The sequence below is a fragment of the Ailuropoda melanoleuca genome, chromosome 16 (assembly GCF_002007445.2).
Source record: "Ailuropoda melanoleuca isolate Jingjing chromosome 16, ASM200744v2, whole genome shotgun sequence".
Classification (NCBI taxonomy): Eukaryota; Metazoa; Chordata; class Mammalia; order Carnivora; family Ursidae; genus Ailuropoda; species Ailuropoda melanoleuca.
Genome location: NC_048233.1, coordinates 89421057 through 89485945, shown reverse-complemented (window position 1 = coordinate 89485945; position 64889 = coordinate 89421057). Strand labels below are relative to the sequence as shown.

At 65.1% G+C, this 64889-nt stretch overlaps 5 protein-coding genes and 1 long non-coding RNA gene across 9 annotated transcripts in view; 4 read left to right on the top strand and 2 right to left on the bottom strand.

Moving 5' to 3' along the window:
* The first annotated feature begins 6916 nt into the window (after positions 1-6916).
* Positions 6917-15780, top strand: CD81 (CD81 molecule). Its single transcript, XM_019800606.1, has 8 exons — positions 6917-6949; positions 9570-9684; positions 12589-12686; positions 13377-13451; positions 13805-13909; positions 14320-14421; positions 15042-15128; positions 15204-15780. Exons 1-8 carry the CDS (start codon positions 6932-6934, stop codon positions 15264-15266), a joined length of 663 nt encoding a protein of 220 aa, XP_019656165.1. The 5' UTR covers positions 6917-6931; the 3' UTR covers positions 15267-15780.
* A 1287-nt stretch (positions 15781-17067) lies between these two features.
* TSSC4 (tumor suppressing subtransferable candidate 4) lies at positions 17068-20187 on the top strand. The gene is made up of 2 exons (XM_019800607.2): positions 17068-17292; positions 18669-20187. The coding sequence occupies exon 2, from the start codon at positions 18977-18979 to the stop codon at positions 19919-19921; it is 945 nt and encodes a 314-aa protein (XP_019656166.1). The 5' UTR covers positions 17068-17292; positions 18669-18976; the 3' UTR covers positions 19922-20187.
* Positions 20188-21131: 944 nt separating this feature from the next.
* TRPM5 (transient receptor potential cation channel subfamily M member 5) lies at positions 21132-35469 on the bottom strand. 3 transcript variants are annotated; one of them, XM_034644708.1, is made up of 20 exons: positions 34941-35469; positions 33795-33859; positions 33443-33634; positions 32981-33083; positions 30393-30511; positions 29510-30040; positions 29316-29439; positions 28868-29013; positions 28424-28536; positions 28122-28211; positions 27766-28024; positions 27536-27654; positions 27215-27347; positions 26940-27114; positions 23975-24128; positions 23426-23607; positions 22938-23070; positions 22311-22383; positions 21918-21972; positions 21132-21566 (listed from the first exon to the last, which is right to left on the bottom strand). In XM_034644708.1, the coding sequence occupies exons 1-20, from the start codon at positions 35149-35151 to the stop codon at positions 21457-21459; spliced, it is 3087 nt and encodes a 1028-aa protein (XP_034500599.1). In that variant the 5' UTR covers positions 35152-35469; the 3' UTR covers positions 21132-21456. The 3 variants fall into 3 exon arrangements, with proteins under 3 accessions (XP_034500599.1, XP_034500597.1, XP_034500598.1); XM_034644706.1 differs by having other exon boundaries at positions 27536-28024; positions 29510-29650; positions 29717-30040; XM_034644707.1 differs by having other exon boundaries at positions 21132-21563; positions 27536-28024; positions 29510-29650; positions 29717-30040.
* LOC117796589 (uncharacterized protein SPEM3-like) lies at positions 29965-33022 on the top strand. Of its 2 annotated transcripts, XM_034644710.1 has the most exons (3): positions 29965-31744; positions 31910-32309; positions 32410-33022. In XM_034644710.1, exons 1-3 carry the CDS (start codon positions 31423-31425, stop codon positions 32996-32998), a joined length of 1311 nt encoding a protein of 436 aa, XP_034500601.1. In that variant the 5' UTR covers positions 29965-31422; the 3' UTR covers positions 32999-33022. The 2 variants fall into 2 exon arrangements, with proteins under 2 accessions (XP_034500601.1, XP_034500600.1); XM_034644709.1 differs by having other exon boundaries at positions 29965-32309.
* A 13276-nt stretch (positions 35470-48745) lies between the features above and the next one.
* On the bottom strand, positions 48746-50063 carry LOC117796798. Its single transcript, XR_004621464.1, has 2 exons — positions 49343-50063; positions 48746-49080 (listed from the first exon to the last, which is right to left on the bottom strand). It is a non-coding gene; the product is annotated as an uncharacterized LOC117796798 (long non-coding RNA).
* A 721-nt stretch (positions 50064-50784) lies between these two features.
* The window catches only part of KCNQ1 (potassium voltage-gated channel subfamily Q member 1), a 342106-nt gene continuing 328001 nt past the window's right edge, over positions 50785-64889 (top strand). The window contains exons 1-2 of the mRNA XM_002920138.4: positions 50785-50923; positions 51535-51907. Of these exons, the coding sequence (XP_002920184.3) occupies positions 50785-50923; positions 51535-51907 (512 nt within the window). The remainder of the gene's footprint in view (positions 50924-51534; positions 51908-64889) is intronic.

The following is a 64889-nucleotide window of genomic DNA, read 5'->3' as shown; positions in this document are numbered from 1 at the left end:
GTCAGGGACCACCCCGCTTCGCGGGGACCGAGGGGGCTAGGGGGCGGGGCTCCCGGCGCCCCGCCCCCATGAGCTCATCGGGGCCACCGCCCCTGGATGGGCTGCCGGGGCGGGGGCGGGGGGGCACTGGGTCGGAGTCTTGGGAACCGTCCGCTCCGCGCTTGGCCCAGCCCTGCTCACCCCAGTGCGCCGCCGCCGCCGCCCGGGGACGGCGGTGAGGGTCTGGGCCGGGGCAGCACCCGCGCAGGAAGCGTCTCAGCCCCTCGTGGCTCGCATGCTGGGCGCCCGCACCGCGGTCGCCGCGCTTTGTGGGGCCGGCCCCCCTCCACTCCTCAGCCAGTCCGAGATCGCGGTCCCCCCTCGCTCAGGAGGCTGTGGAGACTTTGAGGGGAGTGGGGCTGGGGCGGCCTTCCTGAGCTGGCCCAGGGCAGGGGGCTCTGAGGACCTGCGCGTTTCTGGGCTCCTAGGGGGCCTGGGTCCCAGTGGATGCCCAGGTCTGGGCTTAGGTGTGGGCTTGGACATCCACCTTAGAAAGAAGTACCCACAGGATGGTCATCTTGGAGTGCAGGAGGGTTTCTGGGGCTCCAGGCTGCTGACCTGCAAGTTGCGTTTTCCTGGCCTGGGTGGTAACTGCTGGCCAGTGACTACTGGTGCTTTCGTTTTGTTTCTGTTTCCTGCCTGTGTTGGAGTTGGGGAGGGGCCCTGAGTGGGTGTGGGAGCCCCTCTCTTGGCCCTGCCCTGCTTCCCCTTGGCCAGTCCCCTGGGCAGTGCCTGGGAACCCTCTGGACCCCTCTGCCGCCCCGGGCTGCGCAGAAAGAACCATGACAACATCTGGTGGACAGCGCAGTTCTCAAGTACACTCGGGAGGGTGAACTTTTGGAATGCTCCCTGGAGCAAGGAGCAAGTGTGGGGCAGGGGACGTCTGTCCCGTCTGGACAGCCGGTGGGTCCCAGTATGGAGGGTCCCAGTGCAGATCTCGGGGCGGTGAGGTGTTGGGGGTGGGGAGGACAGAGACTGAACCAAACTCTAGTTGGGGGTGGAGTGGAGGTGTCACACCCCACCTGGGTGGGGGGGGGCACCGGTGGGGGGGCCGCTGTGGCCGTTGGCCTCCGCCCGGGAGTGGGGAGCTGTGGGGCTGTCAGGAAGGGCCAGGTCCTGAACCGTCCCGGGGACCTTTGCCGAAGGGGTGGTGTTCAGTGTCGATTTAGCTTTTGCCTGCTGTGACCTGGGCACGTAGGGGGTCAGGGGGACACCCAGATGCCCCTCTGCTGGCCTTGAGCCCATCCCCTACGAGCCGAGCCTGGATGTGGGGTGAGGACCCTGACCAGGGGGCGGAGGGTAGACGGAGGTACAGGATGTGTCCCAGAGCGGGTTTTGTCCTTGGGCTGCGTGTCCGTGCTGGGTGAGTCCCTCCCCGCTGCCCAGCCTGGGAGGTCTCCAGGGCAGCCCCGCTCACCCCCCACTCTGCTCAGGCGAGCCTGGTAGTTCCCCAGGCAGCTGGGGTGGAGGCCTAACACATCCCCAGGGGCTGCTCTTTATTGAGGCTGAAGGAAATGTTTCCAGGCCTCTCCCCTCCCGGGCCACCCATGTGAGTGAGCATTGAGAACTGTATTCCTCGCTCTGGTCACCGTGGCCGCACCCACGTCTGCAGTGGGGGCAGGCAGAGCTGAGCAGGGTGTGGCTGGGGGCCACCACTCTGGCAGGGCCCCTCTGTGCCCTAGCGGCGTCCCGCCTCCCCCGGCTGACGGCGTGCTGCTACGGGGTTGGTTCTGGACGGTGAGCGCTCACCCCACTGCTCGGGTCCAGGTCCTGGGCCTTGGCTTCCTGCGCCCCCTAAGGTTGCCGTCCTCCACATCCCATCCCCGGGGCCGGTGGATAGCCAACACCCGTCGGGGCGAACTCAGGAAACCGTCATAGGGCCCGGATGGCTAGCACGAAGACTGCAGTCCTTGGCTGGTGTGGGCAGTGCCCTGGGGAAGGGGCTTGGGTGCCCCAGAGGGCGTTGGGTGAGGGAGGGCCCCTGGTGCCTGGTCTGACTCTCGCTTGCAGGGCACCCTGGCCACCGTGGAGTGGGTGCTGAGGGGAGCCGGGAGAAGACTTTGACAATGGGTGCCTGCATTGGGGCACTCTTAAAAAGTTCCGTTGTAGAGAGTGACAAGGCTCCCACCTGGGAGCAGGCCTCAGAGGTGGCCAGGCTGGCTTCTCCAGGAAGGAGCCCCCTCACCCTGCATGCCCACGGGCGCGTCTCTCTCCTCCAGTAGCCGGGACTTCAGGGCCCCGGGCAGTGTGCACTCAGTATGTCTGACCACAGCCTGCTTTGGGGTTCCCTGGGCCGGTGGGCATCATCAGGCCATGAGGCGGGGACAGGAGTGGGAGCACGAGCGGCAGCCCAGGCCAAGCCTGGGAGACGGTGCAGACACCCTGCCCGGCAGCGTGGAAATCCTCCCGGTTGGGGTGGGACCCAGAGCTTCCTGGCAGAGGCCGCTGGTGCTCAAAGCTCCTGCTGCTGGGCATGTCAGGAAGAGAGAGGCTCCCCTCCATGTGACCTGGGGCAGGCAGCTGGCACGCGTGAGCCCCGCTCGCTTTCCTCATCTGTGAAGTGGGTACGATCACAGGCCTGTCCTTGGAGGCCGGCCAGAGAGAGTGCAGTGCCCTGTGCCTGGGCCTGGCCACTCCTGCAGCCTGATGCCTTCAGTGGCTGTCTTCCAGAGGTAGGGCAGCCAGACGGGGCTGGGAACAGGGCTGATTAGAAGCCTCGCTAACTGGCATTTAATTCTCGCTTCCAGACAGCACATGACTGTCTGTCACTTAGCGGTTCTGTCGCCTTCCTTCCGGGAGAGGGGATGTGTGACCCTGGCAGGCTCTGGGTGGGGGTGGGGATTTCCTGTGCTGGTTTCAGGGGGTGGGCAAGTGGACGGACTGAGTGGCAGAGCTTTGGGGGAAACGGCTGTTGGGTTGGGACAAGAAGAGGAAGTCTGTGGTCTATCCCTGGAACGAACTCCCCCCCCCCATGAGGATGTCCAGGCACCAAGAGTCCTGGGACCCTGGTGGGTGCAGCTCCAGGGCTGATGCAGTGCCCCCCCCCCGCCCGCTGCCATGGTTCCCACCCCCCCACCAGCTCAGGTCTGCCTCCAGAAGTTGAGTTCATCCCCAATTCCTGGGTCATTCTGGTTTGAAGTCCAGACAGGGAGATGGACCCAAAAAGGCCCTCCTCCCAAATCATCTGCCCCATTGCTTCATTTCAGCGCCTGAAACCCCGAGAGGGCAAGAACCCGGGTCATCAAATCAATACAGCAAAGTCCAGGCACCTGTGGGAGGAGCCAATGGTCACCTTTGCACCGGCCCAGTGTTTCAGGGTGGGGATAGGGGAGAGGCACAGGGGTTCTCTCTATGGCCCTGGCACCCCAGGACCCAGGCCAGGGCACGAAGTGAGGCCTGGGTGGTGTTCAGCCCTGGAGCTGCCCTGTGACCAGCATGCCTTGTCCTTGTCCAAGAACCAGGCTTGTCTGCAATTGGCCCTCAGGACCCTTCTCCCGAGTTGTTTTCCATCTATCCTGCAAGAATGTGGTCTGACCCAGCATGCTTCCAGAAACCTCTAAACTTCTCAGTGCTCTCCTGCCCCCAGAGCACACAGAGTTCCTACTCTGGGGCCTGGCCCAAGCCCCTCCTGATGGCAGAGCTGGTGCTAATTCACACAGGACCACTTGGAGGCTTCCAGGTGGACCCCCAGATGCTAGGGGAGTGCCCCTGGGCAGGCAGGGGGCCATCCCCAGGGGGCTAGCGGAGGATTTCCCTTGCTAAGCTAGCTGCCAGGGACGGGGCGGCCACCCTCCCTGGGCGTGAGATGAGGGCTGGCCAGAGGGAGGGGCTTAGGAGGTGGGGTTGGACCCAGAAGTTCCTCTAGCTGGTGGTGATGGTGCCCCAGATGGGGGAGCTGGGAGCCGCAGAGGCCTGGGGACCCCGGGGGCTGGCAGCTCGCTCAGCCAGGGCCGGGGGTTCATGCCCCCTTGTCCCTGTCTTCTGACTTTGAAAGTTAGTGCTGTCCCGCCTGTCCACGGTGCCTGGGTACCAGGGTCATTGTCAAGAAGGTGAAAGATAGGAAGCCAGGGCCGCCCTCACTGCAGAGTCGGTGGCTGGGTGACCCACGCCGGGCTCGGCCTGGGTTTTAACTCGCCTGGGGGAACGTTGAGCAGCCCCCTGTAGCCTGTCTTACCTGTACCATCATCTAGGGGTGGGTGCTGAGTTGGGTTCCACGCTGCCGCTGACAGCCGGTACGTGGCGCTCAGGCTGACACCCAGGGCTGGGAGGCGCCCGGGTGCGACTGGGGCAACAGCAGTGAGGACTGCCTGCCTCCCTGGGTCTCCATTCCTGGGTCTGGGAGGCCTGAGCCCAGGAGCTCAATGCCCTTGGTCTTGGGAGGTGGGGAATGGGGGCTTTAAAGAGGCCGTAGGTTTGGGAACCACCAACCCTGGTCTCACCCCGAGCTCACGGGGAGCTCACCCTCTCACACAGCTGTGGCTCTGTTTGGCTGAAGGGCCCACACTGCTCCCTAACGCAGGGGCTCAGCCACCCACCCTTTGGATAGATGGCCTTTCATTTTGTCTCGAGGTGGTAAGACCCCCAGCTCCCACAGGGTAGCACTCCCCTGGGCCAGCAGGGCCCTGAGGGGGAGCTGTCCCCTTAGCCTCCAGCTGGGGCCTGGCCTTGATCATGCCTGCTGGGGCGGGGGGAGGCCGAGGTCCCCAGGTGACCATGGAGGAGGCCCTTCTGCTGCCTCCCAGCCTGGTGTGACTCCAGGCCTGGGGCTCCCCTGGGACAGGGACAAAGCCATCCTGACCTGCCCTGGGAGCCTTCCACCTGCCCTCTGGTCCCCTGCCTGAGCCTCCCTGCCCCCACCTGTCTCCCTAGTCGCTGCCCGGCCCACTGAGATCCTCCCTGTGTGACGAAGGCCGGCTCCTGCTGAATCCTGTCCTGTGTCTTACGCTGGCAGGTCCCTGGGACCTCTGTGTCCACGGGCCCCTCCCTGCAGGGACAGAGGGGCTTCCCCACAGTGGGGTTGGCTTGGGGCAGGGGAGCAGGCCTCCCCTCCCCAGGGTGGGATTGGATCTCTGATGTGCCCCTGGAGGTGGCAGGGTGTGGCGGGGGCCTGCACTCACCTCTTGGTGGGAAGTGGCTCCCGCAGCCCCTAGCTGGTGGGCCCCAGGAGGGCCTGGGTCATGACCCTTTGCTGCCTACTGCTAGATGTGGGGCCAGGCGGCTTCCTGAGGTCCAGAGGCCTCCAGCGAGGCTCTGCTTCCTGGCTGAGGTGAGGGTCCCTGCTGTTCCCTCCACACTTCCTGCCTTGAGCTGCTCCCAGAGGCCACCACAGGGCCATGGGGGCAGCTGCCCACCCCCAGGGAAGGCCTGAGTTGGGCCTGTGTCACCCAGGGAGGGAGGCGTCTGGCCCTGTCCCCTCATGGTGGGTGGAGAGCGAGGGTCAGTCTGCAGGAACCCAGGACCACTACCCAGCTTGAGGGGTGCTGCCAGGACTCCCTCCCCCCCCAGCCCATCCTAAAAGCATTTCTGCTGTACCTGTTCCTTCTGATTTAGCCCCCTGTCCCTGAGGGTATTTCCGGCCTTACTTCCTGCCTCTGGCCTTCACTGCCTACTTGGTTGGGGGGGGGGGGTTCTCCAGGACCCCCCAGCCACCCCGCCAAGTGGNCACCCCCCTTGTGGTGGAGCCCCCCACCCCTGCCCCCAGCACCCTGCACTGCTGCAGGGAAGGTGTGAGTGACGCCTGCGTGGGTGGGGCTGGGGGCGAGCGCTCGGGGTGTGGGGGCCCAGCGGCCGAGGGCACGCAGCCCCAGGCCTGCCCGGGCAGCACCCGCTCCCTCTTGCTCCCTTTCAGCGGCTTCTTGGAAACGGCCGGCGGCCAGGCAGGAACCCAGCGTGCTTGGCAGTCCCCCTCCTGTTTCAGCTGACGCCATTAGTTATCAATTCTCAGAAAGGAAGAAGAAAGAAACAGAAACAGAATCTTTCACAGGGTCCTGAACTGGCCGTGCCGTCCCCGCCGTGGGACCTTCCCTGTGGCCCAGCTAGCCGGCGCCCTCCCCAGCGCCGCTGCCCGCCCTCCTGCAGGGTTTCTCGGGGGCACTCCCAGTGCTGGGGCTCGCAGCGGCCTTGTGCAGCAGCTGGGGCATTAGCATAGATAATTTCCATCCTCATTTTCCAGTAAGGGTGTGGAGGGTGACCCCGACGTGCGGCAGGGCACCCTTGGCTGCCACGCTCCGGGCTCCACCCTCTGCCCTGACTCCTGCTCTCCCTGAACGCTGGACTCAGTTGTGTAATGCCCCTCCGGGCTCCACAGTTCTCCAGTCCCCGCTTTGACCCTAAAACCTCGGTTCTGTGGGCAAGACTTCAATGCGACGTTTCCAGATGCTTGCCGCGGGCCCCGGGAAGCCTGGAGAGCCCAGCGTGTCTGGCTCCTCGCCGTGGGACCCGGTTGGCACCAAGACAGCCCCTGGGATCCTTTGGGACTCAGAAGAAACATTTACCCCTAAAAGCCTTGCTTAGAAGTTCAGCCGTCGGGGACTGAGTGGAGAGTTGGGGGGTTAAATCAGCTTTATTGGACATAGAGTGCACGGATTTCAAACGTACACGTTCGACATGGGTAGACCCCTGTGGAACGGTCACTGCATCGCGATCATGGACACATCCAGCAGCCCCAAAAGCATCTGGGGACCTCATGATCCCGCCCCCGTCCCCCAGCAGCTGGTGGCCTGTGTTCTGTCACGGCACGTAATTTGCATCTCTGACACTTTTGTAAAAAGGGAAGTTCTTTCTTTTTGGTGTGGTGTCTGTCACTCAGCACGGTTCTCTGAGCAGTACATTTCTCGTTGCCGCTGGGACCCCACCGTGTTCTCGTTCATCTCGTCTGTGCACCACTGGAAGGATGAGTGGATTGGGCCCGGTCTGGGGCTGGGAATACCAGGGCCCATGTTGTGGTGTGGACACACGCGTTCGTGTCCCTGGGCAGGCACCTGGGGTGGCAGGGGTGGCCGCGTGGCAGGTGTGGGCTGGGCTGGGAAGCTCACTGCACCCCGCTTGCTTCCATGTTCCTGCCAGCGCGTGAATGGCGGGGCAGGAGCCTTCCCTTCTCCGTGGAGGGCTTTCCACCCCCTCTGAGTCGGGGTGCTGCCTTTGTCCCTCCCTGGTTGGCGATCTGCCCCCTGCCACGCGGGTTTCCTCATCTGGGAACAGGGTAGACCTCGCCACCACTGCGTTTACCTGGCCCCACCCCGGGGTCTGTGCAGGGCCTGGAGGGCCCGGGGTCCCGGCCAGCAGGGGCACGTCGGCACCGGGTCCTCCCAGTCTGAAGGCAGGACCAGCTCCCACTACCTCCAGGAGTGCAGACCCGGGGGCCACAGGGGGTCTGAGGCCGCCCCTGCCCCGGAGTGTGAAGGAAAGCCCTTCCTGAGCGGCAGAGGTGGCCACTGGGGCGTGGGACGAGCACTGCCCCCACTGCACTTCTGTTAGGACTGTGCACCCCAAGACACGCTTGTCTTCCCAGCTGCTGGGGCGAAAGTGGGAGAGGTCCCAGCCAGGCCAGGGGGCACGCGCCCCTCCACACTCCCCTGCAGTGGTGGGGACAGGGAGGCTGAGTCGGGGCTTGTGGCCAGGGCTCGGACTACAGAGGGACTACAGAGGGAGGCCGGGGACAGGGGCTTCCCCACCCCTCCCCCTCTGTCCTGGGACTTCTCACAAAGGCGGCTCTGGACCACAGTTTCAAAAGAGAACAAGTGATGGTTTCAAGCCAGAGTTACCACGGCAACCCTCAGCCTCACCACCGCCTCCCCCGAGGAGCCACAGATGGCAGCCACCTCGGGAGGCTCCGAGGACTCTGGGGCGCCCGCCCTGCCTCCGCGGTCCTGTGGGCCCTCTGGCCCTGTCCCGCTGCCGCCAGGTGCCACCCAGAGGCCCAGGACGCTGGGAGCCGGGGGCCCTGCCCTTTGAGGGCTCCAAGGTGGCCGGAGGGCAATGGGAGGGGACCCTGGCCGGAGCAGGTGCATGGCAGGCCCTTGACGGCCCGCCCCACACCTGCTCGAGGACAGGGCAGAGCCTCCGAGCCTCGGCCTGCCCTCCCCAACCAGACCTGGAGCTCTGGGAGAAGTGGGCTGAGAAACGGAAATCCCGGGCTAGTTGGGGGCAGACGGGTGCTCCGAGGGAGCTGCGGGCGTGAGCCCCGCCAGCCTTACTGTCCGCTGAGCCCAGTGTGGAGGGCCCTGGGGAGCTGCTGGGGCTTTCCATGGGGCAGCCCATGGGGCTGGGGCCTGGAGTCACACACACGCTGCCAGCCACCACGTCGGGGGTCTGCTCCCTGGCCGGGTCTCGGGGCAGGTGCCTATCTGGCCGGGTAGTTTTCTTGGGGGGGTTTCTCCCCGCTGTGGGACATGCAGCTCTGGGCCTGTGTGTGTGCGGGGGGCGGGGGGGGGAGTCAGTGTCTGCTGCTGCAGGCCCGAGGTGGTAGGAAGAGGAAGCCGGGAGCTGGCAGCTGTGTAGTGAGCCCTCTGACCCGCGCCAAGGCTCGTAGCCCTGGGAGCAGCTCACCCCGGTGGGGCGTCTGAGGCTGGGACGGCCTGGAGGACAGGAGGCAGGGACATGGAGGGCAGTGCGGCCGCTGGCCTGGGTTGGTGAGATGTGTAGGTCAGGCCCAGCATGGTCTGGGCTCCCTTCAGCAATGCCCCCCCCCCCACCACCACCAGCCATGGCCTTGAGCTCGCAGGATGGTGAGTCTGTGGAGGGACTCCCTGAACCAGAAGCCCCTGTCGCCCCACCAGGCCCTGAGCAGAGCCCCCTTTCCTGCCCCTTTGGCTCAGGAGGCCCCTCCCCTGGCCTCTGTGGGAGCACAGCATGCTTCCTTCCTCCTGCAGCGGCTTCCCTTCCAAGGGTTGGCAGCAGTAAGGATTTGTCCTGCAAATGGCCCAGCCCCTCGCGCCCGTGGCTTCCTGGATGCTGTCAGCCTCTGCTGCCTCCCCGTGTCTGTCGTGTCTGTCGTTCCCTCTGTTGGCCCCACTAGGGCCCTGGTGGCATCAGATCCCCACCCCTCTTTCTCTTGACACCAAAGACTTGGAATCCCCTGCACGGGGCTCCTAGATGAGCTGAGGACTGTTGGAATCACCCCCTTGGAGGAGGAGCCTGTGGTCCCTGGGGTCCTTGGGTCTGGTGGGGACTGTGGCCAGATTTAGAAAACAAAAACACAGGACATCCAGTTACATTTGAGCTGTAGTTAAAAAAATGAATGCTGTTTTGACATAAGTGTGCCCCATCCAGTATCGGACATGTGGTCCCCAAGGTCCAGGCCTTCCTTCCCGGGGCATCTCAAGCACCAGGTCTGCACAGCAGACGTGTGGAGGCGGCAGGCAGCCCAGAGCCCCGCGGTGCCTGGCGCCCCACCTGGAAAGGGTTCCCCCGGGGCCGGCAGGCAGATGGGGCGAGGGCCCAGCACCTGCCCCCCTGCATGTTGGTGTGGTTCAGCCCCGTCACCGCCGTGGCGCTCTGGGCACGTAACCCTGCACCTGTTCTTTCCCCAGCTGGCCGGAGGCGTGATCCTGGGTGTGGCCCTGTGGCTGCGCCACGACCCGCAGACCACCAACCTCCTCTATCTGGAACTCGGAGACAGGCCTGCGCCCAACACCTTCTATGTAGGTGAGTCACCTGGGGGTCCCAGGACCTGGCTGGCTCTGGGCTGCGGACCAGCAAGAATGACCCTCAAGGCGTCTGATCATGACTGCTGCAGACAGGCGGTCAGGAAGGGCTTCCAGGAGGAGGCAGGGCGTGGGCCAGCTCCATGGGGCTTGCTGTGTGCTGGGCTGCTGGGCGGGACGAGGCCTGCCAGGAAGGGCTCTTTGGGAGAGAGGGTGAGACAGAGACAGGGCCTGGGTGGAGTCAGGTCTGCCCGGGGGCCTTGCAGGCCTGGGTTCAGAGGAGGTCCACTGCCTGGCTGGGGTGGGGGGGTGAGGGGGTGCGTGGGGCAGGAGTCAGGCTCCCAGGCAGCGCTGGGACTTCACGGGATGTGTCGGCTGTTGGGACCCCACCAGATGGCCTCTGGGAGCTGGCTCGGGGCAGGAGGCCGCTGGGTGGGGGCGGGGGAGCCGTGTCTCGTGGTGGGTATTTCGGGGGAGGCTCGCTGGGAAGGGGTGGGGCTGGATGCCTGCCTGGGCAGCAGGACTGGCAGCTGAGGCAGCTGGAGCTGAGGGGGAGGGAGACTCGGGCCCCAGGGTGAGGCAGGGGCCAGCGTGACTCAGGCTGCCCCCCCAGCCACACCTTGCTGCCTTATTAGGCTGCCTGTCTGCCTCCCAGGCACCAGCTGTGGCCCCCTCAGGGGATCGAGCCCCCACCCCTGCCGCACCCTGTCCTGTGGAGCCTCGCTCCTCCTCGCGTTGGTCCCCAGCCAGTGGGAGGCAGGGCCTGGCCCTTGTGGGGCTCTGGAAGCCTTGTTTCTGTCCTTTAAAGGAACGGCCTGGCCTGGCCCCTCGGTCCCCACAGGCCTAGCAGCAGGGCAGGAAGTGTGTGGGGGCCTTTAGGGTTCGGGGCTCCGTGTTAGGACCAGCGGCCTCCCCACTGGCCTGGTATCCTGGGTGCAGCCCAGAAGGGGTCTGGGTCCCTCCCAGCTGCTGTTCCAGGAGGGAGGGGGGCACGTGCTTGTGATAGACGCTGGTGGTTGAAGCAGGGATGGCCCAGGGCCCCATGGGGCCACAAAGGGGATGCGTGTCCCTTCCCAGCCCACGATCCTCTCTGAGCTGTAGGGTGGACAGGTCTGACTCAGGAGCACTAACGGGGCGGCCCCTTTCCTCCCTGGAGACGGGAGCCTGTAGTTCTGGCCGTGGTTTCCCAGAGCCAGCTGTCCTTGGAGAGGTTCCCGAGCCTCCATCTCCAGAGTCCTAGGCTCCCCCTGGGCTGTGGGGCCCCTCGAGGTTTTGTCTCCGGAGGAGAGGGCTCCCCGCCGCCCGCTCCAAAGGCACCCCCGAGGACCATCACCCAGGGGCCGTGCACCGTCAGGAGCAGGGCAGTCCTAGCTTTGCTCGCGTGTCCAGGGCAAGCAAGTACCCTCCAGACCCACGAGAGCTGTCTCCCGCAGACCTCCTCCCAGGTGTCCCCCTCCCCTTCCCCAGGGATTCAAGCCCGCAGCATCCTCTCTGGGGGCTGCTGCTCTCTGCACCCCCTCTTCAGGGCCTGGGGTGCTGGTGATTTGGGAAGGGGTCACCCTCCCGCCTCATGGCCGGGGCAGCTCCTGCTCTTGCGGTCCCCTCCATGTGGTCCAGCTTGGTAGAGTAGCTGACGGCTCCCTTGGTCAAAGCCAGGACTGGGCTGGGAGGGCTCGGGAGCCCCGGTCACCCGGCGATCTGATGCTTCTGTTCCAGCCTTTGCCACGAGGAGCGAGGCTGCAGGACTGTGCCCGGACCCCAGGGGGGAGGTTGTCCCATAGGATAAAACAGGCGCTGTCCTACCGGCCTGCCCCTCACAGCTGCCACGTCGGGCTGTCACCGTGGGGCCCGACCCTGAGTTGCAGGGGCCGCCACTTGCCTCTCCTGGCACTAGGTGGGGGGCTGCCCTAGGGGAAGCAGCTCTAGTCACTGGACCACTTGCGGGGCGGGGTGGAAGCAGGGCCTGCCAGCGCCGGGACCCAGGCTTCTGCAGCGGCCCCGTGGGCTGCCGAGTCCCTGCCCATCCGGGACTGGCCTCCTGGAGCCTCCTACTGGCCCCGAGGCGGGCTGGGCCTGCCAGGGAGGCGGGGGAGCAGATGTGGGCCCTGACAAGGGTTCTTTGTCCCATGCTGGCGGGGGGGTGGCAGGTTACCAGGGCCCCCTCAGCATCCAGAGCAACACTGCAGAGCCCAGTGGGTCCCCAGCCACGCTTGTCGGAACCAGACCTGTCTGGGTGGGCCGTGGGCAACAAGAAGGGCAGTACAGCCAGGCCAGAGGCACCCCCCACCCTGTGCTGGCCCTTCCTGCCTCCCCAGGACCCCATGCCCAGCCTGGTGGGCACCCCTGTGTGCCGTCCTGGAATTGTCCCTCCCACACCACACACCATTGTCTGCGGGGCCACCCCAGTTTCCAGGCCACCACGTCCAGTAGGCTCCAGTCCCTCGAAGCCGATCGAGCCCACTCCTCCAGCCCAAGGGGCCACACGGAGCCACTGGATCTGACCCCCTGTCCGAGAGGAGTGGGCACGGCCCTGTGCACCAGGAGGGGGTGATCCTTGTGGCCCCCACTGGGCTGCAGAGGCTCTCAGGAACCGGAGTGGGCGTAGGCTGTCCACGGGCCTCCCCCCAGGAGGGAGGCCGTGTAAAGATCTGTTGGCAGAGCTCTCTGAGCTCTGTGCTGTGCCAGTCAGTCCTGGCCCGGCCCTCGGCGGCGGCCTGGCTCACAGGGTGCAGACCCGCGGGTGGAGGAGGGGCACGGGTGTGGGAGGGGCGCTCGCCCGGTGGCCAGGCTGCAGTGCCCTCGCTGCTCCTCGGGGGCAGGGTGGCCCGAGTCCTGGGCAGAGGGTATGGGAGGGGCTCTGGGGGGGACACTGCTCACTGAGTGTGTCCATTGCTCCCCCATAAAGGCATCTATATCCTCATTGCCGTGGGTGCCGTGATGATGTTCGTGGGGTTTCTGGGCTGCTATGGGGCCATCCAGGAGTCCCAGTGCCTGCTGGGGACGGTAAGTTCCGGGGCCAGGTGGGGGCGGGAGGGGGGTGCAGAGGCAGAACCCAGAGTTCTGCTGGAGGCACCCCGTGTTCAGCTCTGACGGGCCCCCTTGCCAGTGTGGCCTTGGAGGGGGGCTCACGGGGTGGCCTGGGGACCTTTCCCAGAATGTCAGCCCTCCAGGTTCCCTGTGCAGTTCAGAAATCCCACCCTGGTCGATTGCTGTGACATCTGGTTCCTAACTCATAGTTCTACAGTGGCCTTTCTTTGTGTTTAATAAAAAGCCACAGATATAACAGAGGGCATGTCCTAGTCCCTCAGCCAACCTCACTGGGGAAGCTGAGGCCCGGCCAGGCCAGGAGTAATGGGCAGTGGGCGCTGGTGTCATGATGACCCCCTTCCCACAGGGAGAGGGAGAGTTGGGGTACGGAAGGGTTCATTTGGGGCCAAACCCCCCTGGGGCTGTGCGGGCCTGCAGCCCCAACCCACTGAGCCCCGGCCCGCGGGGATGCTGAGAACCTGGGCAGGTCACAGCTGGGACTGAGTCTTCCCCTCTCCACGGCCCGTCCCTGGCGGGGACACTCACCCGCACACACCCCTGTCGGTCAGTCGGGCGTGTCATCTTACATGGCCAGCCCTGAGCTGCCCCGCGCCTGCTCTCATCCCGGCGTCTCTCCTCCCCTCTGGGTCCTGCACGGCCCCCCAGTTCTTCACCTGCCTGGTCATCCTCTTTGCCTGCGAAGTAGCTGCCGGCATCTGGGGCTTTGTCAACAAGGACCAGGTGAGCCTGCGACCGCGGCGGTGGGGTCCGTCCCGGCCGGCCTGCGGGGGAGGACGGCCTGCTGCCCAGGTTGTGGGGAATGGCTTGGGCCTACCCTTGGATTGCGGGGTGCTCTGCGGGGCTCCCCACGGGGCCCGCCTGGTAGAAAGGCCACGGAGGGCATTCTGGAGGAGGCAGCACAGGGGCCGAGTAGAAGTCAGGGCCGCCTGTCTCCCAGCCTCAGGCGGGGTGGGGGGGCATCCAGGTCTACCCTGGAAGCATCAGGTTCTCGGGAGAGCCAGGTGAATGCTTGCCCCCCGGGGAAGGTCCCTGTGGTGGGGTGACCGCACCCCTCCTGCACACTCCTCCCCCAGATCGCCAAGGACGTGAAGCAGTTTTACGACCAGGCTTTGCAGCAAGCCGTGGTAGACGACGACGCCAACAATGCCAAGGCCGTGGTGAAGACTTTCCATGAGACGGTGCGGGAGGGGGTGCTGGGGGGAGGCGAGGGGGCCTGGGGGGTCGGGGGGTTGTCCTCTTGGGTAAGGCCCAGCTGGGGTTGAGCCTGGCCCCAGCACAGACCTCAGGAACAGAAGGGGTACTGCAGACCTGGTGGGCCACAGAGCCCTCCCTGGGACGCCCCTGGGGGGATTCTCGGGGACCCGCGGATCCCCAGTGTGAGCCACATGAGCCTGTTAGGCCAGGGAGCAGTGGGAAGAAGGGGAGGAGAGGGGCCCCTGAGCTCAGTTCTCCCCCTGGAGCAGACCGTCCCAGCCCCCCACCCTAGGCCAGACCGGGACAGCCTGCGGGATGTGTCCCTGGCCATCTCCCACGGGTCATCTCTGTGTGAGGGCCCAGGGCTGACCGCAGGGGTTCTCGGTCCCTGCAGCTCAACTGCTGTGGCTCCAGCACGCTGTCCGCGCTGACCACCTCCATGCTTAAGAACAACCTCTGTCCCTCGGGCAGCACCGTCATCAGCAACTTGTTCAAGGTACGTGGGGCCGCGGGGCCTCCCAGGCTTGCTCCCGCGCGTCACTGCCACCAGCACTGGGTGGGGTTGGCTGGCGCTGGCGGGTTGGGCCCACGGGGGCGGCAAGTCTCTGCCTCCGGCTCCCAGTGGGACAGCAGGTGTGGAGGGCGGCCCGGCCTCCCAGGTCAACACCCTCTTCGTGCGGCTCAGCGACCTGAGCAGAAGAGCGCACACAGCACGTTCCGTTTCCACGTTTTAAAACGGGTGTGAGGGGCGCCTGGGTGGCACAGCGGTTAAGCGTCTGCCTTCGGCTCAGGGCGTGATCCCGGCGTTATGGGATCGAGCCCCACATCAGGCTCCTCCGCTATGAGCCTGCTTCTTCCTCTCCCACTCCCCTGCTGTGTTCCCTCTCTCGCTGGCTGTCTCTATCTCTGTCGAATAAATAAATAAAATCTTTAAAAAAATAAATAAAAAATAAAACGGGTGTGAGATAACCTGGCAGAGAGCAGGCCCTGGTCACACCTCTTCCGAGGGCTCGAACCCCTCCCTGCTCTTCCGCAATGAGCCCGGCCGCTGCACCGTGGGGGCCGAGGGCCTGGGCCCCTGACCGTCTGCGGGCTGTCTCCCCCCGCCCACCCCAGGAGGACTGCCACCAGAAGATCGATGACCTCTTCTCGGGGAAGCTGTACCTCATCGGCATTGCGGCCATCGTGGTTGCTGTGATCATGGTGAGTGCACGGGCCGGGCATCCGCTCAGGGCGCCCCCCCAGGACTTTCGCTGCTGACTGCCCCCCCTCCCCCAGATCTTCGAGATGATCCTGAGCATGGTGCTCTGCTGTGGCATCCGGAACAGCTCCGTGTACTGAGCGGCCCCAGCCGCTGCCGCTGCAGGGGAGGGCCGGTGGGAACCCTGCCGTGCCCCTGGAGTGACCGGACATTTCTGAGGAGGGGCCGTCACCGCCCGTGTATATAACTTCTCCGGTATTACTCTGCTCACTTATTAGCCTTTTTACTTCTGAGGTTATGTTTTTGTCCTAAAGTTCCCCGTTACCTTTTGGGGCTGAAGTCACCTATAGACGGCATGTGAGTGGGCCTTGGGGACTGTGAGGCAGGCGTCCCCTCTGCTTCTGTGGCTGCTGAGGGGTCTGTCTGCTGCTCAGCCAGGCCTCTCCTGGGGGCCCCCCCGGCCCACCCACCTGCCCCCCAGGCTGCACGGCTCATGCCTTTTTTAACCCTCGTTCCTCTCCCGCCACTTGTCTAGAGCCGGGTCTGCGAGCAGCCTTACGCCTTCAGTGCACCTGTCCTTTCTAACTCGTCACCTTCCACTGTAATTACATCTCGAAAGTCATTCAATAAAGAAGGAAGATCCGGGCATGCTAACCCACTGTCTGTGTGTGCAGCGTCCGAGACCCGGGGGGGGGCGGGAGGGGCAGGGGGCCCGGCAGCAGGAGGCTCAGCTCTGGGAACCTTGCAGGGTGTGCTGGGCCCCCGAGAGCACTCCGCAGGGCAGGTGCCCCTTCCGTGGGTTCTGTGCCACCATCCACAGCCCCCACCCAACCTCCCCCACCTGTTCCGTGGGCAGCACAGCCCAGAGGGGGCAGGCAGATACTGTGGTGTAGGATGTGCTTGGGGTGGGGGGCCTGCAAGCCTCCCCTTCCTCCTGGGGGACAGCTCTGACACCACCCCCTCCCATGCACAGAAGGGACTCTTCCTGCCTGGCTTGGGTGCCTGTAAGTGTTTGTGGAGAAGCTGGGTAGCTCCTGGCCTAAGCCGCATCTTGCAAGGGCTGGAGAAGAAGGTCTGAGCCTCTGCATGGGGAGCTCACCCGACCCACACCTGTGATGGACTGAGGCCCAGCTGCCACCTGGGGTACTGCTGGGTGATGTCACCACGAGCAGAGTGCAGGCGCTGACCTGGTGTATGCCAGACTGACCCCTGAGGCCTCAAGCGCCTGGCTGGGGTTCACGCTGAGAACTCACATTGGTCTCCTCTAGGGCTTATTTTATAAACTAGCCCCAGCCCTGCATTTGGGGTCATTGGGTCTCACCGGGGTCTGCCCCTCCTGCCACACCCCTCTGCCTTGTGCGCCGGGTGGGTCGCTGGGAGAACAGGGTGGCCCACGGAGCCCCCACCCCCTTACTTTGCCCTGTGAGACCCTGGGGCATCCTGGCCTCGTGGCACAGGGCACGCAGCAGCCTCAGCCCGTGCTTGGCGTGGGAGGGGGGCGGCGGCCTAGGGGCGGTCCCAGGAGCGAGGGGTCCCTGGGCTTCCCGACCACTTCTGGACTGCAGCCATGAGAGGAGCAGGGGCCGGCGGGGGCCGCACAGGAGAGGCCGGGTGGACGCGGCCAGCCAGGGCATCGCGGTGGTCAGGCGAGGACAGGACTCCGGGAGGTTGAGCCGAGCGCTCAGCTGAAGCCCCGCCCCCCTCCTTTACCCCACGACGGGCGCGGCCGCGCGCTTCCGGCCGGACCGGAAGCACCCGGCAACGGCGCCGCGCGCGAAGACGCACTTCCGGTTTGAGGCGGCCGCTGTGCTCGCGACTTCCAGCAGGTGGCGCTGGGGCCCCGGGAACGCGGACGGTGGCCGTTAGCCCTCGAGCATTCTGGGAGTCGCAGTGCTGCCTCTCCCTCCTCCCTCCCTTCCCTACTCAATTCCGGCTCTTTGCGGGAAGGAGAGCCGCTGTTTCCGGAGAGGGGAGTCTCGGAAGAAAAGTGAGGACGCATGCGCAGGGGCTACGCGACCCGGCAGGCCGCGGGAGTAGCGGCCCAGTGCCTTGTGGGAGTCGTAGTTGTACTGGAGCGGATGCCACGGCGCTGGTCCGGCGGAGGACTCGGTTTCCCAGAAGGCCGAGCGCGGCGCAAGATGGAGCCAGCCGGGCGGCGCGGATCCGGTAGGTTTGTGGTGAGGGAGTGCGGCGCTGACTACCGGTCGCGTGTCTGGGAGCTCGCTGTCCGCAGCCTACTTGCCCAAGCCCGGAGCCCCCCCAGAGTGCTTCGTGTCTCCGGTCCCTCGCGGCCTGGGCCCTGGGACCCTATCCGGCCCAGGCCCCCGCCGGAGCAGAGAAAGCCAGGGGTTCTGCTCCCAAGCGGGGCCGCGTGCGCCGGCAGGGAAGCCAGTGGTCCCGCCCCCTGGGACAGGGCCCCAGTCCCCGAGCCCCCGGCCGCTGCACGCTCCTGGCCCACTGAGCTCACACACTCCCGGCTTCCCTGTCGTGGGTTCCTATGAGTGGCCCACTGATCCGGCCACTTCTCTTAGTCGCGGTGGCGTCCCCGGCCGTGCGGACTACAGGAGCGCGAATTTGGGAAGCAGGAGTCTGGCTGGAGTTCTGGCTTTCCCTGCAACGTGCTGTGTGACTGGCACATTCTCCGTGTCTGGCCTTGCCGGCGCTAAACACGTGGGAGGGGTGTGTTTCGTGCTCCCTTTCTCTCTTGGAGGTGTTCCTTCACTTGGGGAGTCGTGCCCCAGAGCAGTGGAGGTCCCGTCCGTGTTTGATCTACTGTGGGGCACTCGCGGCCGCTCCTGGCCCACTTGCCTGGTCCTTCGTGGGCGCACGACAGTGGGTCACCCTGGGCTGGGGGGCTTGGCGGGGAGGAGTTGGTGGATGGATGGGTGAGGCTGGGCTGCCCTCTGAGCCCGGAAATACAAGCTGCGAGGTACCCACCTGGTCACACTTGGGCCACTAAACAATTGTTGATGGCATTTCTGTGCTCTGCTGGGAAGGTGAGGTCTGTGCCGGGTTGTGGGGGAAGTGCCACTGGAAGTCGCTGCAGGAGCTGCAGGGCTTGCCTCTGTTTGGAAGGATGCCCCAGGTGGTCATTACACCCCACTTCCTTGCGGGTTTGGCCCTCAGGTGCCAAGGACCTGGCTGCAGACTCCAGTGGAGCTCCCAGGGCCTCTCCCAGCAATCAGGAGCAGACCTTGCCTTGGGCCAGGCAGGTGGCCCAGTCTTTGTGGAGCACTTGTGGCATGCCATACGCTGTGCTGAGCAGTTAGTAAATGAGCCTACCTGATTGAGAGTGGAGAGCACAGGGTGCTGTTGTGCCTGGGGTCAAGCCCTGGCTGGCTGCCTACTACCACAGCCCCACCCCCGGCGGGGGGGCCTAGACGTGACTCAAGAGCGTTGAATGAGGCGATATTTACAAAGGATCTGCTCTCGGGCCTGACCTCTGTCTGGGCTCCGTAAACCCAGGACCACCCGCTGAGGGCTGTGGCACCACTTATGCATCTTTGTGGTCTGATCTGATGGTTGGCTCTTCCCACCCTCAGCCCACTACAGTTGAGCCGCTGAACGGAGCCGGGACCAAGGCCACCACGCCTTTGCCAGCACTTCCCCCACCAGCACTGGACGCTGGAGTCAGCGTCCGCACAGACATCCATCAGACAAGGGAGGTGAGAGGGCTTTCAGGGGACGGGGATCTCTGTCCCTCGTGTTGTAGGACATAGTTTTTCCTGTGCATCCTGCCACTGGCCCAGGGACAGTGGGTCTACAGGAGGGACCTATCCTAAGTGACTGCGATCCTCAGAAACGAACTTCTTGGGCCGTTCCAGTGTAGGTGTGGTGCGCCCTGGGACACATGTCTGAGGCACGGGCAGGAGAGGCCCTGGAAGCTGAGCAAGGGACAGAGGACGACACTCTGCCTTCTGACACCGTCTCTCTCAGCGACTCAGACTCTGATCTCAGCCCGCCTGTGGAGGCCCAGGGGGACTCAGACCCTGATGAGCCCCTGTTGCCTTTGCGGGGCCTCCCCACAGCCTCGGTGCAGCCATTCCACCTGAGGGGCACGAGCTCCACCTTCTCCTGGCGCAGCCACCACATCTTTGACTGCCTGGAGGGCACAGCCAGGCAGGTTCCGCCATCTGTGGCCCAGACTGACCCGGGTGACAATGGGGGCTTCCTGCGGCCACCGGCACCCTCACGCCAGCCTCCAGGAGAGGGCCCAGGCAGGGCCATTGAGAGCCCTGTCCCCCCGAAGTTGCCCCCGGTCCCTGACTATGTGGCCCATCCTGAGCGCTGGACCAAGTACAGCCTGGAAAGCGTGGCCGAGGTCAGCGAGCAGAGCAACCGGGCTGCTGCTCTGGCCTTCCTGGGCTCCCCGAACCTGGCTGCCCCCAGTGACTACGTGCCCTCTTTCAACCAGGATCCTTCTAGCTGCGGGGAGGGGAGAGTTGTCTTCACCAAACCCACCCGAGCTGGCGAGGCCAGGCCTGAGAGGAAGAGGGCCCTGAGGAAGGCAGGAGAGCCAGGCAGGGGTGTGCCTGGGAACCTGGGTGCCGCAGGGGGTGAAGGCCCTGTGGAGCTGGCCCACCTGGCTGGGCCTGGGAGCCCGGAGGCTGAGGAGTGGAGCAGCCCCCATGGGGGCCTTCAGGAAGTGGGCATGCTGAAGGGGGCTACCCACGCTGGGTCAGCAGCAAGGCCCCCGGTGGTGGAGACTGTTGGCTTCCATGGCAGCAGGAAGCGGAACAGAGACCATTTCCGGAACAAGAACAGCAGCCCCGAGGCCCCAGGTGCTGAGATCTGAGAGAAGAGACTGCCCGGCTGATGTTCCCTGACTAGGCTGGCAGAGGAGGGCAGCCAGGGCCACTGGCCACTTGGGGTGGAGCGCGGCTTGGGGCCCAGCCCCTCGGGAAGGGAGCCAGCGGGCTGCCAATGGGAGGTGCCAGCAGCCTGGGCTGGAGCTCAGTCAGGGTAGTGGTGTCTGAAGCAGAGAGCTTGCCAGTGGACAGCAAAAACCCGGGCCCACCACGTGCCCGTGGGGCAACAGTAAAGGTTTTGGGTATTCCTCAGGCTTTGTGTCTCTGTGTAGATTAGCCACCTCAGGACCAGCGTGGCTGGGGCCTGGTCTGCCACCCGGCACACCCAGGCGCCCTGTTCTCTCTTTCGATCCTCCCCAATTTAGTGTCCAGGGGGCATGGAGGCTTTTTAAATTGATGTCTGGGTTTATCAGCCGTCCATCTTGGTCCAGAGCAAGAGGTGGAGAAGGCCCTGGGCACCTCACCAGGGGTGAGCTCACAATCCCAGCTGTCCAGCGTATGCCCCCAACAGGGCTTGGGGCGAGGAATCCTGATGAAATGGGTCTCTAAGAGGCCAGAATGTGAGTGGGGGCAGGGGCCTTCCCCAGCCCTGGCCATTCTTGCCCCTTGGCTCTGTCCTGCCCAGGCCATGTGTAATGATGGCCAGTGTCCTGGGACCACATTGCCAGATGAGCTGAGCTGTGTGCAGGGGCACTGCGCATGTGGCCAGGCCCAACAGCGGGGGAAGGAACATGAACCCCTGGAGGTGTCAGGGAAGGCAGAGCGGGACAAGCGTGTCACCCCTGTGCCTGGTGGCAAGACGTAGCAGAGCCTGGCCAGCCTGCTGTCCCAGCCCCAGGCCCCCGAGGGAAGGGGGGACCAATGTGGCTAGCCACTCACCCTAGCTAGGGCCACCGCAGGAGCCTGGACCCCCGTCCCACGGGCAGGTAACCCGGCTCACTGCCCCATGGCCTTTACTGACTTGGTGTGGGTGTGCTCTCTAGGAGAAAACAGCCGTGGGGCAGAGGTGGGTCCTCTCGGGGCCATGTCCTGGGGCCATGGCTAGGCCAGCACTTGCTGTTTGAGCAGGTGAGGGTATGTGGGGCTGGCAACTAACGTGCATAGTCAACACCCGGGTCCAGGTCCTAAAGAGCAGAAGTTCTAGCCGCTCATGTTTCCACAAAATGAGTTTTAACAGGTGACACAGGTTGGGTAGGAGACAGGTAGGGGCCCCAAACTGTTGCCCACCAGACGAGGTGCTTTGGCCCAGGCTGGGCAGTTGTGGATGGGCACCCATGGGCCCCCACCCGTCTGGAGAGGGCCCGCCGTACACCACTGTGCTTCCTCGTGGAGAGAGGTCCTGGGGAAGGCACCAGGCAGGGCAAGGCCACTAGAGTCACAGCCCACTGAGGGCGCCACCAGAGGTGGGGGAAGCTTGGTGTGTCTGCGGGGCTGGGATGGCCAGCTAAGAGCCGTGTCCCTGCCTGTCCATCGTGATCGGGACGCTGGGAGGTGGGCCCCACATGCGGACAGTCCACGTGGCTCAGGTGTCTGAGAGCAGCCGGCCAGCCTCCAGGCGCTCACTGCTGTCTGCGTCGCTTCGGTGGCGAGCAGAGGCTTGCTCGCGTCCGCCTTTCAAGGTCTGGGAGTCTGCTGCGGAAGGGAGACCCCTCAGCTGCGGGGGGTCCGGTGGGGCCGGCCCAGGGGAGGGAGAGGGGCGCACAAGCATGGGACGTGGCAGCCCCGGCCGGAAGGGGCCGGGGATGGTGTTTAGGAGGGCTAAACGAGCGGCCCGCTCTCAGCCTGGCTGAGGTGGAGGGCGTCCGCAGAGGGCGCCTGCCCCACCCTAAAGACCATTGCCAGCCAAGGGCCATCGGAGGCCTGGGCCAGTCCCCTCCCAGGCCAGGAAGGCAGATGACAGGGCACGGTGCAACAGTCCTCCGCGTGTCCCCAGGCCAGCCTGTGCCCCTCCCTCAGCTCTGTCTTCCCTGGACACACACTTACTGCAGGAGGAGCTGCTCTGGGCCATGGAGGACAGGAGCACCGCGCAGTAGTTGATCTGGAGGAGGGAGAGGCGTCCAGGGAAGCCCCAGGGTCCCTGCCACCCCGTGACCCTCACCTCCGGGGGCTGTGCTGAGGGAGTGGGCATGAGGGCGAGGTTCCAGGTGTGGAGAGTGGATGGTGAGGGGGTCTGGAGGGCAGGACCCCCTCCAGGGAGAGCATGCTGTCCGTGATGTCACTTGTGGGGGCAGGTACAGGTACTCCGCCCCCCAGGGCCTCACCCTGCCCAGCCTGCCTGCTGAGCCCAGGCCTGCGTGTGGGCCCATGAGCTTGGATGTTGGGGCGCAGGGCTGGATGAGGGCCCCCGTCAGAAGAGCACATGGTCCACCTGCCTACCTGCGACTCCAAACGCTTGATGCGCTTTTCTTGCTCTCTCAGCCCCCCGAGGTGCTGGGCTACAGAGTCCACCCTGCAGCGGAAACCGGTGGGCACGGCGTGCTTGCGTCCGGGCAGCCTCCCCGTCCTCCCCTGTCCCCAGCCACCCAGGCCCTTTGGGGAGGTGTGGGGTGTCTTCCCTTTCCCATCATCCCCAGATCTGAGTACAGAGCCCTTGTCCTCCGTGGGAGCTTGATGGGGCGGAGTGACTGCCAGCAAGAGCGGGGGACGAGGGCAGACAGGAGCCGTGGGCCTGAAGGGACCACTGGGATGGACCATTTTGGGGGGACCCAGAGCAAAGAGGACACCACCTGTATCGGTCCCTCTGCCCCTCTCAGCTTCAGCCTCCCCAGCTCAGAACTGTGACTGGCAGGCGGGGGCCACACCCGACTTTAAGGCAGTCCGCCGCCCGGCAGTGATGGTGACAGAGGTCCCGGAGGGGATCTCACATGGCGCCCCGCTGAGGCTCCGGCCTTCCCTCCGCAGGCCCTTTGCCAGCTCTGCCAGCCCCTCTTGGCGGCCCACGGGGGACAAAGCCCTGGTCTCCAGGCCGGGGGGCTCCGGGGCCCCCGCACAGCCCCTGCGCACCTGTGGGCGGTTTTTCGCAGCACCTCCTCCTGGCTGTCCTTCCTCTGCTTTTCCAGCCTACTCAGGTAGTTCTCCTTCTGAACCGCCTCCCAGGTGACCATCTTCTGGTCCAGGGGCTCCGGCAAGTCTCTCTCTGGGAAGACCAGGCCGCCACGGGCTTGGCTGGAGCCAGGCGGGCCTTGGTGCCGGGAGGGGGGGGTGGGGCAGGCCAATCCCCGTGGGGCACCTGGCCACAGAAGCCCCGGCCCCCACGGGGCCTACCCCCCGCCCTCCGCATCGCTGCAGACGGGCCCGGGGTGTGAGGGGGAGAAAGGCGACGGGCTCAGCCTGTGCCGGCTGCTCAGGGCCTGGACAGCGCCCGACCCGGAGTCCTTGGTGGGGGGCTGGGGGGGGATCCAGGCTTCTGCGTGCCTGCCCGCCCGGCACGTCGCCCGTCCCCCTCCGTGTGGTCTGGGGCTGCCAGCCCGCATCCAGCCCCGCGGGCTCACCCAGGTGCACCCGCTTCTGCTCGGCCCCCTTCCAGAAAACCCTCTTGAGCGCCAGGCTCAGGTGGCTGAGCAGGATGAAGGGTGGCGCCAGGGCGGGGCGCTCATGGTACTCCACGATGAGGTGGTACCGCTGAAACTTCCAGAACATGTCGGCGTTGCCTTGCACCACCTGGAACGTGTAGCTGTGGGGCCGGCGTGTGGGCGGCGGAGCACACATGGCCCCCCCCCCCCCCCCCCCCCCCCCCCCCCCCCCCCCCCCCCCCCCCCCACTCCCAGAGCCCCCTCTCCTGCGATTGTCTCCGCTCACGTGGGGTCTCCCCGTGCCCTCTGCTCCCCTGGACAAGCCCAGGCTGCCCGGTGCAAACCTGTTCTGGGAGCTGCCTATCCCCACGCCCGTCATTGACCGCACCCTCGTCGAGGCCCTGCCCTCCTTCGGCCCACGGTCCAGGCCCCAGCCCCTCGGGGGGTGCAGCGGCCCCTGCAGCCCCATGCCTGGAGGGCTGGGCACTGGTGCCCCTGGGGCCCTGCACGTGGAGGGAGTGCGGCCACCTGAACATGGCGATCAGCAGGTTCATGAGCAGTACGTTGGTGACCAGCAGGAAGGTGACCAGCAGGAGGATGACCAGCCAGTTGGCGTAGAGGTTAGGGCAGGAGGGGGAGTCCTCCTGCAGCAGGGGGTGCAGGGAGCAGTTCACACGGGCTTCTGAAACACAAGTGGCACGGTGGGGGCTGCCTCGGACCGACACCCTCCAGTCTTGAGAGCCTCGTCCTCAGGTTGAGGCCACCCAGGGATGGAGGGCACTGGCCAGGTGGCCCAACTACCCTGGTTGGTTGGGGATTACCTGGCTTAGCCCTGAAAGTTCCTGTGTTAGGGCACCACAGTCCCAGCAAACCAGGGGGACGGTCAGCCTGGGGGCACTGGTCCCACTTCCCACCTCCTCCCGCCTGCACTCACAGCCAGGGCCCTGGGTTCTGGCCATTTGGAGGATGGGGCACAGAAGACTCCCCACCACCAAAGTCTGTGCTCAAAGCTGGTTTGGAGAGAGCTGGTCTAGGCGAGGGGTGACTCTGTCAGGGCCTTTATAACACTAAGGCCTGTCACGTGGCGCCCAGTGAGGGGAGGCAAATCTGCACCATTTTCAAACCTCATCTGGCCACACCGCCCTTGACCCTGAACTACAGTCACCGTAGACACAGAGCATCTCTGGGCCATGCCAGCTCACAGAACATTCTCCGGGCAGTGGGGATGAGTACGCAATCTGGGAGCAGGCTGAGCTCTGCGCCCTGGGAGGCCCGAGGATCACAGCTCCGGCCCCTCCCCAGCCAGCACCCCACGCTCATGGGATAGGAGGCGTGGGAGGAAGGAGCAGAGCATGAGTGCACAGACCACGGCTGCCCTGGGTGCTTGCCACATCTTCCTCAGGAGGGGGCTCGTGGCCACATCTGCCCACCTGCACAGGTCGCGTATGTGCGTGCACCCGCGTTCCCGTGTGGATGCTGCCCATGCCTGCGCACTGGACTGTTTCCACAGCTGCCTCTCTGGGTCTCTGCTGTGGGTCCAGGTGACACTGGTGGCCTTGGTCTCTAAGTGTGTGTACCTGTGTCCCCACGCTGTGCACGCGTGTCAGGCCGGTAGGGCCTGTTTTCACGTGTCCATGTCTCCCTCTTTGAGGGAGCCCCTCTCCTAATTTCCCGAGTGAGTTTTTGTGCCAGGCTGCCCACGGTGAGCGGCTGAGTGTGCGGAAGGTTGTGGGTGAGCAGCGGCCTCCCCGCCCTGGCCCGTGGGTCTGCTCAGGGCTGATTCATGACCCTCCTCTCTCCCCCCGGCGCCCAGGCTCCAGAGCAGTGAGACCTCCATGACTCTCAAAGGTGCCACCAGGCCAGGCTGGAAATTAAATTGTCCCTGGGGCTGAAGCCAGACTGAAGTCAGCCCCAGAGCTTCCCGCCTGGCGTGCAGGGACGGGGCGCACAGCGTGGCCCTCTGGGCCCCAGGCCCACAGGCTGCATGTTAGTGACTCAGCCCAGTCCTGCCCCCTGTGGTGGGGTTACCCAGAGGCCTGAGCGGACAGGAAGCCCAGCCCCAGGAGGGGAAGGGCCGGCCCAGGCCTGGCCCTGGTGGTGGGCTTGGTACTCCAGCATCGGCCCACCTGAGGCAGCCCGGGGGCTGGGACCCCCTCGGGGAGGCCTGCACTCCATCTGCCCTTGGGTAGCCCTGGGCTTCTGGGGAGCAGGGGCCGTGACCCCACCACACACGACTATCCCCCCTTCTCCAGCGTGTGGCTGGGGCTGGCCAGCCCAAGATGTGGCCCTCTGAGTGACCCGGCACTCCCCACCTCCCGAGGGCACTACAGGACAGGGCGGCCAGGGGCCATATGGGGAGGGAGGCAGGGTCTGCTGAAACTAAGAGCCTGAAACAGTATGGGTGGGCAAACGCCGAGGAGTCATGGGGGGCAGGGCACACAAACAGGCCGAGAAAATGTGCCTGCAGAGCACCCCAGTGAGCTGACTTCCATGGTGGTGGAGCCCGTCCCATCCTGGCAGCCTGTGTTCTCATCACTCTTGCTCTCACCCCACTGACAAAGCCTCACGTGTGTGGCTGGCATGCTGACCCCGCCTTACTGACGTCGGTGGTCGGGGTTGGGCCTTAGACCTAGGACACTCCTGACTGTCCTGGGCCCCAGGTGGCCCCGGTCCTGCACACGGGCCCCTGGCACTGGCACACTTTCCCTTAGGGGCTGGTTCCCTCTCCTCCTCACCGAATCCCAGCCATCTCCAGGGCCTGCACAGGTGTCCCTGTCCCCCACCCCAGGGCTCCCCTGCACCTGTCACCACCCAGCCCCCCCACAGTGAAATGGCTCTGCCTCCTGCACTGTACCCACTGTCCTTGGAAATTCTTGGAACCCCCACCAGACCTCAGCCCACACAAGGGCCGGCTGGAGACAGCTACGGCCCCTGACAGGCTACACACATTTGACAGTAGGTAAGGCGCACACACTGCGGTGTGTCCCCGGAAGCAGCAAGGGCGCTGTCAGGAACGGCCCCACGGCCGAGGGGCCTTGCCAGCAGGCGGGCCCAGAGCCTGGTGTGGAGCCTCTGGCAGATGGTGGGGGACAGGGAGGCCCGCTGTCCAGCAGGGCCGCCCAGGAGGGCAAAGGCATCGGTACATGGGTCGGTTAGGGATGGACTGGGACGGCCCCTGCCTGAGCCTGCAGTGCCTGTTGTGGTGGAGCCCATCTAGGGCAGAGGCTGGCCCCGGCCTGCTCTGCGGCCTCCTCTTGCTTGTTCCTAGCCTGGTGCCCAGAGTCTCGGGTCCCTGTGACCAACAAAAATCAGCCTGGAGCTGCCCCTGGGCTGTGGGGCCTGGGGGCCGGCCGCATCTCAGCTGGCTCCTGGCTGGGGCCTCACGTGGCCCTGAAAGGGTTGTAAAAGGAGACTTTGTAGACCGGACCCCACCTGGCCGCACTCTGTGGTGGGGTGTCCTGCTTCCGCGCCCCCCCCCCGGCTGTGTGCTAACCATCGATCTCGTCCAGAGGGATTTGCCCGAAGATCTGCAGGTAGGGCCGGTAGAGCACGCGGCGGAAGACCCACTCCAGGCGCCCGTCGTGGGGGTGCAGCAGTGCCTGCGTGGTCACGCCGTAGGCCACAAGCCACACGCTCAGGAAGAAGAGGAAGAAAAAGACGTCCTTCATCTGCAGGGGGAAGAGCAGAGAGCGTGAGTGGTCGCCCGGCTTGGGGCTCTATCTCACCCCGCCGGGGGCCAGGGCAGGCCCAGCTGCGGCCGGGGCTCACCATGCGCTCCACGATGATGATCTTGGGGCCCAGCTGCTTGTGGATGGCGAAGATGTGGATGAGTCGGAGCGCAAACACCATGAAGTCCACGGCAAGGACTGTGCGGCCCGCCTCAAACACGGAGGGCACCATCCTGGGGGAGGGCGCTGGGTTGGATGGGCTGCTCGTGCCCAGAGAGGGGAAGGAGCTTCCTGCAGACACACAGCGCGGGTGCCAGAGAGAAGCCGGGATTTCTGAGGCCTTTCATGGCTTCGTCCCGCAGGCGGCCCTGCCCACCGGCCCGACCGAGGGGCCCCCGTCAGGCCTCCGGGCCCCACAGACCTGCAGGTGACTCCGACAACGAACAGGAAGATGGCCGTCATGTCACACTTGTTCCAGTTATCCTCCACGTAGAGCACGAACTTCTTCACCAGCTGCGTGTCCTTGTCCCTGAAGAAGCCCTGGCAGAGGGGCAGACCGTCCACTGACAGACAGCTCACTGGAGACAGCCCCGCCCACCCCAGGCTGGGGTCCAGGGGGTCCGGGCTCAGCGGGCTCAGTCCACCGCTGACCTGCCGGATCTCTTCCAGCACCAGCGTGAAGACCCAGAAGTAGAGGGCGGCCTCAGCCGCAGACGGCCCCTGAGGAGGTGGCCTGAAGTCCACCAGCAGGACGTAGGTGAACAGGAAGAGGAACGCAAAGTACATGAGCACGTTCCCCAGGAACACGGTCACGGGCGCGCCCCAGAACATGCGCCAGCGCGTGAGCAGGAAGACGGCGTGCGGCCCCCGGGCGCCCCGAGCCCTCGCTGCCTCGGCCCGCTCGTCCGGCCTGCAGCACAAGGAGACCGCAGTTGGCGGTGAGGCGGCGGCCTGGTGCCCCGCGGAGTGAGTGCCGCCCCCCGGCCAGCCCGCCCCCCGGCCCTCACCCGCTGCCCGGGCTGCAGAGCAGGCTTTTCTCCGTGTCCAGGCTGTCCAGCTCCTGCAGGCCCTCGGGGCCCGTCCTTGGTGCGGCCTCACTGCAAGCACAGGGGACCTCAGGCCCCGTGTGCAGGGCACCAGCCAGCAAAGGAAGCGCTGAGCGCGCTGAGGGATGTGGGGAGGGTCTGCGCACAGCGGGGCCCACACAGGTGCTGCACGTGGGGGGCTGTGGGGACGCGCCACCGGCAGCACCCGCGGAGCCCAGGGCCCCCCGCGGCTGGCAAGCTGGCAGCGCCTGCACCCGGCGCACCTGAAGGTGATGAGGTTGGTGTAGATGAGGGCCGGGCAGAGGAAGGCACACAGCAGCCGCAGGATGGGCGTGCCCGACGCCATGTCCCCCCACCAGATCTTGGTCAGGAAAGCCTGAAATAAAGGCACCGCCGCTGGCCTCCCACCCCCACACCTTTGCTCACACTGTGCCCGGCACCAGGTGTCCTCTCTCGGGCTCAGCTGAAGCCTCACCCTGCATCCCCGCGGGGAAGACCCTTCACAGGAGGAGGCCGGGTTTGGGGTACAGGAGGGCCGAGCCTAGGAGGCGGCCCCTCTGCTGAGACCCGAGGCGGACAAAGGGCTGGCCGGGGACAGCGAGAAGAAAGCCAGGCAGCCGCTTCCAGGAGCCGAGTGTCCCTCCCGTGCCCCCTGCCCGGCGTGACCAGGACTTGGAGGGCGGAGGTGGGGGAAGCCAGATGGTCACCTGCACCCCGTCGTGGGCGAAGAAGGCCTTGGCGTCGGCCTCGGTGGCCAGGTGCAGGCAGGTGGTTCTGCTCCAGGAGCGGTTCCTGCGCACCAGCAGGGCGAACGCGCGGTCCTCGCTGTTGCTGTAGCACTCGGAGAAGAGGCCTGCCCGCGACACCGGCCGCTGGCACCCGCGCCGCCGGGCCCCCACCCTCCTCCCGCCTATGCCCTGAGCCGCGCCCAGCTCCCCGTAGGGACACTGACCATCCTCACCTGCCCTGCCCTGCCCCTCCCTCCCCTGTCGTCACCCCACATGCCCCGACTGACCGGCACTAAGACCCCATGTGCGCCCAAGGACCCATCTGTCCCTCTGTTAGAATGTTAGGGTCTACCTCCCCCCCAGGAGGAGCCTCTGAGGTGACCCCGGCCCCACTGTGTGCGTCGGCTGACCGCCAGCCGGAGCTCACCCAGGGCCAGCTGCTCATACTTGGCCTCGCTCGCGGTGCGGCGCACTTCCGCCCCCGTCTGCAGGTGCGCCATCTCTCTGACGATCTTGCAGGCGGCCAGAGCAGCGGCCACCCCCTCCTGGCCCTAGGAGGCAGGGTGTGAGGAGGCCGGCCTCCCCCGCCCCGCCCGCCCGCGGGAGTCGGGGCCCGCGCACCATGGCCCAGAAGTAGGTGGCCATCTCATGGCGGTTCTGCAGCACGGCCCAGAGGAACAGGTCCCGCCAGGGGTTCTCGCTCTTGCGGCTCAGATCCAGCAGCCACTTCCTGCCCTCGGGCCGCCTGGCCGGGGCCCGTTCCTGGAGGACAGGGCCGTCAGCCTCCTGGCGGCCAGGCCCAGCCCCTCCCAGCCGCCGGCCACTCACCTCCTGGTAGAGCCCACGGCAGGCGTCGTGCAGGAAGTCCTTGAGCAGGCGGGAGACCTCGTGCAGGGAGAAGGCGGGCAGGCCCACGGGCGGCTCCCGGGCCTGCTGGGCGCCCAGGCCGGCCAGCGTCAGCCGTCCCTCCTCGTGCTTGCGCTGCAGCAGGTCGAACAGCAGGCTCTTGGGGGGCGCGGAGCGGTAGAGCCGCTGCAGCCGCCCGTAGGTCAGGAAGTCCCCCACGTCGGCGCCGTTGTCCACAAAGAGCCGCACAAACTCGGGCTTGTCACTCACCAGCGCGTCCATCATCACCTCCTCCAGGTCGCAGGACTGGGGCCGCCACGGGGCACGCCCAGGTGGGGGAGACGGGCAGAGTGAGTGCGAGCCAGGGCACCGGGAGCTCCCCGGCTCCTGCGCCCCATCCTGACCCTCCGACCTGGCTCTGGACCACCGGGGGCCTTGAGTCCCTGGGCATCGGGCAGACCCGTCCTCCCTGGGGGCCGCACGTGGGGAGCTCCCAGCAGGTTCCCTGGCCTCCCCGCCCCCCTCGGCCACGGTGGGCAGGAAGGGGCCCGCCGCTGGGCCTGGGAACACCCTCTGTCCCAGGCCCTCGACACGGTCCTCGCCCTGTGTCGGCCAGAAACGAGGCTCAGGAGGCATCAGCTGGCCGGTGGGTGGGCACCTTCCACTCCACGTCCCCATTGAAGATCTCGCTTCTGGCGATGTCCACGCGGTCCCAGGCCACGGCCAGCTTGAGCTCGTCCAGGTAGTCCTGTGCTTCCTGGCTGTGGCTCTTGCAGGCTGCAGGCAGAGTGGGCAGGAGGTGAGGGGCGAACCCCGGGGTCCACAGAGCCAGTGGGCACAGGGCCCCCCGCGATGGTCTTCTGGATACACAGCCCAGGAACCGCGGCCTGCTTCACACCCTCTTGATAATGGTGAGAGGCTCCCAATGTTGTAAGACTCCCAGGAGCCGGTCCTGGGAGCCCTGGCAGAAACACCGGCCCCCGGGACCGGAATGAGCCGGGGTGAGCAGAGCGGGAGGGAGCAGACGGCCTGTCTGGAGGAGCGTCCCCTCCCTCCAGGGCATCCCAGCCCCAAACTGCCCCTCTGGGCCTGGGTCTGTGGCTTCCCCGAGGTCAGTCCCTTGGCACGGCTGGTCTCCAGTATGAAAAGCATATCAAGTGACAGCCAGACAGTAGGACAGCCCAGGGTCGTCGATTGAGGCACAGAGAGACACAAGGTGGTCCTTGTGCCCCATGGAGGATCCCTCAGCCTTAAGAGCAATGAGGCACGTGCATGTGCTGCGGTCTGGGCAAGCCTCAGACACACTGGGCTCAGAGACGGGAGCTGCAGGCCGCACTCCGTAGCCCCCTGAGAAGAAGGGCCCCGAACGGGCACATCCGTCCAGGCAGACTGCACGCCGGTGGGCACCAGGGCCCAGGGAAACAGGGCATGCCTGACGGCTGCCAGCCCGCTTCGGGGGCAGTGAAGATGTTCCGGAATTAGACCATGAGGATGGTTGACAACTTGCAAATGGACTAAAAGCCCCTGGATTGGACACTTTAAACAGTTTCTTAAATTACAGTAAAACACAGCAGACATCAAACCTGCCAAACACAGGACCCTTTACGGATCTGCATGTCACCTCTGTGTAATTCCAGTATTGTTACATGTGCTGATGGAAACATGGGAGCTGGACCACACACGCACGCATGCACGCACACACACACACAGGTGCCTGCACACGTGCTCCCACCGACGCAGGCACACACACTCATGCACGCACAGGTGCACACAGGTACACACACGTGCTCCCATGGACGCAGGCACACGCATTCATGCACACACATGCATGCAGGTACACGCACATGTGCTCCCACAGACGCGGGTACACGCACTCATGCACACACAGGTGCACACAGGTACACACACGTGCTCCCACCGATGCAGGCACATGCACTCATGCACACGCAGGTGCACATAGGTACACACACGTGATCCCACCGACGCAGGCACATGCACTCATGCACACAGGTACACACGTGCTCCCACCGACGCAGGCACACGCACTCATGCACACGCAGGTACACACACGTGCTCCCACCGACGCAGGCACACGCACTCATGCACACACAGGTACACACACGTGCTCCCACCGATGCGGGCACATGCACTCATGCACACGCAGGTGCAACACAGGTACACACGTGCTCCCACCGACGCAGGCACACGCACTCATGCACACGCAGGTACACACACGTGCTCCCACCGACGCAGGCACACGCACTCATGCACACACAGGTGTGCACAGGTACACATGTGCTCCCACGGACGCAGGCACACGCACTCATGCACACACAGGTACAAACAGGTACACACACGTGCTCCCACTGACGCAGGCACACACACTCATGCACACACAGGTGCACACACGTGCTCCCACCGACGCGGGCACACACACTCATGCACACACAGGTGCACACAGGTACACACACGTGCTCCCATGGACGCAGGCACACGCACTCATGCACACACAGGTACACACACGTGCTCCCACCGATGCAGGCACACACACTCATGCACACACAGGTGCACACAGGTACACACGTGATCCCACAGACACAAGCACACGCACTCATGCACACACAGGTGCATACACGTGCTCCCACCGACGCGGGCACACACACTCATGCACACAGGTGCACACAGGTACACACACGTGCTCCCATGGACGCAGGCACATGCACTCATGCACACACAGGTGCACACACGTGCTCCCACCGACGCAGGTACACGCACTCATGCACACAGGTACACATGTGCTCCCACGGACGCAGGCACACACTCATGCACACACATGTGCACACAGGTACACGCACACGTGCTCCCACTGACGCAGGCACACACACTCATGCACACACAGGTGCACCCAGGTACATACGTGCTCCCATGGACGCAGGCACACACACTCATGCACACACACGTGCTCCCACGGATGCAGGCACACACACTCATGCACACACAGGTGCACACAGGTACACACGTGCTCCCACGGACGCAGGCACACGCACTCATGCACACACACACACACACAGCAGGACGCCGTCCCAGGCCGACATCCCACCTGGGCAGTGGCCTGCCCCACACCCAAGCCCCTGCAAGGTGAGAGCCATGATGGGACAGGGTGTGGGAAGCAGCCCCGTGCCGGCCACAGAGCCGGGGCCACAGGGAGCAGTGGCTGGCCTCCCCACTTCCAGCCGGGGCTCTCACCTTTCACCAGCGCCTTAAGGATGACGGTGTCCAGCTCCTCAGAGCCCTCTTGCTCGAAGTCGTGCACAGTGAGCAGGTGCGGATGGGAGGTGATGTTCTGCAGCTGGGACACCAGGACAAAGGCCCTGAGGTGGCCCTGGGAGCAGGGGGCAGGCCACAGGCCAAGCATGGATGGAGGCACATGCCAGGTGCTCGGCGTGTGAGGTGGGTCCTAGAGAGCAGGCCAGCCGGCTGCCCGGGGCATCGGGGCAGCACCACCCCCAGCCCAGGGGTCTCACTCCGAAGTCCCTTGCTCCGAGGGCCTGAGGCAGAGCCAGCATGGAGGCTTCGTGGGGAGAGGGAGGAGGCTGGGCCCTTCTGCCTGGGCCGGGGGCACAAGGCGCCCAGGAGGAGTTTGTCCCAGGGTCAGCCCTGCCCAGGAGAAGGGGATGGGACAGGGAGGAGTACCCGGGAGGCTCCTACCAGCTCAGTCCAGTGTACGATGTCCTCCCAGCAGAAATGTTCACCCGGAAACTTCTCTTTAAACTGCTTCTCGGCCACCTGGGGCACCAGGAGGTGGGGCTGGTTCACCAGGGCTGCCAGCACGTCCGCGATGCCCCCTGAGCCTGCCAGAATCAGCCACGGGGCAGCATGCTCCACGGCCCTGGAAATCCTCTGAGGTGTCACGGTGGGGAGAGTGGGCCCCATGTCAGCTTGGGCGCCGTACTGAGCCCACGTGCCAGAGGTGCCCTGTCCCAGGCCAGGGAGGGCCCTGCAGGCAGCCACGGCCGGCTGGGGGTCTCCCGCCAGGCCCCGCCTCCCTCCCCTGCCCTACCTCCAGGGTGCTGGGGTCACCATTGACCAGCAGACAGAGGACGGGGATCTCGATGCTGCTGGTGCCTGTGGACAGAGCACCCGTGAGGTCTGCCCTGGTCCAGGTAAGTGGAGGGCCTGGCACCCTCCCTGTGCGGGGGCCACCCAGGCCTCAGACCATCAGCCCCCCCCCATTTTCTGGGCAAATGCAGGCCCAGAGGCTGTTTCTAGTGAAGAGTGGGCTCCAGGCTGCATATGGCATGTACCTGCCCCTTCACCTGGAGACCACTACGGCTGCTCATGGCCTTTTCAACAGAAAGGAACGTTGGTGAAATCCAGCGTTCAGTCCCTGGCCACAGCAGCCACAATTAGGTGCCAGCATCTATCCCCATCCAGCCATGCTGCAGACCACTGGCGGACCCCAGGAGCAAACCAAAGAGGTAAAGGGGGGGCCTTGGCCGGTTTCGTCCCCCAAGCATAAACCAGAAGCAAGACTCTGGAATGTGAGGCCAGCTGGTGCTGGGGAGGCAGGGGCCACCAGCCTCCCGGCAGGTGCCTCCTGATTGAATCTGGAGGAGAGATCATGGTGTGCGAGCCGTCCAGGCTTCCGCCAACCAGAGTGCCGTACCACCTCATGGTTGTGTTTTCATTTTTAAAGGACACTCAGTTAATAGTTTATATTGCTTATAAATATTATAAGCAGTTATATGTTTTGTGTGTAAATTTTTGTTACACATCAGTATTTCGTAAATCCATCTATCAAACCCCCCTCCGGCTGCAGGCGCACCTATTCCTTGGGTAACACTGCCCTCTGGTGGCAGCGTACCTCATGGCTGGTAGAGGGAAATAGGCTTCTCAAAACTTGCAAATCTGTGTTCTTCCCAAAGCCCTGAGCCCACAGAAAGAGCCTCTGGCCAGGGGCGCCCCCATGTAAACATACCCGCAACTACTCTGCCATCTGGCGGGAATGTCGCTCCCTGGCAGGGCTACACCCCTAGCTGCACCCCCACCAACCCGCTGGCAGCTTCCCATCCCAGACCACCTGACAGCCCAGGCCTCCACTCCCAGGCATGCTCGGTGCCTTCAGCCCACCTGGGGGTCCAGCCCCTGCCCTCAGGTTTTCCCCCCAGGAACCCCCCCACCGTGACCTCCCCAGGGCAGGCCTCACCCCCGTAGCCAGTTCTCTGCTCCGAGATGTGCTTCTCCAGTCTCAGCCTCAGCTCCGTCAGCCCATCCCCCTTCCCAGGGGGCCCAGGCTCCACCAGGATGAAGTGGGCCTGGTTGTTGTCCAGCAAGCAGAGGGGGCCCTGGCCGCTGCCCTCGTCCGTGGGGTAGTGGACAGGGCTGTGCTCCTGGGCCCCCACCCCCCCGCACAGCATGAGGCCGGGGCCAGCCAGAGGGAGGGCTGTGCAGCTGGCGCAGGGGCCCAGGAGCAGGCGGGGCGGGGAGTGGATCCTCCAGACAGAACCAGGGCCTCAGGAAGCTCCCCTCGCTCCCTGGCCCTGCCTCAAGCCGACCCTGGGCTGGGAGCCGAGGCCGCTCGCCCGGGGTTGCCCAGGCTTGCTGGTGACCCTCCGGTCCTTGGTCCTGGCCAGGGCAGAGGGTCGGTCTGTGCTGGCTGGGAGCCTGGCCGACCCCTCCCCACACTATTCCCTAGGCAATGCTGCCACCTGCTGGTCGCATGCCGGGCTCTCCCTCCTCCCCCTCCTCCTCTCTCTGCCCCCTACCCTCCTCCCTCCTGCTTCCTTTTCTTCTCCCTCCTCCCCCTCACCTCCCCCCCTCCTCTCCCCTTTCCTTTCTCCTCCCTACCCTCTTCTGCACCCTCTCCTTCCCCTCCTTTCCTCATCTTTCCCCTCCTTCCCCTCCTCCCCCTCCTTCCCTTTCCTCTCCCTCTTCCTCCCCCTCCCCTCCTCCCCTGCTCACCCTTCACCTCCCCCACCCCTCCTCTCTCCTCCCTCCTCTCCCTCTTCCCTCTCCCTGCTCCCCTCCCACAGATTCCCCTCAGGGTCTCAACACCGCAGGGTGCCTGCCCCACTCCCAGAGCCTGGGAGCCTCAGGGCAGGGCCACTCTGTCCTCAGCAGGCCTGGAATACAGAGGGCCTCAGGAGATGTTTGCCGAAGGACCAATGGGCGGCAGATGGGGGGCTGTGGTCAGCCTTTGAGACTGCATTGGTGGCTTCCTCGGCAGACCTCCCTCCCACCCTGGGGGATCCTTGGGGGCCCTGGGCCCCTCCCTGCCTCCTAGGTCCACCTTGCCCAGCGGCCGTGGTGCTCCAAGACAGACGCTTACCTGGGCATCGTCCAGAAGCTGACGGTGCAGGACGCAGCGCAGCGAGGCGAGGCCGATGGCCACCACACGGGCCCTGGCGGACGTGCTGGCCAGTGAGTGGTCCCTCACGGCCTGTCCGACGTATCGGGCGAGGCCCACGCGGAGCGCGCTGGTCAGGATCCAGGCCCCTGTGGCATGTGTGCCCATAGCCCCCGGGTTCTGCCCCTCCAGCTGGCAGGCCCAGGTCCCCAGGTCCCCAGGCCCATGGGAGCCACGGCACCTCTCCTGCCTGTGGGCGTCAGCTGGGAGCAGGCCCCTGGTGCCACCCTGGACAGCAGGCCACAGGGCTCCACCCCACTGTCTGGGCTGGGGACCAGCACCTGGGAGGATTTCTCCAAATTATGAAGCCCCAGCCCCCTGGGGTCTGTCGGCCTTTTCCTTTGCTGCCCCAAGGATCCCCTCTGTGGCAAGGGAGGTCAGAAGCCCCCGACCTTGCACTGGGTTTTCTGCGGGCTCAGCGGCCTGAACATAGAGCCCAGTAACCTGGTTCCAACCCACTGACAGTCCAGCCAGATTGCTCCCTTGCTGGAGGCAGACAGGGCAGCGGGGGCCCACCGACAGGCACGGGGCCTCTCGCCAAGGACCAGGGGCGCGCCTGCACGTTTGCCGGGGGAGGCCTGGAGCCGGGGGACCTCGGCTGCTGCAGGGAGGGAGCCACACGGGCCAGTGGCCTTGGACGCTCCCCGCTCGGGGGCTCCGGGGGGCCTCACCTGTGCTCTGAGCCGCCTTCACCAACCCCTTGCGCAGGACGTCCCGCAGCCAGGACTTCACAGCGAACGGCCGCTCTTCTCCCACCAGGGACACCACCAGGTTGGGGGCAGGTAGGTGCCACTCAGCCAGCAGGAGGTCGAAGAGCTCGGAGGGGGCCACGTCGCTGGACACCTTCACGAACTGCGGGCAGGATGGCCGCAGCCTCAGGGTGCGGGGGGGTGCTGGTCCCTGGGGGATGGGGGCTGCCCCCACGAGGGGAGAGGCGGACACCCTTTTACGGGCAGGGCGGCAGTAGGAAGCCAGGGCTCTGCTGGGACCTGCCTTGACCTGCCCATGCCCCGGGCAGCCCTGACTTCTGTCTGGGCCTTGCTTCCCTCTCCATGGGGTGGGGGGGTGCAGAGAGGAGGGGTCCCGGATGTGCTGTGCAGGGATGGGAGACGGCGGCCAGAGGGCACAGGCAGCTCTGCGCTTCTGCCAACCTGGGGGCTATAAGCATGGCCCCCAAGAGTGAGCAGGCACGGGGTGCTCCGTGTTCAGGCAGAAGGTGGGGGCTCGGAGGAGCAAGAAGCGCTTGGAGGTTGGCCCCCAGGGCGTGGGGGCCCGGCCTCAGTGTGGCAGGGAGGGCAGCCCCCTTACCTTGCCTCGCTTCTTCCCAGACCCTCCAAATTCGATCTCACCCCGGCACAGGCCGGGCCCTGAGCCGGGCCCAGCAGCCCTGGGGCCTCCAGGACGGGTGCCCCCAGCCTCCCGCATGAGGACCTCTCTGCAGGGACAGAGCCGACCTCTGAGGGCAGGAGAGGTGAACCCTGCCCCCCTCCCTGCTGGGGGCCAGGGGCCACGTTCACAAGGGAGGCCCTTCTCCCCAGCTGCCGTGCTGGGAGAGACTGGGGGCCACCAACAGGAGTCTGCCCCGGGGCCCTCGCCGCAGCTAGCCCCACCTAGAGCCCACTGTGACGTCCACAAGGCCCCCCTTCGTAATCCGGCTTCAGGTGCTGGAACCTCCCACACCCCACCCCCTTCCCAGACGGGGAGGGGGCTCATCTTGGCCCCTCCACCTGGCTCCCCATCCTGCTACTCACCCCGCCCGGGGAGCCTCGGGCCAGCCACTCCTGTCACCACTCCTGCAGAGGCTTTGGTAGGGGGTGTCCTAGAAACCCAGAAAGTCTTATGGGCTTCCAGACACGCAGCCCACCCACCCCACACCCCCGGTGGCCCCAGGTTGGGGATGGACACCCTGGGTGTGCCTGGGTGGGGAGGAGGGCTGGCAGGTGAGAAGGTCAGGCCAGTGCCCGCAGCTCAGGTACAGGGGGCCAAGGGGGTCCCGGGGAAGACCGTGTGGGTGTGGGGGAGGGAAAGGCCACCCCTCTTTGCTAGGAGGCCCAGGGCGGAAGGCACCCTGCCCCAGGCTCTTCCCACCACGTTCCTGCCCCAGCCCTGGCCCGCCACCTGGCTCAGTGCCCAGCGCTGCACCCTGGACTCTCTCCACCGGGTCGGGCACGTCAGCCCCACCCCACTCGCCAGGGACTGTGGGCTGGGGGCCCACGACCGGCCCAGGTGACAAGGAGTTGGCTCCCAAATGCCTGCCTGGCTGCAGACCCCCCCAGGTTCTCCCCCACCCACCAGCCCACATCTCCCAGCTGCCCGGCTCCAGCCAGTGTTCTCTGCAAATTAGATGCGGGGAGTGATCCTGCAGGACAGGGGTCTCCCCAGAGCCCAGGAGCCCTGGGTCCCGGGACAGCTGAGCAGCCCTGACCCCTTGACACCCACCCTGTGAAGCCCGGTCTCCCCGTCACCCTGCAGGCTGTGGGCAGACCCCCTCCGGCTGAGCCAGTTTCCCAGCTTACACGGCAGCCCCGCTGACCCTCTGCTCCCCGGACACGTCCTTCGGTGAAAACCCTTTCCCCTGGCAGCTCCCCGGTCAGCCCACCCTTTGTTTGTTAGAGAGGGGCCCCGTGTACACAGGACACAGGAGGGGACAGGCGGGTGGTGGGCGGGGCCCTGCAGGCACTACAGGGACCTGCATCCTCCCGGCCCTCCACGCTGCGTCCCCCAGGACACGTCCGAGTCCCAGCTTCCGGCACCTGTGAACGGGGCCTTCAGTGGGAATAAGCTCTTTGCAAAGGCGATCGCCCAAGACGGGGTCATTGGGGTGCCCCAACCCAGTGACTGGTGTCCTCTCAAGAAAACGGTAGAAGCCCACGAGACCGCGCGGGCAGAGGCTGGCACCATGAGCTCCCAAGCCCAGGACCACCTGGAGCCCCAGAAGCTGGAAGAGGCAAGGCACGACCCTCTGCTCATCATTCAGAGAGCGGGTGCCCAGGGAGGTGACGCACGGCACGGGATCCTGTGCGAGGCCGCCGGGGGGACACCCCTGCAGCCATCAACCCAGAGGGCCTCAGAGCCCAAGTGGCCAGCCTTGCCGGTACCCCCGCCCCGCAGACCCCACGCCGGGGCCAGCCCCCCATCCCCCCTGCATCCAGGCCTGGCTGGGCCTCCGGGCTCAGATGCTTCTGCTGGCAGCCCCGGGGGCCGGGCGGGCGGGATGCAAATCCTCCTGGCTTCCCCCTCCCAGAGCAGGAACCTGGGCTGGATTTGAATGTGGCCTTTCCATGCTGGTGATTATTGACTTTTAATAGGAGGCTGGCGTCTGGGGACAAGGCCTGGGTGTGTGTGGGAGGCGACAAGGCACGGGCCAGGGCACCTATAACAAGTCCCACAGACCGGGTGGCTCAGAGCCCTGTGATCCCTGTTCCAAAAGTCCAACACTGAAGTGTCTCAGGACGGCGCTCCCTCCGGGCGCCTGGGGGCTCCAGGCTTGCCTGGGCCCCAGCCCCTGCCTCCATCCTTCCGTGGTGGCCTTTTCTGTGTCTCTCTGTCCAAATACCCCTCGTCTCACAGGGACACCGGCCGCTGGATGGGGCCGCCTCTACCCCCTTGACCTCATCTTAACTAATGACACCGGCAAAGACCCCCTTTTCCAGATAAGTCCCATCCCGAGGCTCGGGGGGACATTCCTCCACCCCCACAGTATAGGTGGCGAGGCGGGGAGAGTGTGTGACTCACTGGAGGGTGGGGACAGGACGGGGACCGTGGGGCTGCTGTCTGGGAGCAGCCCTCACCCCCGCCTGGGACCTGTCGTGCCAGCTGCCCGGTAGGGCCACCTCTCGCCACATCTGGACACACGCCCTGCAACCAGGAGGCCCACAGCTGGGTGGGGGAGGATGTGGGGTTTGGGACCTGGGCAACAGTGAAGTGCTCAAACCCCATAAGCCTCAGGCTGCCAGGGCTGGGGAGGGGGCCTGATGGGGACAGCATGGGCGGCCGCTGGGGTTCTTCCTCCAACTCTGGGCCTCTGTCCTCACTGACGGGACGGGTGGTCCTGAGCAGGACTGTGGAGCACCAGATTCGCCATCCCTGGGACCACAGCCACCACCCCTCACCCCACACTTCAGCCTGGGGCCCGAGGGGGCATTTGGGGGTTGTGCTGGGCGCTGGGGGCGGCACGGTGCCAGAGGCCAGGCAAATAGGGCCAGTGGGAAGGGTATGCAAATGGGCGGGATTTGCATGAGCAGCTGTCCAGGTCTTCAATGCCCCCTTGTTCCTGGAGAGGTGTGGGGGAGTCAAGGAAGTTGGGGCCGGGCTCTTATGTCACCCCTGGTTGGAACCCATCCCACAAACCCTGATCAGGGAAACAGGCAGAATATCCAGCCCTGGCAGCCAAGGTCCTGGGGCTGTCACCTGGGGGACAAACGGTCACCCCTTCTCAGAGGCCATCAGGGAATTGGCCCCAGGGTGGGCACAGCCAAGCAGCCAGGCCCCAGGGGGTCTCGGTCCAGCTCCTGCCCCAGCTGTGTGACCTTGGGCAAGCCCCTCAGACTCTCTGGGCCCTTCTCTCCCTCCTTGAGATGCAGGGAGAGAGCAGTAACGAGAAGGCTCCCACCAGCCCCACACCAAGCTCTGCAGGCGGTGGCCCCTCTGTCCCCCACATAAGGGTCTCTCTGGGACAGGCACAGAGGGCGCAGAGCAGGGAGAGGGCTGTGCGGGTGAGCCCCCCACCCGGACAGATGTCGACTGGAGCCCCCGACTGCTTTCCAGGCGGTTTGGGCAGACGCTGCCTCGAAGTCCAGGACCCAGGGCCTTGGGGCCACCCCTCCTGCCCAGACCCACCCCAAGCACTGGCCTGGCCCGGGGCAGAGGGGCCACCCCTTCCCAAAGGCCCTGCCTCACCCACAGGGAGGCCGTCCCTCCACAGCCCCAGGAAGGCACGATTCTCTCTGGGCTCCAGACCCGGTGACTGAGACAAGAGTCAGGGCTGTGGCCGGTGCCCGTCCCCTCCCTCAGCACCTACCCATCCCACCTGGGAGGAGGGACCCCCTCCTCCTGTTCCCACCTGGAGGCTGGCAGCTCAGGCACCTACCTGCCTGGCTTCTCCCCGGTGCCCTGACATGCGACTGCTGGCCTTCGAGCAGAGTGGAGGCTGCCCGCCGCAGGGGGTGCCCATCAGCCAGCTCCATGCCCCTCCTCCTCCCCGCCCTTCATCCCAGCACAGGGACAGCCAATGCCGTGACCAGCACAGGCGACACCTGATCGGGGCACAGGCAGACCCACAGGCTTACCGTGGCCAAAGCCCTGGTGATGAGGGCCAGCCTTTCCGGCCCGACTGGCCCAGCCGCCCTGGATTCCTACAGGTGGCCCCCTGTAGGGATGGCTACCAGGCCACCTCGCTTGCTGTCATGCCCTCTACGGGTGGCCCGGGGCTGAGACTGGTCAGTGTCACACCTGACATACCTCAGTTTCTCTCTCCAGGCAGCAGGAAGGGCTGACCCCGGAGTGTGCGGCCCAGCTGCCCGGCCATGTCCCGGGGCGCGCGGTCCTGCAGGTGAGCCGCCGTGACTGCCGTCTTCCACGTCCCGGGGCGCGCGGTCCTGCAGGTGAGCCGCCGCGCTGTCTTCTTGCAGAGCAGGACAGAGTGCCGGGGTGTGTGTGTGTGGGGGGCAGTGCTGTCGGGAATCCCCGAGTCCTGGGCTCACCCCCAGAGTATCCTTCAGGCTCCTGAACCACTCAGGGCCTCAGTTTCTCTGAAAAATGGGCCCCTGGATAGTCCAGCTTCTGGGAACTGGTGGGTCACACCTGACAGCAGAGCCTGGATGACACTTCTGTAGGCCCCTCCCCAGACTGCCTCCCAGGAACCCCTCATTCCCTGAGCTCCCGGGGGCCTGGAGGACAGCATCCAGGCCCTGCCCTCTGGGACCCTGGGGAGTGTCCAGTCCGGCCCATTGGCCACCAGATGGCGTCCCAAGACCACACGCAGGGTCAGGGCTGACAGACGGTCTGGGTGCTGGAGGCCAGATTTGCCCCTGGACTGGAGGGCTCAGATCAGGGCCTGGGGCACTGCCCGTAGCATGGCCAGGAGCCCACCCAGGGGGAGAGGGGCTTTCTGAGACCCCTCAGGAAATAACGGGCCCCGGGTACGTGGAACCCACAAGCCCTCGGGGCCTGAGCGCCTGTTGACCAGATTCTGAAAGGGCCCTGTACAGATGGCGTGTGCCAAGGGCTGGACCACAGCCCTGGTAAGGCAGGCGGCTCGGGGGCTCTGCTGGGCCAGTCCCCAACTCCGAAAGACCAGCCTGGGCTCACACCCACCCTGCAGCCTGGGGCCTGGAGCTGCTGGGGGTCCTGCCAGTGTTGCGGGAATATGGGGAGTGAGGGGGTGTCCCCAGACTCTCCAGCCTATGGGGCAGGACAGTCTTGGCCCCCTCCCTTCATCTGTTTCCATCCTGCCCCTCTGGCTCTGCCTCCTGGACACCCCTCCCCGGCCACTCCCTCCCAATACCAGGCCACACTCCTCTTCTGCCTACAACCCTCCATGGCTCCCTCTTGTCGCACAGAACACAAACCAGCCTGCAGCCCCTGCCCTCCCTTGGCCATCCCCCACTTCCCTCTCTCCAGGCATCTGGACTCCCCTTTGCTCCCTTGTCCCCATCTCCCTTCTGCTGTCCCCCTGCCGCCACCCCACCAGCACGGGTCCTGCTGGGTCTCTCTTCCTGGCTTCCTGGTGTTACTATCTGGGGAACCGGGCCCTCCGGAGTGACTTTCCATGTACTTGTTTGCTGCCTGTCTGCTTCCTGCTCGAAGCTGCGGGCCACTGAGGCCCCTGGAGCCTCCCGGGCTCAGCCCACAGCTGCTGGGGGACCAAGCGAGTATGCAGGGGGGTGCGTCTGTGCGTGAGCCGCTGCGGGGCAGGGATGGGGTGAGCTCAGCTGGGGCTGGGGCACCCCTGCGCGGGGAGGGCTGACCCGGTGCCGGAGGGACATCTGAGCCAGCCTCCCTCACTGTACATTCGGCCCGGGGGGTGCCAGCATCACACGCAACAAACGGCACTGCGCTCACGTGACACTTGCTTTGGGGAGTGGCCGTGTCGGCAGAAAGTGGGACAGCCCCCAGGCCACTGTCCCTGGAATGGCAGAACCCCTGGGGGCGCAGGCTGACCACAGACACCCACAGAGGCACAGCCGAAAGGGAAGGAGGGAAGGAGGGTGCCAGCATCTCATGTGGCCTGAACAGGAAGCCCTGCCCCGCGCTTGCCACCGGCCACACAGGGTTTAATTTGCAGGAAGTTTGGCAGCCCTCTGGCCACCTTTGCTCCTTTGTCTCAGCATAAAAGCCACAAAAGCCATGAGCTCCAGAGGGGCCCACTGGCCCTGGGTCTCCTCCAACCCTAAGCCTCCCCAGGTCTGCATGAGGTCCAGACTCAGGGACCCTCAGACAGGAAGGGACAAAAGTGTTCCCTCTGGCCACTCCCGGTTGGAGAGGGCAGGGCAGGCTCTGCAGGACAGGACCACCGACCACAGCTGCCGTGCCGACCCAAGCGTCCCCAGAGGAGGCCAAGAGCTCCGTGGGTTTCAGGATCACCCATGCAGAGCAGCCCAGACCCCCACCTGCCTCCCCGCACTCCCCGGACTGCAGCCCCACGCACAGGACTCAGCAGACCCAGCCACCCCTCCTGCCCGCCCTGGGACCCACGGCTGTGAAGCTGCCCTCGAGGCCCTCGTCCCCCACGGCCCCAGCCAGGGTCCTCCTGAGTGACCTTCAGGATCTCAGCCCAGGATCCTGTGTCTGCTGGGTGGATCCTTGTCCTTCGTCCCCAGGAGCGGGGACCAGCGAAGGAAGGGACAGAGGGAGGCGGCGAGGCCTCTGGCCCCCGGCCTCACAGGCTCCGCCTGCGGTTGGCCACCTCTCTGCCAGGCACCAGCATCTCTGTCCACGCTGGGAGGGGGCGTTGAACTGGCCCAGATGCAGGGAAGGCCCCCAGATGCAGAGTCTGGCTTAGGCTCACCCTCTCCTTCCAGCCATCTGGTCCAGAGCCTTCTGGAGCTGCAGGCAGAGACATGCCCACCACTTGGAGGGTGCTGGTGGTCAAACGCAGCCCTGCAGATAAAGGAGTGCCTCCTCCAGCCCATGCGGTGGCCCGGTGCTCAGGCTGTTGGAGCAGGGGTCGCTATGGGGGCTGGGCTGAGGAGGGGCTCCCGCACACGCCAGAGTGCTCTGAGTCTGTCCCTCCTGCACGTGCATGCGCCTGCGTGCAGGGTGACCCTCCCTGGACAGCGGAGGCGCCCAGGCCCTGTGCGAGATGAGCTCGTGACACCACCACCCGCCGGGCCTGTGGGGTCGGAACAGAGCCCTGTGTCCTTGGGATCACTGCAGGCCCCTCCCCCCCCGCCCCCGTGACCCAGGGCTCTGGGGAGGCAAGTGTCCAGTGCAGGGACCGGGTGTGCGTGTGTGTGCGTGCGTGTCTGTGTGTGTGTCAGTGTGTGTGTGCCTGTGTGTCTGTGTGTGTCAGTGTGTGTGTCTGTATGTATCTGTGTGTCTGTGTGTGTGTGGACACACAGGTCTTGCCCTGCAGGTGCAGCTGGAGTTCCAGGGTGTGGGCATCTGGTGAGGGGACCACAGCCCGGCCAGTCCTCAGTTGCCCCCATCTGTCTCCATCCTCTGGGCCTCTGAGGCCAAGAAGTCAAGTTTCCTTTGCCCGGGGTCTGCGAGCCTTACTGAAGGCCGGGTCCGTGGACGCCCCACTCCTGGCCCCGGGCACCCACCCACTCCCCCAGCCATGCATCACCTTCTGCTCCCTCTGTCACCAAACAGTCATTGAGCAATGGCCACGCGCCAACACTGTACACTGCGTCAGGTGGGACACGGACAATGAACAATGAAATGGACCAGAACTACATAAAAGAAAGGAGTGATTAACATGGCCGTGGAAAAAGCAGGGGAGAAGCTCTGGGGGGGGGTTTATTTTTAAATGGTCGTGTCAAGGACAACATCATCACAAAGGTAATGTTTGTACAGGTAACTGAGGGAAATGTGGTCCATCTGCCCTCATCCATTCTCTACCCACCCCCATCCATCCACCAGTCCAGCCGTCCATCTGTGTATCTATCCATCCAACTGTCCATCTGTCCGTCTGTCCACCCACCCACCCAACCACCCATCCACTCATCCATCCATCCATCCTCCCATCCACCCATATCTGTCCGTCTGTCTGTCCATCCCTTAATCCACCCACCCACCCACGCATCCATTCCTCTCTCCCGCCACCCCCTCCCCATTCACCGCCTCCTCTTGGGCACCCAGACGCAGAGATGTGAGTGAGTCAGTCTCAGCCCACCTGCCGTGAGGACGGCTCTCTCAGGCCCCAGGTAGCTGTGGGGGGAGGAGGGGAAGGGCTGGGCGAGGCGCTGTGCACAGCCTGTGAGGTTCCCGTGGGGCCTCTCCCTTGGTCTGTGTATCTCACCGGCGAGATCTCTACCGCCATGGGCCAGGCCCGGCTTTCCGCTCACGGGGCTCTCCCCGCGCTCTCGCCAAGCAAGGCTGGGAACTCAGTAGGCGCCCAGTAAATACTGGCACGCTGGCTGAGTCATCCCTGCCTCTTCCTCTCCATTCATCCAGTCTTGCTGTTGGCTCCGTCACCCTGGCCTCCCTGCCAGCCTCTGCCTGACCCGCTCACCTGCCCCCTCCAAGTCCACTCTTGGCTGAGGCCCACGCTGGCTCTGGCTCTAAGGCAGGCCCCAGGGGCCGCTTCAGAGGGCCCGCCTGTTGGCTCAGGTGTCAGACCAGCAGCAGCACCCGCCGCGCCGACAAGGACCCTGGCCAGGAAGGGCCTCCGTGGCCTTGAAGGGTTGGGGACAGACCACCTAGTCCAGGCCCCCTGCCCTCCATTCTCTGAGTGACCAGGGACGCCCACCTGCCTGTCCAGCAGGAGGGGCTGCTGGTGCGTCAGCTGGCCCTAGAGCTCGGGGAGCAGAGGCCACATGCAGGGGTGTGGGCCATTCTTTTGGGTGGGTGCCCTGTGACGGTGGTTCTTGGTCATCGGAAGTGGGGCCCGTCCGGCTCCTGGCCCACACTCCCCGGGGCCCCACCTGGCGTAGAGAGCCCCTGACTTCACCCTGTCAGGTCACCCAGGAAAGCAAATGATGAAGGTGAGTGAGGTGGCACGTTTTTGGGGTGATTTCACCAAAAGGCACCAGGCCGTGCACCTTACAACAGCTGGACGGGCCGCCTAACGTCGAGTCTGGATTTTGCCAGCAGCTGGTGCAAATTCCCAGCAAAGGTGTTAGCAGGTGGCCTGGTCAGCTGGGATCTGAGCCCAAGTCCCCAGCCTGAGTTCTCTGCCCCGAGGGACTGCATCCAGGGCCGCTGTGAGGGGGACCCTGCCCGGCTCTCGCTGCCTTGGACCCTCGTTACTGAGACATCGGATTCTCAGGGCTGCTCCCCGGGACTTCCACTGGGAAGGGGAGGGGGGCTCGAAGGCTGGTGGGGGGACTAAAGGGGACCCAAGGGTTCTCTGGGCCCAGCCATGAAACCCTTCCAAAGCCGAACCCCCCAGCACAAAGCAAGTGCCAGGCGCCCCGGCCAGTGAGGGGAAGGGCTGCCCGTGGGCCGGGCTGTGCCCCGAGAGCCATCTGGGGACTTCCCAGAGCAGGGAGCAGGAAAGGAGCTGGGGAAGGCGGTGGTGGCCGATGACCTAACCTCAGACCAAAGAAAACATGGGGGGAGCTCCCCACTCGCCCACAGGATGCCAGGCCGTGTCCTGGCCCGGAAGGGGTGAGTGTGGGCGTGTGATGTGGTGGGCAGGGCCCCGGCCGGCTGGGGTGTAGGCACAGCCGGCCCGAGCAAGCGGGTGGCTCCCGCCCCCAACACCGACACGCTGGCCTCTCTTCTGAGTGCCTCTTGCTTCCTACCCCACCAGACCCCGCTGCTCCAAGGCTGTCCTTCTCCGGGGTGTGGACAGGGCACTCCAGTCCCGCTGCGGTCACCAAAGGGCTTGTGTGTTACACACACGCATGTGCCGTACCTGTGCACAGGCATGACACACGCGTACCCACGTGCACCACACTGTGCACACGCACGCACACACACAGCTTTCAGCCTCGTGACTCGGAAGGGAGGGGCGAATGGAGGGGACAGGCAGGGGGCCGTCCAGTTCCCGCCTTCCTGGTACCCGTGCAGTGATGGCGGGTCCAGCTCGGTCTGTCCTGCTGGGCTGCGAGACCCGCCACGCGAGGCCTCCTGTGCGCCCTACCGGGCCCGCGGTCGGAGCTGGTCAGCTCTGTGGCGTGGCGTTCACACCGCCCATGAGCGGGAGGCCTGCGATCAGCTCAGTGCGGAACGACTCCCCTTTGGCCTCTGTCCCAGTGCAGTGCCCAGACGTGGGGACGTTCAGTGTCCCCGGCGTGGGAGGATGGGGAACTCACTGAAATGCCGATTCTTGGGCCCTCCCAGCCTCCCTGCGTCTGTGTCTGCACTGGGAGCTCGTGTGCCGCCAGAGTCCAGGGCACCTGCCTCGGGGGTGCTGTCCCCGCCGACCAGCACCGCAGGAGTCTCCGTGGGGGGCGCGTCTAGGGCTGAGGGGCAACCGTGGGCCAGGCTGGAGAGGGGCTAAGAGCGGGGCCGGGCGGGGCAAGGCCACCTTCCCCAGGGCGCTGTCATGCCTGCGAGGACACTCAGCAGCCAGACGAGACTTGTTAGCTTGAGGAAGACGGAGTGGTAGCACCTGCCCCCCTCCCCCGCTTGGACGGTCTAGTCCATTCTGCACGGCCCTTGAAACATCTCCGTGGATGTGTCGCCGTCAGGCCCTCTTCGGGTGTTGTCCTCGCAGCCTGCCCGCCCCCTCCTGTGGCTCCCTCTGTTTTCCACATCCCCTCCCCCTGTTCACCCCAACCCCAGGAGGGCACAGCTCCTGCATGAACAGTGTGCCTGGCATGCAGGCCGAGCTCCGTGAGGACGAGCTGAAGGAGGCCGCCAGCCAGGAAGCCTCTGGTCAGGCCTCCCCGGCCCCCAGACCTCGAAGCAGCCACACACCCACCCGTCAGCGGCCTCAGTTGACCCAAGTGTTTCTGACGACCCTCTGGCCCCATGGAGGAGGGGGGTGGATGTGGGGAGTGGAGGGCCACCGAGGGAGCCGAGGGCAGTGTTCAGCCTGGGGAGGGGGCTCTGGGCAGGAGGGGCATTCTGAAAGGCAGGGGGCGAGCCAGTGGGCTGGGCAGGCTTGTACCCCTGCTCCCGTGGGCTGCCCTGCCCTCGCCCTGACCCTGGGCGCTTCCTTCCCCGAGGCCAGTAAGTCCCAACCCTGCTCGCCATGCCTGCACACCTGGCCTCACCCCCCTACCCCAGCTCCCACCTGTCAGCCCAGGGCCTCGGGCCTCTCCCTGGGCCGCCCCCAGCTCCTCGGAGCTGGCAGGGAGCTCTCAGCATCCCCTGGCCACAGCCCAGGATCCCCGGAGCAGCTTTCTGCACGGCTCAGGGCACCCCGAGAACCCCTCACTTTCTCCCCCTCCCCGCGGCCCCAGCAGGGCACGTGGCCCTCCAAGAAGCCTCCCCAGGGGCCTGGACGGCGACCTGTCATAATTTAAGAAATATGGAGATAGACACTAAAGTCACGTTGGTTGTGTCGGGACCCTATTTAGCGGCCAGCCAACAATGGCCAATTCAGAGGCCGTTGGGTCTAATCTCTGCCCTGAGTCCGCGCCCCACCCTGCCTGCTGTCGGCTTCAAAGCGGTTCCCGACATCACAGGACCCACAACCGCAAGAGGAAGTAGGGCCGAGCGCGGCCCCAGCACCTGCGGCTTCTTCCCCCTGAAGGTCAGTGCCAACGGGGCGGGCAGGATCCACAGGACTGTCCCTTCCGGACTCGGTTCCAGAATCAGGGGCCCGAGCACCCCGCAAAGGGTCAGTGAGGATTTCTCGCAGCATCGTCACGCACGAGTGGTCCTGTAAGACGTTGGATGGCGTTTACTCCATGACTCTGTTTCATGCTCAGACTGTCCTGCTGTGGACGGCCCCCCCTGAAACTTTTTGATGGACGGGGCTAGAGACTAATTTTGTTTGCAGATAAAAGAGCACATGGGCTGACACCAATGATCCCGATTCAAATTTAAGGATGGGTTTGTACTTCTCAGGTTTCCTCGTTCTCTGGTCTTGGCTCCTAAGGGGTCTAACGTCACCCCCAGAATCCCAAAGGAAGAACACTCACGTTACTAGTGACAGTGCAGTTCTTTGGGCTGGGTTCCTTCGCACACTGGTGAAAACACTGACAACGGGTGCCCGGGTGGCTGCGTGACGCTCTGTTCAGCTACCGGAGGGACTTTCTCGTCGTCGTCTGCGGGGTTTTCTGATGTGACGAGCACAGCACACTTCGCTTTCTGTTTTCCCACAGGGCTTTGGGTCAGTTCCTGGAAGTGGAGCTAACCCGAGGGGTCAACTGGCGCGTTGGCTAATAGCGCCAGGCCCCCCGCCCACTGGTGATGTGTGTGCGCGGACCCCCCGGGGCCTCGCCCGAGGAATGTGTGGCCGGTCAAACGTCTGGACGTCCGCCAATCAGATAGGGAAGCAATGGTATCAGCCTGTACTTTTCATTTGCATTTTTCTTGTTACCAGGGACGTTGCTCCTTTTTTCTAAGTGCAAAATCACGGGCTACCCCTTTTCCTGGGAGCTCTTCATGTCTGCGGCCCACTTTTCCGCAGGCTGTCTGCCACCGTCTGTCCCACGTGAGATGTTCTGAATGAGCCAGTGCTGTTAATCCTTGACCTGCCGTGTAAGTCGTAAAGACTCTTTCCAGCTGCTCATTGGTCTTTGTGACTTTGCTAATTTCAGCTATTGTCTCGAGGTCAAGCCCCGTTGGACATGTTTTCCCTGCTACAGGTGGCTGTGGAATTCCCCGAGACTTGCTCACAGAAGCCCCGTGACCTCATCTCGACTTCTGTAGCTAAGCCTCTGATGCCTCCAAAACCTGCTCTGTGTGTCTTGGGTGGGGTGGATCCAAACGTACTTTCCCCCCTTCCCCTATGGCTCTCCAATTGTCCCAACGCCACCTGTTACAAGATCGTCTTCCGCCTTCAGACGGCGATGTGGTTGTGCAGACACTGAAAGGACTGACCGAATGCCCCCTGTGTGCCCCGGCCTGTCCCCGGGGCCCTGCGGAGGCTGACTCTCCGCCTCCCTTTGGCTGGCTGCCGGTCTGTACTCCCCAGAAAGGCTCCCTGGCCTCAGCGGCCCCACAGTCTCCACAGCGCCCTGCACAGGCTGGGACCCACTTCATTCATTTTTCTGCAAATACAAACAGCTGGCTGTGTGGGGATTCCAGGGTGAAGGGCCGGAACTTTGCTCCAGCCACCAACAAGAGCTGGTTTTCTGCTGGAGGGGGGGTGGTACATGAAATAAATCAGCCTGGGGTGCTCAGTGAAGACCTGGGAAGTGTCTGGTCAGTTACCTGTCCCTCACAGGAAGGCTGCTCTGCCCTGGGCAATGTGCTGAGAAGGCTGTTCGCTCCGTCCCCCTCCCCCCACCCTCCTCTCTGCACCCCACGAGCAGGGAACCAAATGCCAGCAAGCAATGGGCAGAGGCCGTGTGGAGGACCTCACAAACCTGATCCCGTCCCACCTCTAAACCCCCACCCCCAGCGTCCAGGGAAATCCATGGGGTACAGTGGCAAGCCCAGGGCAGAGCTCGAGGAGGGCAAGACACCCATTCTGCACGTCCCTAAGACCTCGAAAATGCCTTGCTATGACCGGCCCAGCGGTCAAACCCTGCCTACACCCCTACCGGCTGCCTCCAGTAGGCCCCACAGCCCCCATGGGCAGGGCTCCCATGGGAGGTCCCTGACCGACAATGGCCCGAGCTTGCCTCCCAGGTCGCATGGCCCCTAGCGGGCACTGACCCTACCGCATTTTTCTCCACCCCAGCGTGAATGGGCGGGCACAGTGAAGGGGGGTGCTCATAGTTGGAGGAGCTAACAGGCCGCCGACCTAGTGTCAAGAGGGTCAGTCTGCGTGTGCCCTAGGGTGCCCCCCTTTCCCCACTAACCCTAGCCTCTCTCCAGTGAAGTGGATGCCGGTGTCCTACCCGGCTCTCCTGCCCTGGCCTCGGGGTTAGCAGCAGCTGCACCTGCGGCCCCTGGCCTTCCTCCCTGCTCAGCTGGGGGCTCCGTACCGGGCAAGCAGGTGTGCGTGGGGGGGGGTGGGGCGCGCACGTGCGCGCAAGTGAGGCAGAGCAGAGGAGCGCGGGAGGGGGCAGGCAGGCGGAGCAAGTGAACGCAAAAAGGCGGGAGGAACAGGTGGGAGCAGACCCGGCAGGACCCAGCAGGCGAGCGGGCGAGCGCTCCCAGGCTCGGGCTCCGGCTGGGGCGCTGGGGAGCGCCGGTTGGTCCGGGCGGGGCATCTGGCCAGGGGCGGGGCGCGCCATCCCCGGGGACCGGCCCGCGGCCACCACCCCCTCCGGCNTGCCGGGCTCCCGGCGGGGCAGCACGGGCCTGGCCAAGAAGTGTCCCTTCTCGCTGGAGCTGGCTGAGGGCGGCCCGGCGGGCGGCGCGCTCTACGCACCCATCGCGCCTCCCAGCGCTGCGGGCCCTGCGCCCCTCGCGTCCCCCACCGCGCCCCCGACCGCCGCGGACCTTGCAGCGCGGCCGCCGGTGAGCCTCGACCCGCGCGTCTCCATCTACAGCGCACGCCGCCCGCTTCTCGCGCGCACCCACATCCAGGGTCGCTACAACTTCCTCGAGCGCCCCACCGGCTGGAAATGCTTCGTCTACCACTTCGCTGTGTGAGTATCTCCGCCGCCGGGCCGGCGCGCGCGTCACCCAGGGGCTTCCCGCGGGCTGCAGAGGGGCGTGGGGGGACCCTGTCTCCTGCCGCCTCGGCGACTCAGGGCTGCCTGGAGGGAAGAAGTTAATGGGGGAAAACAGCAACTCTGAGGAGCCTGTCCCTTGACGTTCAGGGGCTGTGTGGGTCCGACCCTGGGGGGGGGGGGGGGCGGCCCGGGGGGGGGGGGGAGGGGAAGCTTCCCACTGACTCTGCCCAGGCATGCGGGGGGGGGGGGGGGGGTTTTGCAAAAACCGCTCCTCCCTGGAAGGACGGTCCAGGTGTTAAACCTTCTGGGAAAGGACATGTGCCGGGGAGCTTGCCCTTGGGTGCAGAGGAGGGAACTCCTTAGACTCAGGAGTCCCCAGGAGGGGAGAGTCCCAAGCTCCTGCTGGTGGCAGCAACATGTCCCAGGTCAGGGCAGGCCACGTGCAGGGAGTCTCCCGGGCCAGCGGACGCAGGGCTGGCCCAGAGGGTGGCAGGCTGAGCGATGTTCCCTGAGGGGTCAGCGTGGCTGCGGGGAGTGCCCCACCCCCGTCAGGGGACCAGGCTTCGGAAGCGGAGGAGACCGGACAGGGCTCCGGGGAGCGGCGGCGTTGGGCCCGTGTTGCATCGGCGGAAGCTGTGTGCTGGGGGAACGGGACCTCACAGGCGGCACCTGGCCCTCTGTGACCCAGGTGGTTCCAATGCCCGCTGTGGCATGCCTGTGCGGGGCAGGGCAGGCCACTCCATTCCTCGGGGGTGAGGGTACAAGGAAGTTACCTCCTCAGGGCCACCCTCCCTGTTGCCTGCCTGGAGTCCTCCCTGCCGTGCCGTGGTTCCACTTCCTGGCGGCCCAGCCCGCAGCCGCTTGGTACGGTGCCAGCCTCTGGCCTGGGAGCCCTCTCTTGGCCATCTCCACGCTGGTCATGGGGGGTGGGGGGCTCTGCTGGGGGCTGCATGGGGGGCCTCCCTCTGGTTTCCTATCGGTGGTGACAGGTGTTCATCCCTGCTGCCTTGGCTGGCCAGTGGCCGGGAGAGACAATAGCTGGGGGGGCGGGGTGGCTTCAGGACCAATTTTTCTCTTGCTGGCAGCGGCCGCCGGCGCGCCGCTGGGCCGCAGGGGTGCAGTGGGAGCCAGGCCCCGGCTGGCTTGCAGCATCGTCTTGGGCAGGGGAGGCGGGGGGGGGGGGCCTCGGCTCACACTTGGGCTCCTCTGTGAGGGTTAGGAGGTGTCAGGGGGGCTCGCCCCTGTGCAGAGGAGGTGGGCTTCCACAGCAGGGGGCAGGTCTCAGGGACTGTGTCCCCAGAGTCATGGATGGACCCTGGTCTTGAAGTCTCTTCCGCACCCCAGCCCCCACCTGCCACAGCATCAGAGGGTGCGTGCACCGTGACCGTGGCTGATCTGGGGGCGAGCACGGCCCTGCCCGTGGCTGCAGCAGTGGCTTGTCTCGGGGCATAGGGGAGTGTTTGCGTGCACGGAGTCTGAGAGATGCCACGCTGTGTCAATGTCCAGCCAACATCAGGTTTGTGGGTGCCACTGTTCACACGGGCTGCTTGCCTCCTAGCCCTCGCTGAAGAAGCCCAGGGCTTGGACTCCGCAGCCAGGTGCCCAGCAGACAGCTCCGGGCCAAGGCAGGGAGGCATGCTTGGAGGGCCTCCAGGCGGTGTCGCGGTGCCTCCCCACCCCTGGACGGCTGCCAGGGCCAGGGGCCTACAGAAGCCCCACTGGTTCCCATCCTGGGGGTGCAGGCCGGTGGGCGTGCCTGGCCCAGGCTCCCTGGCCGTGGTGGTGGTGGTGCCGTGTGGAGGAAGAGGGCTCGCCGCACCCCAGAGGAAGTCTCTGCTTACACTTGTGTTTTCTTCCTGATTCTGATTGTTTAGCTCTCGGAAGTTTGCTCAGCAGAGTTGCCGTTGCCCGGCCTCTCCAGGAGCTGGCGGGCAGGGGTGACTCCCGGGGATAGTGGCCGAGCGTCTGCCCCGCGGGGGCGAGCCGGGAAGGGATGCTCCTAGGGTGGCCGTGTGACCTTGGGTCAGTCATTTCCTGTTCTGGGCCCTGTCCGGTGAGAGGTGTGCCGTGGCCCTGGGGAGTGGACAGCCACTGCAGTGCCCCCGAGGCGGGCTGGGGCTGGAGGTGACCCTGGCCAGGCAGGGCACGAGGCTTAGCTGGAAGGTACCTCCTTCCCCCCTAACGTCTCTAGGTCAGCAGGCCCTGGACAGTCTCTGATTTCGCCAGTCTTTTGAGGGTACCTGGCCTTTAAGCTGGGATTGCAGGAGTGGCCTGTGGCTGAGTGGCCAGAGCCCAGCTGCAGGCCCATGAGCAGCGTGGACAGCGGCCTCTCTGGCCCTGGTGTGGCTCTCAGAAGCGTCTGAGATAGTGCGAGAGAAAGGTCCGTCCTTGCAGAGTCACTCTGAAAGGGGCAGGACTGTCGCTGTGGGTGGCCAAGCTCGTTCTCTGGCCTTGGAGGGCCCGGCAGGAGGGTGGATGTGGGACCCACTGTCCCGCGGGGCCCTGCGAGGCTGGGCACGCTCTCCCAGGCGCAGCTGGGGAAGTGGGCCAGGATATCCTGTCCCCCTCCTCTTCGGGGAACCCCTGCTCCGGCCAGCTGCCAGGAGAGCAGCCTTTCCTGTGTGTGCCTGGCCTGCCCCGGCTCCTGGGGTCAGGGGGCAGGACTCTGCTGCCCCGTTCGCTCGGGCTTCCTGCCCCCAGGCCCCCCAGCCTTCCGAGACCTTTTGTATCTCCACTGTGTGCTGGCTCCCAGTCTAGCTGAGGCCGTGGGGGTCCTGGTCTCCCTGCTAGTGGGCCTCCGTGGAGCCCCCGGGTAGGGAAGATGCCCAGACCCAGGAGGGAGCAGGGTTCCCATGGCAACCTCCACGCCCTGGCCCTGGGCCTCTACCCTCTGCTGCGGACCTGCAGGGGTGCCTGTCCTTCCCTGACTGGCGAGAGGCTTCTAGTTCTGGCAGCTGCAAGGAACCCCACCTCCCCTCTTCCTGCTCTTCCTCCCCCTTTTCCCTCTTCACCCACCTTCTGTCCTGCCTCCCCACTACTCCCCCCCACCCCAGCTCTCGGGAGCTGCAGGATGACACGTGCAGACCCTTGTCTCCTCATCCCGCCTCCTACCCATGCAGCCTGGACCCGGCCTCCCGCGGGCCCTGGGCACTCGGCTCTCCTGCATCTCAGGATGCTCCCACCAGGGCAGGTGCAGAGCCCCCCCACCCCACGGGCAGCCGAGATCTGGTGCCTCTGAGAGCTTGAGGGAGGGCCTGGGGGGAGTGGAGAGGGCCCTGGCTCTCAGACTCAGCTGGGTGGTGCTGGCCCCGTCCTCCCGCCACCCTGCTGTTCCTGGGTCCCCAAAGTGGCTTTGGCCGCACCTCACAGCGAGCGAGTATTATCGCCGATGTGCTGGGGGTCCGCCTGGCGGTTTTGTGGGGTGCATGGCAGGCGGGACACAGAGGAGGATGGCTGTCTGGTCTCATCCCACCGTCCCCTTTTTGCCTCCTCCACCTGTCCCTCTGCCCCGATTCCGGGTGAAGCTGGGAATTCTTTTTGGTGCCTCTTCCTGTGTCACCTTCTCTGGGTCCTGGTCCTCGGGTCGTGGCCGGGCTTAGTTGGGGGATGACAGGCGTCCCATATGTCAGGCTGCCAGCCCGGGATGGGGGAGACCTTGAGGAAGGTGGCGGGAGAAGAGGGATGGTCCAGGGTGGGAGAATTTGGAGCCTGGGTCAGCAGGAGCCCTGAGTGCACGCTGGAGTCTGGGGTGAGGAGGCCACCGGCGTAGGATGCGGGCTGGCCAAGCAGTGCAGGGGGCGTGGGCAGGGGACGGGGCTTCATGTCCAAGCATGGCCCATGGCCAGGCAGCCGTGGCACATTCTCCAGTACTCTGTGTAGCCCTTCCTTTGTGGCAGGCTTGGCGGGCAGGTGGCAACTTCTGGCAGGCTCGCTTGGGTGGGAAAGAACATTTGCCTGCACCTGGCCCCGAATCAGTGGCTCCCGGTGGGCTCTACCTGCACCTGTGGGGGTGCCAAGGTGCCACAGGGACAGGAGGGACCCCTTGGCACTCGCAGCGGCCCCACACTGGGACCATATCTGGCAGCAGGGTGTCACGGGGGCCGGGCCAGGGCTGCGGGGCGGTCCGAGGGAAGACAGACATGAGGTGTCTCAGGGCTGCTCGGTGCCCATGGGGTGACCTGCTGGTGACTAGCAGGGGCAGAGACACCGAGGCCTCAGGGCCTGGCTGTCGGCGGATGTCATGTGGTGTGTAAGGGGTGGTATGTGCTCCGCGTTTGGGTTGAAACTTAGGCAAAGCTCTGACCCCTGGGCCCCACAGCGTGGCTGCATTTAGAGGGCCTCGAAAGAGGTGATCAAGGTAAAATGGGGTCACCGTGGTGGCCCTGATCCCGTGTGACTGGGGTCTTTATGACAAGAGGACATCAGGACACAGACACACACGGAGGGATGACCCCGTGAGGACCTGGGGAGAGCAAGGCCGTCCACACACGAGGAGAGAGGCCTCGGGGGGCCCCGCCCTGCCCGCACCTGCATCTCAGGCTTTGGCCTCCGGGACCGGGGGACAGTGGATGTCCGTGGGGCTGTGTTAGGGCCGCCCCAGGAAACCCGTGCACCTCCCTGCCTCACCCTCCATCCCTGTCATGGGTACAGAGGCAGCAGCCCCTGCTGTGGGCCATCCTGGGAACGGTGGGGCAGCCGCAGGGCTGGAAACAGGTCACATCCCGCGAAGCAGCTGGGGCCTGGAGTGCCGCACCCCCAGGGGTCCCGGTTCCGCCTGGCGCGCCTGGTGTCCTTGCTTCTCAGAGTCAGGGGCTCAGAACCCGAACCCTCCTCCTGCAAAAGCCAGTCCTGAGGTCACTTCTCCCGTGCTGCACACCTCTGCCAGCGTGAAAGGGGTTCCCCGGCCCTCGTGCCCCGGGGATGCTGCGAAAAGGCAGGTGTGGGCCGGCCTGGAGCCCAAGAGTCCTTGTTTACCAGCTCCTGGGGGACAGGTGTCTGTGCTCTGGGGGCGTGGTCTGAATAGAGAGGCGCTGATGCACGGGCCCTGTGCTCCAGTGGCCACTCTTGACAGGGTCCCTGGCTGGGCAATGGGCACAGGTAAGCTCTGAGGCCCTTCTCAGACTCACATTCGAAACAAGCTTTTGGCCGATGTGGCACGTCCTGGGACTCAAGACCCTGTTCCCTGGAGAGATCGACGTGGCCGGGACAAGCCCACGTCGGGCTCCTGTGAAGTGGGAGGTGGTATCCGAGGACAGCAGTGTGCATGGGGAGGGCACCAGGCCCAGGAGGAGCGGGGGGACGCCACGCGTACGCCCTGGGGGAGATGCCACACGGAAGTTTCTGGAAGCCCCTGTGCTCCGGCCCCCGCGGCTGGAGGAGAGGACACAGAGAACTGTACCGTCCAGACCCTTTGAACTCTGATCCCGTGGATTTGGTTATTGCGTGGTGGGCCGGGTGGGCGCGGCTGCACTCTGCCAGGAAGGGCCTCAGCGCGAGGGGCAGAGCTTGGAGGAGGCTCTAGTCCTGAGAGCACGTGGGGCGAGAGTCCTCATCTCCTGGGGGCAGTGAGGGCCACCGGTTTCTCTCCCGAGGCCTCCCAGGTGCTGTGAGCAACCCCAAATGTCACGGAGGGCAGGCTGGTCATGACTGGCAGCAGCTGTGGGGGCTGGGTGACCACCAGCGACATGGCGTGACCCGAGCCCCGTCTTTGTACACACGCCTTCTACGCTTGTGACGGGACCTGGGTTCTGTGATGGTTGGTCTTTTGCTGCCTGGCCCGGGTGACACTGGGCCCCTTCTCTGGGAGCTCGTGGGCACTGGCTGGGTGAGGGTGCTGGCTCTCCTTACCTCCCCCATGCGAGTGGAGGGGGATGAGTGGTGCCGTGTGCAAGCCCGAGGGCTCAGAGAGGGGAGGTGACGTGCCTGAGGCTGTCTGACTCAGAAGCCTGCCGTTCCTTCCTCCAGCAGGCTGGAATCCAGGTAGGCTTCTGGAGGCCCTCTTGGGTGGCCAGGGGTTGTGATGCTGACCTGTTTGTCCTGGAAGGAAAGGGGAGGTACCACTGGGCAGAAGTGAGCGGGAACCCAGCCAAGGCCCAGCCCGGGGGCGCTACTGTGGCTGGTGAACTGACCCTCCGTGTCCTAGGACTGCTGCCTCTGGGGGTGGGGTGGCCAGGTTCACAGGCGTTTGACCTGGCTGCTCAGGCCTCTGCCTTAAAGCCCTGCTGCCCAGAACCACAGGCTTCTCCTCCAGGAAGCCTTCCTAGATTGCCCCAGGCAGAGCCTTGCCTTGTTTCTCTGCCCCCTTACCCCAGAGCTCAGACCCCGGATGGTTCAGCTGCTCTTGGATGGTAGAAGGGTCGAATGGGTGGGCAGGGCCACTGGGATCTGTCTCGGTCCCCCCCCCCCAGCAGCCAGCAGGGCAGGCACTCACGAGAGGGTCACCTGGCATCCGGCCTGAAAGCCCAGGCCCCCTCCAGCCTGGGCCATGGTGGTCAGCCTGCTGCCTGGCAGCTCAGAGCCCACAGACAGGCCAGGCCTGGTGATCTCCGTCTGTGGGTATTTTTATCCAGTGGCATTCCTGAGCTTGGGAGAAGGGTGTGCTTGGAAAGGAGGAGAGCCCTGCAAGCCTCAGGGGGTTGGAGAGGCTGTGGGGGTGCTCCGCAGAGCACTTTCCTCAGGGACATCTCTGTGTCCACAGCAGCGCTGTCTGGAGGTGAGCGCAGAGCCTGAGGCCTGGGGCGAGAGGGGTTGGGTGTGAGGGCCCGGGGCCTGGGGGTCTGACCCCTCCCCCTGCCGCCCGCCCGTGCAGGTCCGGGCACAGGGCCGCGTGTCCTGAGCAGGAGCCTGCACCCCTCCACAGAAGCCAGGTCCCTGTTGAAGGACCAACGTGCGGCCCCAGGGATGATAGTGCTGTTGCCCATGGAGGGCTCTGGGCATGGGAAGAGCCGGCCGTGGCCCTGGGCAGCCGGGTTTGGGGGGGAAGACAGAGCGCTCTGAACAAGCCCCTGAGCCTCGTGCCCGTTCACCAGACCCCGATTGGAGGGCCCACACTGCCCAGCTGGGACTCTGGACCCGGTCCCTGCTCCCTTTTTCTGCTCAGCCCCTGGCAGCTGGGGAAACTGAGGTCTAGCCCCTTGGCTCATGTAGGTCCTCTTCTGCCTGGAAGTGTGTGTGTGATGCTGACGTCTTTGAGCGAGGTGGGGTCTCGTTCCTGGCATCGTGCCCAGTGCGTGCCCACCGGTACCCCACCCCCGCTGGCCCTAGCTTCTGATCCGCAGAGGCTCCTTCTGCGGCCTCCACGGAGCCCAGACAGTCATGCCCAGCTGTGGGTGCCAGGCCCCTGGGCAGTGGGGCCGTGGGCTTCCCCTCTGAGCGCCCTAGGCCTGGGCTCCCTCCCGGCTCCCTCTCCACGCCGTCCTGTGACACTGAGAGGACACCGAGGACAGTGACGCTTCCGTATCTTCCTGCTGGCTGTGCGGCCAGGGGCCACTCAGAGAAGGCCTACGGGGAGCCAGAAGACAGGAACGAAGGCCAGTCCAGCTGGACAGAGACCCCTGCCCCTGCCAGTGCTCCCCCAGCTCCCTTCAGCCCTGGGACTCTTCTGTGGATGGAGACCGCCCCGTGTGCCCGGTCCCACCAGGGGCTGCCTCCTTCGCCTGCAGGCCGCTGCTCCTGCCCAGCTGGGTGGGGGAGCGGGAGGAGCCCCAAACCAGGGGACAGGCCGCTGCCTCCCAGAAGTGCCCCCGCATGGCAGGTGGGGGTCGCCGGGGGGACACTTTAGGCGGTGCCTGGAGAGCCACGTGCTTTGAACGTTTGATCCTGACGGGTCGTGTGGTCTGGCTTTCTGTTCCATGACGTCTCTGGCTGGTCTCTTATAAAAGTCACATCTGCATTCTTGGCTGGGGCAGTTCGAAACATCATACAACGTGAAGGTCGGGTAATTACAGCAGTTTGGTGCGGGCATGGGCACGGAGCAGAATAAAAACCCGCTTACAGACTCGGCCGCACGTGAGAACGCAGCCGAACATGCAGCCCTCCTCTCCAGCGGGTGGGCGAGCACAGGGCCCCGAGGACGGGCCCCAGCTGGACCCCTCACACAGCCCAGCAGGTGCACTCCGGGGGCTCCTCCGGGACTCCAGAGCCGTGCACGTGAAGGTAAAGGTACAGACGTCCATGCGAGAAACAACCCTCGCGTGACCCCGGCGCCTTAAGAACAAACAGCAAAGGACAGAACCGGGGAGTCAAATGACGTCTCCTCACAGAGGCTTTGTCTCTGACGGGGAAGGAGCTTCCGAGCGGCGCAAAAACCCACCGGCCCCACGAGAGGTGAGCACGAGATGTGAGCTAGCTCCCAGCAGTCCCGAAGCGAGACGGGGCTCACGCGTTCGCGGGCGGAGCGGAGCCAACGCAGAGGTCGCCGGGGAGTGGGACTGGCAGGAACCCGCGGCATGCGCAGAAACCCCCCGCTGCTGGTGGCCCGCGAGGCTGGGGCAGACCGCACTCTTGCGGGACGGGCCGTGGGATGGTAGAGTCTGTGAAGAGGGGGCTTTGTGTGCATTGACCCCCCCCCAACCCCATGTCCTGCAGCCTATCTTGAGAATATTGACCAAAAACAAACAAAAAAAATCCCCAAAAAAACCAAAAAAAAAATCCAAAACCAAAACAACACCCCCCCCCAAAAAAAAAGGGAAACACGCGGGTGCTAGAATGTTGGTTAACCGTCTACTGTTCCTTCTAACGGCGAGAAAGACGGGGACGTTTCAGGTGCCCACAGTGGGGCCGGGCTGGCTCACAGCGTCCCTTGTTCTGCAGGTCTGACTTTGACACCACGTGGTTTCTGTGATTTTTCGGTGGTCCCAACACTTGTTTAGTTGCTCCAGGGCCTTGGCGCGGGATCCATGGGTTAAGGCAAACGAGAGATTACATCGGTGTCCTTGAAGGCCAAGATTTCGGACCCAGAATGAGAAAGCCCACATAAGCTAGAGAGGTTAAGCTCTTGCCCTCCCGCTTGCGTTAGAAAGAGAAGTTATGGGGAGGCTTTATTCATGACTTTGTTTAAAAATTACTTTTCTGCCAGCTGCGAAGGGCCGGAGAGCGGGAGCACCCTCCTAGTGTGAGCGCCCCCAGCTCGCGGGTGGCGCCCCCGCGGGCCATTTGCCCTGGGAGATCCCATCCAGCCCAGAGACACAGCCGCATCCAGGTCTGGGGCCGGAGAGCTGCAGGCGACCCCATCGTGCTAGAGAGCAGGATGGTTCCAAAGGCCGCGGGGGCCACGTCACCAGGTTTTGGCGACAACTTGAAGGTGTGACGGGTCGGCAGCCATGGTCATGGTGGACTGAAATCAGCACGAGGACTTTGAATCCCAGGGCTCACCCTGACTTTAGGGGCACAACGAGCAACCCCCTTTGGAAACAACTCTATTTTGTGCCCCGGCGAGGAAAGGGCAAATCCCGGCTTTCCCACGCATGGCTCGGGAAAGCCAAATAGTAGGTGAGGTCGTGCGTCTTCTTCGGGACCCCACCTGCCCCTTGAGCAGGCGACCCCGGGGTCCTGGTGAGGTCCTGGGTACAGCGCTGAGCGTCGCGGTGCTGGCGACCTCCCCGGAGCCGGCGCAGACGCTTTCTAGCCAGGGCAGATGGGCGAGCAGATGCAATGAAGCCTCTAGATGTAAACGCGAGCCTGGAAGAGGCGCCGGGCCGGGGACACTGTGGGGCGCCCCCTGCCGAGTCCCCCCAGGGGACGCTCTGTAGGACAAAGGCCTGATGTCCACCACAGCTAGAAGACCAAGAAGTAGGAACGAGAGGAATGGGAATGTTTGGGTTGAGAGAGTCCACGAGAGTCCTACGGGGATCGACGGGACACAGGACTGGCCAGGCCCCAAGTAACCTCGCCTCCTTTTCCAGCTGAGCACCACTGGCCCCCTGCTATTCCATCACCTCCGCCTCCTGGTGCACCGGCCCAGTGGGGAGGGCTGTCGGGCCCTTTCACGAGAGGCTCCCACCCGTCCCTGGGACGGGGCCCCGGGCTCCCTGGGGCCCCTCAGCTGGAAGCCGGGGGAGCCGGGCGTCCTTGTGGGGAGCGGTGGGCGCTCCACGGTATCTGTAGCCGCTCCGTGGGACCTGCTGGTGTGAGGTCAGGGGCTCACTGTGGTGCCTGGGGGTCGCGTGCCCTGCCCGGATCTGGGCCTGGGGACAAAGGATGCATGTGACGGCAAGGGGTTCGAGCAGGCCTCCTGGAGATGTGGGCTGGGGAGAGGGTGGAGGGAGACCGACAGGAGATGCTGGGGTGTTGGGTACAGTTTGGAGTCTGGGCGGGTGAGCTGGAGGCATTGGTGGGGGGCTCAGAGGGCTGTGAACACAGACTGAGCTGGCTGGACTCAGGGCCATGGGAGGCCATGGCCACGTGTGTGTCTCTAAAAGGCTACCTGTCCTGAGTTCTGGCTGTCGAGCTGTCCAGCTTGGGCCTCGCCCTCAACGCCAGCCCTGTGTCCCGCCGGGAACACGTCTCGAGATGTTGAAAGGTCCCAGATGGCCGGGGGGGGGCCCTCCCTCCTTCACCAGGTCCCTGGGACCCCCCCCCCGTCCCCGCCCTGGCTCTGCAGTGCCGGCAACCGCACGTGCCTTCCCTTCATGTAGGCCACGGTGTGTTTCCACGGCGCCCAGCAATTTCCCTCAAGGCTGTAGAGTTTTTCCTGTGGGGTTAGTCTGTGGGTCACGTTCCAGGTGATGCCGGACCCATCCCAGCTCTGTGGGTTCATGGGGCACAGGGGTCCCCGGGTGAGCTCTGGGTATGCCTCGCCGCCATCCCCAGAGGACAGAGACCTGCTTCTACGACTCTGCCCCTGGGATTCCTGGGGGGGGGGTGCCTGAAGGGGGCTTGTGTCACACTACTGTTAGAACACGGGCGCTAACAGACGGCGGAGCGCCGGGAAGGTTCAAGGCCGGGCACAAACCAGCGGCTGAAATGTTCCGAAGGCAGCTCCAGAGGCCGAGCTGCTGTCCTTTTGTCCTCAGCGTCCCCTGCGCCTAGAACGGCGGGGGGACGAGACAAGCACGGCGAGTGTGGGATCGTGTGGCGGTCTGACTCGCTTTTCACGGCCGTACCGTGTCCCTCACGGCGGTGCCTGTGACCGGCCCCCTGTGGGTGGGGGTGTCTGACCTTCCAGCGCTCCCCCACAACCGCCCGCGGCTGCTGCAGAGTCAGCAGGGGGCACGCTCCTGTGCCCGGGGAAGGGCCCAGCATGGAGCAGGGGCCCCCAGTGGACGGGAGGGGGAGCACACAGGTAGAGAGATGATGGGTAGATGGATGGATGGACAGGTGGAATGACGGACGGATGCACAGCTAATGGACAGGTGGTAAATGGAGGGATGGACAGAGGGTGGATGAATGGATGTTTGGACAGACAGATGCACAGACGGGCAGACAGGTGCTGGTTCCAGCCCCCAGTGGGCACCCACAGTGATTGCAGTGGACACACGCTCCGTCGGCCGTGCTGGGCCAACTTAGCCAAAGCCTGGGACTTGGAAGGTGGCAGGGTGTTCTCACTCTTGGGAGGAGACCAGCTCCACGCCACCCCTTCATGACTCCTGGGCCAGTGGCCGTCTTTGTGGACGTTGCTGTGGAAGCCATGGGAAGCCACCTGGTGGCCTGGATTCTAGATAAAGGGCTGTGTGGGTGGGTTGCTATGGCTTTCCCTGGGGCCACCTGGCATGGGGCATGAGTGTGGGTGCCCGGCGGGCCTGGGTGCCCGGCGGGCCAGCGTGGGGCTGTGGTCTCTGGTGCTGAGTCCAGACTTGCCTCCTCCTGATGGGTCTCATCCTGAGGCTTGCGCCAGCCACCGGGCTCCCAGCAAAGGCCTCCGTTTCTAGAACGTACTGCCTCTCAACACCATGGCAGTATGGCCGCTGTCACAGCCCCACCAGGCCCTCGGAGTCCCCCTGTTTTCAGTCATGAGCCAGCACAGGACCGTCCCAAGGGCTCTCTGCTCTCCTGCCATGTGCCCTGGGCACGCAGGGAGACCACAGGGGACACGTCCTGCCTTGGTGGGGCTTGTGACCCAGTGAGGTGGGTGCTAGCTGGGTGACCCCACCTGAGAACCACTAGCCCGAGGGCGAGGGGGCTGGTGGGGCCAGTGGGCAGGTGGCCGTGTCGGAGGTGCCTGTGGTGGAAGGGGGACACCAAGGCCCGGCCAGGGGTCAGGTTTCTGCCCAGTACATCCAGCGGCCTCACATGGTCTTAGGAGTGGGGGTCCTGATCTGGTCTGAGCCTCTCTCCAGCTGCTGAGTCAGGGAGGGGTGTGGATGGGAGAGCAGAGGGCAGGGGGTCTTTGGGAGACATGAGGGGCAGCGTGGATTCCAGGAGGCCCCGGTTTGCAGGTGATCTGAGTGGAGAGTCCTGACCTGCTCGGCTCCTGGCTCATCCCTGACCTGCTGTGTGCCCTTGGTGACCAGTTAACCTCCCTGTGTCCCTGGAGAGGCTCGTACCTGCCTCACTGGGCAGGGGGTGAAATGAGAGGCCTTTCAGGGCCCTTCTGGTTCCTGGGGGTGAGGCTGCTTTCCGTGCCCCGTGTTTCCCCCTGGATCGGGGCCTGCTCAAGGTCCCGGCGTGCAGCTTCGCAGAGACGCAGCACCTCCCGGGCAGCCCTGGAATGTTCTGGCTGCCCTTGGCATGAAGGGGGATGGGCAGGCTGGGGGCTCTGCGGGCTGGCTGGCCTTGTCCCCAGTGTAGGCCCCGCCTCCCTGCTCTTATCAAGCCTCTGCCAGGCACCCAGAGCATCCACAGGCCTTTCCAGCCTCCTCTGGGGTAGGGCTGGGGTGTTGGGTGGCAGTCTCTGTCCCCGCTCGCCCCCACCCCCCCATGCTGTGGCAACACGGACACTCAGGGAGCTCTGAACCCGGGTTTCCAAGACTCAGGTCTCAGCGCAGCAGCCTTGTTGCTTCCTGAGACCCCAGAAGGC

Coding starts and splice junctions, on each gene's coding strand:
- CD81 (XM_019800606.1), top strand. Junction 12,687..13,376: donor CCCAGTGCCTGCTGGGGACG/GTAAGTTCCGGG, acceptor ACGGCCCCCCAG/TTCTTCACCTGCCTGGTCAT. Junction 15,129..15,203: donor TCGTGGTTGCTGTGATCATG/GTGAGTGCACGG, acceptor CCCCTCCCCCAG/ATCTTCGAGATGATCCTGAG.
- TSSC4 (XM_019800607.2), top strand. CDS start 18,977: ATGTCTGAGGCACGGGCAGGAGAGGCCCTGGAAGCTGAGCAAGGGACA.
- LOC117796589 (XM_034644709.1), top strand. CDS start 31,423: ATGCACGCACACACACACACAGGTGCCTGCACACGTGCTCCCACCGAC. Junction 32,310..32,409: donor GCACACACAGGTGCACACAG/GTACACACGTGA, acceptor TCATGCACACAG/GTGCACACAGGTACACACAC.
- TRPM5 (XM_034644706.1), bottom strand. CDS start 35,151: ATGCTGTGCGGGGGGGTGGGGGCCCAGGAGCACAGCCCTGTCCACTAC. Junction 28,212..28,423: donor ACCAACCTCATCACCTTCAG/GTGCGCCGGGTG, acceptor CTGTGCTTGCAG/TGAGGCCGCACCAAGGACGG. Junction 22,384..22,937: donor CTGCGAAAAACCGCCCACAG/GTGCGCAGGGGC, acceptor TTTCCGCTGCAG/GGTGGACTCTGTAGCCCAGC.